This window comes from Strongyloides ratti (genome assembly GCF_001040885.1).
Source record: "Strongyloides ratti genome assembly S_ratti_ED321, chromosome : X".
Classification (NCBI taxonomy): Eukaryota; Metazoa; Nematoda; class Chromadorea; order Rhabditida; family Strongyloididae; genus Strongyloides; species Strongyloides ratti.
Genome location: NC_037309.1, coordinates 1 through 63,318, shown reverse-complemented (window position 1 = coordinate 63,318; position 63,318 = coordinate 1). Strand labels below are relative to the sequence as shown.

The 63,318-nt window shown below is 19.7% G+C and overlaps 13 protein-coding genes across 13 annotated transcripts in view; 5 read left to right on the top strand and 8 right to left on the bottom strand.

Annotated features, from left to right (window-relative positions):
- Window positions 1–1,422, bottom strand: part of SRAE_X000001300 (Hypothetical protein) — a gene marked incomplete at both ends in the record, with an annotated part of 11,379 nt that extends 9,957 nt beyond the window's left edge. Inside the window, one exon of the mRNA XM_024644305.1 lies at window positions 81–1,422. Within this exon, the coding sequence (XP_024509878.1) occupies window positions 81–1,422 (1,342 nt within the window). The remainder of the gene's footprint in view (window positions 1–80) is intronic.
- A 6,668-nt stretch (window positions 1,423–8,090) lies between these two features.
- On the top strand, window positions 8,091–8,887 carry SRAE_X000001200 (Hypothetical protein; the record flags this gene model as incomplete). Its single annotated transcript, XM_024644304.1, has 2 exons — window positions 8,091–8,229; window positions 8,271–8,887. The coding sequence occupies 2 exons, from the start codon at window positions 8,091–8,093 to the stop codon at window positions 8,885–8,887; spliced, it is 756 nt and encodes a 251-aa protein (XP_024509877.1).
- An 8,677-nt stretch (window positions 8,888–17,564) lies between these two features.
- SRAE_X000001100 (Hypothetical protein) lies at window positions 17,565–19,011 on the bottom strand (the record flags this gene model as incomplete). Its single annotated transcript, XM_024644303.1, has 2 exons — window positions 17,565–17,681; window positions 17,725–19,011. The coding sequence occupies 2 exons, from the start codon at window positions 19,009–19,011 to the stop codon at window positions 17,565–17,567; spliced, it is 1,404 nt and encodes a 467-aa protein (XP_024509876.1).
- A 2,886-nt stretch (window positions 19,012–21,897) lies between these two features.
- On the bottom strand, window positions 21,898–22,485 carry SRAE_X000001000 (Hypothetical protein; the record flags this gene model as incomplete). The annotated part of the gene is made up of 2 exons (XM_024644302.1): window positions 21,898–22,213; window positions 22,271–22,485. The coding sequence occupies 2 exons, from the start codon at window positions 22,483–22,485 to the stop codon at window positions 21,898–21,900; spliced, it is 531 nt and encodes a 176-aa protein (XP_024509875.1).
- Window positions 22,486–26,844: 4,359 nt separating this feature from the next.
- Window positions 26,845–31,030, top strand: SRAE_X000000900 (1-phosphatidylinositol 4,5-bisphosphate phosphodiesterase gamma-1; the record flags this gene model as incomplete). The annotated part of the gene is made up of 2 exons (XM_024644301.1): window positions 26,845–27,690; window positions 27,746–31,030. 2 exons carry the CDS (start codon window positions 26,845–26,847, stop codon window positions 31,028–31,030), a joined length of 4,131 nt encoding a protein of 1,376 aa, XP_024509874.1.
- Window positions 31,031–32,332: 1,302 nt separating this feature from the next.
- On the top strand, window positions 32,333–33,868 carry SRAE_X000000800 (G1/S-specific cyclin-E; the record flags this gene model as incomplete). Its single annotated transcript, XM_024644300.1, has 2 exons — window positions 32,333–32,452; window positions 32,501–33,868. The coding sequence occupies 2 exons, from the start codon at window positions 32,333–32,335 to the stop codon at window positions 33,866–33,868; spliced, it is 1,488 nt and encodes a 495-aa protein (XP_024509873.1).
- A 3,789-nt stretch (window positions 33,869–37,657) lies between these two features.
- On the top strand, window positions 37,658–38,686 carry SRAE_X000000700 (Immunoglobulin subtype 2 domain and Immunoglobulin subtype domain and Immunoglobulin-like domain and Immunoglobulin I-set domain and Immunoglobulin-like fold domain-containing protein; the record flags this gene model as incomplete). The annotated part of the gene is made up of 2 exons (XM_024644299.1): window positions 37,658–37,792; window positions 37,841–38,686. The coding sequence occupies 2 exons, from the start codon at window positions 37,658–37,660 to the stop codon at window positions 38,684–38,686; spliced, it is 981 nt and encodes a 326-aa protein (XP_024509872.1).
- A 347-nt stretch (window positions 38,687–39,033) lies between these two features.
- SRAE_X000000600 (Six-bladed beta-propeller, TolB-like domain and Strictosidine synthase, conserved region domain-containing protein) lies at window positions 39,034–40,375 on the bottom strand (the record flags this gene model as incomplete). The annotated part of the gene is made up of 5 exons (XM_024644298.1): window positions 39,034–39,884; window positions 39,930–39,944; window positions 39,999–40,141; window positions 40,181–40,301; window positions 40,354–40,375. The coding sequence occupies 5 exons, from the start codon at window positions 40,373–40,375 to the stop codon at window positions 39,034–39,036; spliced, it is 1,152 nt and encodes a 383-aa protein (XP_024509871.1).
- A 462-nt stretch (window positions 40,376–40,837) lies between these two features.
- SRAE_X000000500 (GDP dissociation inhibitor) lies at window positions 40,838–42,213 on the bottom strand (the record flags this gene model as incomplete). Its single annotated transcript, XM_024644297.1, has 2 exons — window positions 40,838–42,127; window positions 42,169–42,213. The coding sequence occupies 2 exons, from the start codon at window positions 42,211–42,213 to the stop codon at window positions 40,838–40,840; spliced, it is 1,335 nt and encodes a 444-aa protein (XP_024509870.1).
- A 2,173-nt stretch (window positions 42,214–44,386) lies between these two features.
- On the bottom strand, window positions 44,387–44,717 carry SRAE_X000000400 (Protein BRICK1; the record flags this gene model as incomplete). Its single annotated transcript, XM_024644295.1, has 3 exons — window positions 44,387–44,413; window positions 44,467–44,549; window positions 44,594–44,717. The coding sequence occupies 3 exons, from the start codon at window positions 44,715–44,717 to the stop codon at window positions 44,387–44,389; spliced, it is 234 nt and encodes a 77-aa protein (XP_024509869.1).
- Window positions 44,718–46,341: 1,624 nt separating this feature from the next.
- SRAE_X000000300 (Hypothetical protein) lies at window positions 46,342–49,129 on the top strand (the record flags this gene model as incomplete). Its single annotated transcript, XM_024644294.1, has 3 exons — window positions 46,342–47,073; window positions 47,120–48,892; window positions 48,941–49,129. 3 exons carry the CDS (start codon window positions 46,342–46,344, stop codon window positions 49,127–49,129), a joined length of 2,694 nt encoding a protein of 897 aa, XP_024509868.1.
- Window positions 49,130–50,093: 964 nt separating this feature from the next.
- SRAE_X000000200 (Atrial natriuretic peptide receptor 1) lies at window positions 50,094–53,316 on the bottom strand (the record flags this gene model as incomplete). Its single annotated transcript, XM_024644293.1, has 2 exons — window positions 50,094–51,395; window positions 51,436–53,316. 2 exons carry the CDS (start codon window positions 53,314–53,316, stop codon window positions 50,094–50,096), a joined length of 3,183 nt encoding a protein of 1,060 aa, XP_024509867.1.
- Window positions 53,317–56,858: 3,542 nt separating this feature from the next.
- On the bottom strand, window positions 56,859–57,613 carry SRAE_X000000100 (Hypothetical protein; the record flags this gene model as incomplete). The annotated part of the gene is made up of 2 exons (XM_024644292.1): window positions 56,859–57,433; window positions 57,475–57,613. 2 exons carry the CDS (start codon window positions 57,611–57,613, stop codon window positions 56,859–56,861), a joined length of 714 nt encoding a protein of 237 aa, XP_024509866.1.
- Window positions 57,614–63,318: the final 5,705 nt, after the last annotated feature.

The window sequence follows — 63,318 nt, the reverse complement described above, 5'->3', positions numbered from 1 at the left end:
GATAGGACGTGGTTTAATTGATTTGAAATAACATAATATAATAATAATTATTATAATAATAATAATAAATAGACATATACCACCAATAAGACCATATGTACCACCAATACCAATATAATCAATTAATTTATCAATAAAAGATTTTTTCATAGATTCCATTTCTTTTTTTTTATCAGCCATTTTTTTTTCATATTCTGATGCATCAGTTTGTGATAAAATTTTATATATATCTTCTCCTTTTTTATTTTTTCCCATAAATACTTTTTTTCCTTTAATAAATGTTTGAGTTAAAGTAACACTTCCAGTAAGAGTAATATAACGGCACATTAAAGATATCATGTTGGTTTTATTATTTTTTAAAATAATATAATCTCCAGAACGTTCAAAATTATCCTTTTTATTATTAATAAATTCATTTAATTTAATAGTTTCATTTTCATATATAATTGAATCAAAATATCCATATGTGATTCCATTAATGGTACAATTTGGTTTAATAGACGTTTCATTTGCCAGATATAATATGTCCTGATTTGGAAAGTTATAATCATCTTTCATTGGTCCAAAATAGTATATTTTTTCTACAACGTTATCATTTTCAAGTGCAGGATAATTGTAGGTGAACTTCAGTATTTTAAATTGATGTAGAGTAAAGCTGTCTATTATCGTTTCATCAGTATTTAGTATGTCTTCAATACCTGATTTTGTGTATCTCATTTCTTTCATTAAAATTTTTTCACCTTTATAGAAATCAGGAGTATCTGGAGACAGCAACTCAAGTTTTATATTGAAGACTTCTGTCATGGTTTTTCTTTTAATAACATGTATTTTGTTATTCGTTGAAGACACTGGATGTTCTTGGCCATTAATTTTTATTTCTGGTTTCTCATTAACTGCTCTAATAATTGCACAAGGAGGTACATGTTCCAGAATGGAATTTTCTTCTGGTACCAAAAAAAAATAATACAATTTATTGGGATGAGGTAATTCATCTGCTTCCTTCAATTCACCGTTATTTATATTAACACGTTTCATAATACCTTGTTTATCTCTGGTAAATTTAACAATTGTAGCTGGATTGCTGCCACAATTATCAGGTGTAGGAAGTGTTTTTGATATTTTTTCTTTCTTTGCCATTTCTAATTGTTTTGGTTTAGACAGCCAAATGAATTTAAAACTCCAATAATAAGGCAATAAATTGTTTTCAATAGTTAGTATAATTTTTCCACAAATGATTGAACTATGTCCTGATACATTATGTGCCAATGGTATCCATACGAAGATTTCTGTTTCACTGTTAATTCTTGATTTTGACGACGGTAATGAAGCATGTATTTTAAAGCTATCTTCAACATTTGAATGTGTGTAATTTGCGTATGGACATTTCACAAGAATTGTATCTGATATGGTTTTAATTTTCATAATAACTGGAAAGGTACTTACATTGATATTCTTATAAACTGAAGGAAACAAAGTCCAATAAGTAGTTCCTTCACAGTAAGTGATAATTTGAAGCAGCAACCATATAGATGTAAAACAATGTAAAACCAGCAACATTGCAGTATATTTTTTGATTAAAAATACCACATTTTAAATTATTATTTCAAAGATAAAAATTTGATTGTTATATTCAATAAATTTAAATTATTAAGAAAAAATAATCATAATATAATATTAATATTTAAATATTATCAAATTATATTAATAAAACGTTTTGGTGTAAAAATTTGAATATAACGTGTCTGATAATGAAATGAATTCATAACTAAGCTATGTAATATATAATAAGCTTAGAAGATGTGTTCAAATTGTAAAGAAAAATTGGAATGGTAATAATAAAAATATTATTAAAAACATTAATTAAAATTAGTTTTTTAATTGATCAAAAAATTGATGTTATTTAAAATGCTAAAAAAGTGATAATGTTTAGAATAAATTAAACTAGAAATTTATTCAAATAATAACGTTGTAAAAAATTTTTGTTAAAAATAAATTAATAAAATTTTAAAATTATGTTTTTATTGGTTCAGTTTAAAAAGTAATGTTTTTAAAAATGAATTTAATATGAATAAAATAAAACTATATTCTATTTAAACACAATTTTCCAACAATTTCTTCATATTCAAAGTTTGATTGGATAAAAATGTTTTTATATTTATTTTAAGAATTCAAAATATATATTGATATCTGTTATTATGATTCAAACTTTTTTAGTTAATGTTTTATATATAATTTAGTTTATGAATATCTTAACACAGATTGTTTACTAATTACCTTTTTTCAAAGACAATTTTTTTGATTTTGCATTCATAATGATAGTGTAAAAAATTGTTGATCATTGGCAACTTAGAAAACAACTATTGAACCATTACATAAAAAAAAAAACTCATTTTAAATTTTCTTTGAATATTTTGATACAACCAAAAAATTTCATTAATCTTCAGTTTTATAATTAATCATAATTTTAAAATCAAAAATGTTATTTTATAAAATATTGCTTTTGTATGACAATGGGCGATACTTTTATATATGTAGATATAAAAAAAAGGTTACTCAAAAAGTGTATTCTATATTTTTTTGATAATAAAAAAAGCAACTTTTTTTGATTAGATTGTAATATATTTTAAGCATTTTGTTAAATAGTAAAAATTTAGAATGCTTTTTTTTTGTCCACAATATAATATTTAAGAGAATAAACAATAAGCGTTTTATCTTTCTGTCTATAAAATTCTTCGTTCAAATTTGAAAATTCAACAAATATTTAAAGAATCATTTCATAAATTTATACTTTTTAGATTCAGAACATACAATTGATTCAAGAATTAATGTAATATCTGTCATATAAAAATCAAAATCTGCTGGATTTAGGCATTTTAATTTGAATTGTAAAAATGCTTCAATAAGATATAAAAGTTACCAAATTCATTTTTATTTAAACATCCATTGAATTTATCAACAGAAAGATAAACTCCAACTTGGACTTAATCGTAGAATGTTTTCCATGATCCAATGTACATATATTTACATTTTTTATAAAACATTGGATATTTAATAAAGAATTGTTAAATTTTGAAAAAAAAAATTCATTCTAGATCATTTTTTTTACGCCAAATTCATAGAAATCATTCACATTCTTATAATATTGCAAAGAACAAAGTTATGATAAGAAATATTTTAATGGAAAATTTTTTTTACTCAAATTATACTATATTAATAGCAAAACTTTTATTTTAAATTTATCATATAATTAAAAAATTTTTTTTGGAATTTTTAAATGATATGGTTGTCAATTGAAAGCTCTTGATCTGAACTACATTTTGGGTATAGAAAACAATATTTGAAAATCAAAGGTTCAGGAGTTATAAGGAGTTAAGGAATAAAGTTATGATAAGAAATATGTTAACAAAAAAGTTTTAAAGAATAAATCTTTAACTCAAGTAAATGAAGTTACAGAAGCATAAATCTTGATGTGCTGTGATTCTAACATTGTTTGAATTATACTTTACGTAGAAAACTTTTTTTATTTTTATTAACTATTTAATACTCCATTTATTATACATTTATTATACATTTAATTATTTTTTTTAAAACTTTTAAAATATCATATTTATTTATATTAATTAAGTACGTTAATGACTCTAAAAGAGATCAGTTCTATTTTTTAAATTAACGTTATTTAATGTTATTTTAAAAGTAGAATAAAATATAAATAGAAAAATTTTATTTTATTAGAATAAAAAAAATATAATTTTCATAAAATGATAATAATAAATGATATATGTTTTGTTTTTGTTGTATTATATTATAAAAAATTATATTTAAAATTATATTTAAAAAATTAAAATTTATGACTGTAATATAAATGGTCAGTAAAACTAAACCAAAAAATTATTTGTTTTGATTGGACGAAAGTCCACTTATTAAATTAATATTTTTAAAACTAAAAAAAGAATTAATAAAAGAATAAAATAAAGTTAACTTACTTTTTGAATTATTAATTTTTATTATTATAGGCTTATATTGTATACCTATTCTCATTAATAGTACATTTATTAATGACTTTGTGATGGAGTTAGGTAACTTCTAATACATTGAAATAACGTTATATAATTTTTTATTTTACTTAGTCTTTTTATACTACTAAAATATAAATATAATGTGTATCAAATTTATATTTTTCATGTATATTTTTAAAATTCTAATTACAATGTATACCTTGTTAAAAACAAATTTTTTAATATATGTAATTTTTCAAAATGAAACTAAGAATAAACTAAAAATTTAAAAAATAACACTTTTTAGAATGTAATAATTATTTAAATTAGTAAAAAACAGTATATTAATAAATTTTAAAATAATAATACAGTTTAAAAATTATTATTACAAACTTTTAGAAAATTAAATTATTGTTATAATATTAGAATTTTTTAAAATTAAACATGAAAAAAAAACTAATATTTAAAAAAAAATTAACATTAATCTTCAAATTTCTATTACAATATTATATTTATAAACAAAAATAACTTTTTATAACGTTTTATAATAATCACTTCAAAATAATGAATCTTTGAAAAATATTCTTTTTATGGTAATTTTCCGTATAAAGATATATATAAACAAAATTACAAATTTATTACTACTCATTTATATAATAAATTTAGTTTTTTATTTGTTACTGTTTATGTAACTATATTAAAAATTGTTGTAAAAAGTGTTATTAAAGAATATGGTGGTATTATTTTTTTTATATGATATTTATATTTTTATTAATAAAATGATATTTTAGATAATATGAAATGGTGTTATATATGTATTATTTTTTTTAATTAGATTTTTTTTTCAACATTAATATATCTTAAAGAAGATAAAGTATGATGAATTATGTATATTAGTATTTCAATTAAAATTCTTAAATATGTTATGTCAAATTATAGAAATGGATTTTAGTTTATTTTTTAATTATCAATAGTTATAAAAGTATCAGATGAAAATATTTATGCTACTTATCTTCAATCTGCATATGTTTTTAAGTTGCATAATTAAAATATTGTCAATATTCTAATTGCAAATTATTTATTTGGTAATAATATTTCTTTTAAGCACAAATTAAAAATTGACAAATTAAGTATACATATATTATTTGATACAGCAATAAAACTATATCCTAAAATAATGTGATTCAAACAGTTTTTAAGCAGACAATTATTTTCACAGTTTTAATCATTATCAATAGAATATAAAAAAATTTATTACAAAAAAAATATCAAACTTCAATTATTTATTAGATGATCCATTTAAAATTTTATTGATATAAAATAAAACTTTTATAAAGACAAAGAAAACATTATAACTAACGATTTTTTTATCAAAAAGATTAATTAATTCAAAAAAGGATGTGTAAAAAATTTCAATTCTATGATTATCTTTTTATATTTTGCTAGTTGAATATTTGAAATATTTTTTTTCTGTATTGTACTATTTAATGGTACAGACTAAATCAGTCATTAGGTGCTACAATTAATAAATAATCATTAGATATATAAATGAATACGTTGAATCAACTACAATAAAGCAATCTGATTAAAAATCCAGGATTAAAGATAAACTTTTTAATACATTACTAGATATAAACTTTAATTTATGAAAATAATATATATAAAAATAAAAAGTTTTTATTAACACTGATAATAAAAAGTTATTTTTTATCAAAGATAATAAAGAAATAAGAAAATTGTGAAACAATTACAAATCTTGAAAGTAAGATTTGATAAAAAAAAATCACAAAAATTATATAATATAAAAAAATATTTGAGTCAAAATGTATTACTCATAATCTTGTGGCCAACATCTTTTTTTTTGTAAATTTATTAAAAAATTTTATACCATTATATTATATGTTTTAAATAAAATTTATTAAATAAAATTTGAAGATTAATGGACATTAATAATAAAACATTTAAAATGATATCTTCATGGCAAAAAATTTTTTTATAGAATAAAAACATTTAATTTAACAAGGTTTTAAAAATACAAAAATTTTACCTAACAATTAACTAAGAACATAATTCATTAAAAGCTGGTAGAAGTATTCAAGTTGAAGTAAAAATCCTTTTTCAGCAAAAATATACTTATTGATGCAATTCATTACTTCATTTTCTTTATTAATTTTTCGATATTATATAACCAAAAAAAATTTATTTCCATGGAACACATATTTATTAAATATATAAATTAACCATTCCATCAAACATAGATATATTTTTAATTCTATACAAAAACATCTAGAAAAAAAAAAATTATTTTTTAAAGAAAGTTAATATTATTAAAATCTTTCCATGAAAAAAACTTTTATGATAAAATTTATAATATTAAAATTAAAGCAACCATTATAAATCATTTTTCTTTAAGAAATTGATTAATATTTGTCTTATCTTTATATCCATTTTTCTATAGAAGATATGATAAAAAATGTATCTTTAAAAGTTTCAAGTATAAAAATAATGCCTTAAGTAAATAATTACTTAGAATAAAAAAAAAATATTGTACTGTGCTTATAAAAACTTTTAAAATATAGTTTATATGAAAAATAGCATCCTTAACATTAACCTTTCTTGATATATCTTGTATAAGATTTTTGGCAATATACTCCTTAATTATCATTATATACATTTCAAAAAAATTTGAAGATATAAAACTACTTTAAACATAAACTTTATATGAAAGTTAATTTGTGGATCAATCTAATTAACATTTTATTGCTACTTTTAACCTGTAACAAGATATAAAAAAAGTAAAAATATTTTTTTATTTGTTCATTGTTTTTTGGTTGAAAATTATCATATTATTATAAATCTAGTTTCATTTGATTATCAATATATAATTTGACATAAAAAAAAAGTAGTAAAAAAGAAATATTTTTTTAATGTAGTTACACTTATATCAAAGTATTTTATAAATTATAAACTTTGATTTTACAAAGATTATATTGTTAAAAAAAACCTAATACCTTATGATAATCTATAGTTAGAAACAAATGTACATTCCATATAAAAATATCAACTACATTTAATATTATTAAAACTTTTTTAACATTGATAAAAATCAAATAAAACAAGCAAACATATAAAATATTTGTAAATGTTAGGTATTTTTCATGATAATTTTTTTGAATGTAAAAATATTATTATAATAACAACATTATTAGACATAAAATGTAAAAATAAACTTGTTTTTAATAACTGATAAAAAAAATTAATTATTTTTAAGAAAATACAAATTTTATATTTATTTGAATAATTTAAAATTATATTATTTTAGTTATTTGTCGTTACTTTTTACAAATCATTTATAATATATCTGATTGACAATTAAAAAATTGTACTTTTATACACTTGTGTTTTGAAATAAATTAAATCTGTATGTAATGTATTTCGTTAAAATTTGGCGTTCTTACACATCATTTTAACATACTAATTATTTTTTGTATCAAGAAAATGATTTTCTTCTAAGTTTCTTTTTTTTTTTATAATAACACAAAGATCATGTTTTTTAATTTCTAAAATAAAATAACTTTTAAAATTTATCACAGATGTTATTCAAAATTATCTTATATTGGTATAAGAAAATAAAAATATTTTTTTTATAGTTATGATATTTATTTTAATTATTTTAAAATTAATAGGTATTAAAGATTAGCAAATTAAAATAAAGTACATTAATTAAATTTTTTTGCTACATTTCAATTGTATATTATAAAATTTTTTAACAAAATTTAAAAAAAATACTCGTAATTTGATAATATAATAATAATAATAAATATTATAATTTTATTAAATGCAAAATTTTGTTAATATTGAAATTTTCCACACAATGACTATTAAAAAAGATTTATAAATATGAATTTTTTACAAAATATAAATATTATAAAGTTTATAAATAAGATAATAATTACGTTAATTATTTATAAAAATATAATAAAAGTCGTCGCTTCTTTTTTATTTATCAGTTGTTTAAAGATATCTTTAGAATTTTTTTCTTAGAATCCAATAACTAATATCTAAAATATATTGTTTCCATATAATATTTTCACAATGACAGGTAAAATTTTAAGAAAGAAGAATAAGCGAAAAAACAATGGATCAAAAAAAAATGGTGGAAAAAAAGGTGAGAAACAAACTGAGAAGAATCAAATTGTTTTTAGAAAAAAAATAAATAGCTTGTTAAATGAAAGTAAGTAAATTTGTTTTTTTTGTTATTATTTTTTTATGTAGCTACATATAAGAAAAAGGATATCGAAGAAGACAATACTAATTCTAATTTCTTATTAAATGAATCATACCAAACAACATATAGTGGACTAAGTGATAGTGATAGTGAAACATGCAATCAAGAACTTATTGATTTCTATCGAAGTTTAATACCAGTTGTACCCTATCCAAATCTTAGCTATAGCAGTAGCTGCAGTGAATTTGATTACTCCCCAAGAATACCTTTAACTTTATCTCAACTAGGTGTAACAAGACATCCTGATGATATAACAACTGATGATGATGTTTTAACTGATTGGGAAGATGAAACTGAAAGCAGAGAACCATCTTGGCCTTGTTTAATAAGATATCCTGATGAACTAACTACTGATGAGGCAGATAGAACTGATTATGAGGAAGAAAGTGAAAATGGAGAACAATCTTGGTCTCATTTAATAAGATATCCTGATGAATTAACTACTGACGAGGCAGATAGAACTGATTATGAAGAAGAAAGTGGAAAGGAAGATGGTACTCAAGAAGATGAAATAACTGAAGAAAAAGAAAACTCAACATATATTAATAAAAAAAGTCGTCTAACAACGTTGCTTCTACAATTAAATCTCCAAAAACAAATATAAATTTTTAAATAGTTTAATAAATTTATTGTACTATGTTCTACAAATCTTTTCTTTAATTGAATAAAAAATTCAGTTATTTATTTTTTGATATGTATAAGAATATGTTTCAAAAAAAAATGTAAAAGTTAAATGTTAAAAATTATTTTTATTATAATAAAAAAATTGATAGTTCAAACTATGATGTAAACAATTTTTCTTACATTTTTAACTATTTGTTATATACTTTTATTACTTAAATATATTCAATCTTATTAAATTATGATTATTATTAAATTAATAAACCTTTGAAGTTATAATAACAAATGATTTCCTGTTGATATAGACTAGTAAATATTATTGTAACACAATGATAAAAAAAAATAGTTTTCTAACTTAATAACTTATATAAAAGAAGAAAAAGTGTAGTAATTAAAGTAATTTAAAAAATAGTTATAAAATACTAACTATATATAATGTGGAATAAAAATTTTTAATATATACATAATCTATTTTTCTTAAACATTAAAAAAATTTATATAATATAAAAAAAAATAAACTAGTAAATATTAATGATGATTATGTTTAGTAGATGTAATTATAATTCAAATTTACCTAATATTTTATATTAAATAAACTTAAAAAGAATAAAATTAACTAGTGATTATTCTTTTAAAAAAAATAAAAATGAACATTAGATTATTAATATATATAAAAATTGGGATCATAATAAGATAAATTAAATCATGATATTAAACTATTAAATATATTAGTAAAAGTACACAAAGTCAATGTATTAAATTAATATTTAACTTCTAATCATTATCATAAATATTTCAATCTAAATTAAAAAATCTATACAAACAATTACTTATTATACATAAATGATATTTAAAAAAAAATAATACAAATTTATAAATGGGACATAATAATAACAAAATTTGAAATATATTATTATTATAAATATATTAAAAATTATAACTTTATAAATTATAAAACTTTTTTAAATTTCTATAAAAAAAAAGTACATGTATGTAAAATACCAAAAAATATTTTAATGACAATAATGTTTTAAAAATGTTTTATTTTTATTATATGTTACATTTTTAGTTTTAATGTTATTATAAACAATGAAATTAGATAAAACTATTTGAATATAGTTAAAATTGTATAACATATTGTTTAAAAATGAATGTATGATTTGTTAAACAATGTTTTTTTTTTTTAATATTAATATACTTTATACAAATAATAGATAAAATTATTGATGAATAGTTAGATTTAAATAAAAATTAATAGTATTTTTTAAAGAGAATAAATCAAGGTATATTTCTTAATACATCATATAGATAATGACATTATTATTAAAAATTTTTTTTAATCATACAATTATTTAATATATTTATATACTAGTAAAAATTTTGGAAAAATTATCTGTTGGCATCAAGAAATATTTAGATTAAACTATTTGTAATCTTGTTGTTATTGTAATAATTAAAATAAAAAAAAATATCAAAATAGAAATGATTAATAAATTAAATTTAACTAAGTTATCAATCAAAGTTAAACCAAAGAAAACAATTAATATACTACAATCTAATTGTTAATATAGTAATTTTTCTTTATAACTTAATTTAACAATAAAATTATTTTTATTTGATAACAATAAAATGCTTCATGTTTACTTACTTACAGAGCATTTTAGGTTATATATAAACCATTTAATTAAGTACAATTATCTGTATAATTACATAAAACTTAATACAAAAATATTTATGCTTTTTAAATTATATATAATTGAATAATTATTTAGTGATAACAAAATATATATGCTAAAATTAATTTTAAATAACATAATATTAAGTAGGTGACGTGGTTTGTATATAAATTAAAATTAGATTAATAATTTTTTAATATTTATGTTGATACAGTTTTTAAAAAATAATCACAAATTTTGCAAAAAATTTTAATATTTTGTTAATATTTTTGACCTTTTTATTTTTTTTTCCGTTTACTAGGTAGATTTCAAATAAGTTATTCAATTACACAATTTATAATTCTAACAGAACATAACATAATTACTAAATATAACTTCAAATTTTATATATATTTTTTTATATTTTGAGGATGAAGAACATCTTATATATATAATTAAAAAAATTAACTTTATTTATAAGAAAAATTTACTGAATTTTATTCATAATATTCAGTATCATTTATCAAAAGATAGAAGTAAAGTATTAACATACCAAACTCCAAGTGTTTGGCTTTTTGGTAAATTTTAAATATGTACCACAATAATTTCTAATTATGTTCTAATTATTAAAATCTATTAATTATGTTTGTTGATATTAAATTCCTTTCAAACCACATACATAAGTTTTGACGATTCCAAGGTAACAGCCGTATTTAAAAATTCATACTAAAGTAATCTTTTTTATCACTATTTCTTTTTTACACATTACTTTTTCCAAATAGTGATATATCATCATATAAAATTCTTGTCATCAATTTATAAAAAAATTATTTGCTTATTATTAATTGACAGGATGGAAACATTAACTGCATCACATAAAGATTTAAAATTTGATTATCTAATTTCATCAAGAAAATTGGTAAACACTATCCTTTCAAAATCAATTATTTTAAAGAGCCATATTTCACAATATTAATTTAAATTATTTTTGTTCATGAACATTTTTTGTAAAAAAAATCTTTAATATCTTTTAAGTCAACACAAAAGATCAACCAAACTTTTTTTTCATATACTATATCTTACATACTACTGATATAAGTAGCAAAACATGATGCCATTAAATCCTCTACAAAATTAATAAAACTTCTAAAATAACACTAATAATTATAACAATTATTATCAGAATCAAATCTTATGTCATAAAAAAACTTTTATTTCTAAATAACCTATATCTATAATTATTTATATTTCAAGTCGATCTTCTGCAAAAGTTGTACTATTCAATATTTACTTATTCTGTTACCATCAGATTAGGTTATTAACATTGACCAAAAAATGATTTGTTCAAGCCCCAACCAATAGAGTATTTTTTTTCTCAGTTAAATTCTTATCCTTCATGCTTGTTTGGTTTAATTTTGGTAAAATATACAGCAGCCTTAATACTCCTAATGTCACAGGCACTTGTCTTTTTAGACTTACTAATACTAAAACTCGAAATATGATTTTCTTTGTATTCACAAAATAATGGCCTTCCACAATATTAACCTGAAAATATTTTAAATTAATACAATAAAAAAATGTTACCTCTTTTTAATACTCTTTTCATTAGAAAACGATTAAATCTACTAAATAAAATAGATTCTAACATTTTAGTCTAATTGGTAGATTTTAAAAAACGAGAATAATTTCATTAAAAAATATTATACCATTTTAAAGTAAACATAATTCCACATGTTTACAATTATTCTTTGTGAAATAACAATACTGGAATCGTCACTTTGTTTTTATGATACAATCTTTTTCTTTTAAAATAACCATAAATATCAATCATAAATATATTTATTAAAAATGCCTTTTATTAAAGTATTATGGCACAAATTATTTCAAATTGTATCCAGTAGAAATAGATGTTGCCATTGAAATATTATTTTAAATTAGTAGAAACTTTACTAAAAAATGTGATATGAGAGTTAATGTATTGGTAATATGAAAGAAAAAAAAATTTAAATTTGTTATGTTTTAAATTTAAATTTAATTAAAACAAAAATGCATAAAAATGAAATGAAATTTATGAACAATGTTAATATTCCATAATATTCATCCATAATGTTGAATTAAATGATGACTAGCCACAATAGGTTATATTTAACAAATAAGTTAATTACTATCATGTAGGTGAATTTCATTTTATTTTAATATTTTTTTTTAGATTTTTTTTAAACATAATGTATACTATTCGTAGCATTCAATTTAGTAAAATTATGAATGTTAGGACTGGGAAATATCAAATGGCTATAAATTAAATGTTACTTATTTGGTAGAAATTTTTAAAATATATGATAGAAATTTTAATTAATATAATTTTTTTGATAACATAGTTATCTGTGTAACTTAATCTCAATGACTATAATATTTCTTTTTCATTTAAATCCATATTTATGTAATTATTCTAATGTTTGAGTTTTAAAGAATAAATTTTAAAGCTATATTTTTTTAATTTTTATGAAAATTATTTTTAAAAAATGTTGCATCAATGTTGAAAAAAAATTCTAGCAATTTTTTATTTAAATATCAATAATTATTTATCATTCTTTGTAATAAAATAAAAATTTGAAAAAATTAAATCCGATAAATTGTGCATGATTTTAAATGTACAATTGGAATTTATATATTCAAGTCTGCCTTTTTCTTAATATATTTTAATAATAGAATAAGTTTTTTATTCTTTAATTATGAATAGAATTGAAGCGATTGGGGCAAAGGCATGTTCATTTCTGACATCCTGCATTTATTAGATGAAATATTAGAAAATTATTAAAATTGTAGCATTTTAAAAATAATTGTTATTTCATATTTTTATAATATGTATGTCAAACTAAATAGAAAAAAATTATTCTTTTAAAATTTAAAAAAAAATTGTACAATTTTTTGAATTGATAAAATAAAAATAATAATAAATTATCTATGTTATTGTTGTGACAATCCTTTATATTATAAAAAATTATACTTTAAAACGTTTAATCTATGAGTGTAAAACAATTAATCTAAATAATATATTCTAATAATTACTTTTGTTGATTAGATCAATGTCTATTTATTAAATTAGCATTATTTTCTTTTTGATCAATCTAATTTTTATCGTATGCCTTCAAATTGTATATCTGTACATACTAATTACACATATCAGCTTTTTTTGAGAATGAGTTTAATATTTCTAACAAAACAAAAAGATTTTTTCCTTTTTTTTAAGGCTTTTTCTATTACATAAATAAAAATATGATGTGTAACAAACCAAAATATATTTTATGCTACCAAAATTTATAACTACTTTAAATGTTATATTAAATACAAATATATAATATATATTTTTTTTCAAAATGAAATTTTCAATTTAAAGAAACTAAAATAAAACTGTTAACTATTAAAAATAATAGAAGACAATATTTAAATTTGTTTAATTTTAACTTAAAAAAGTAATTGATATGTTGAAGAAAGAAATTAATAATTTTAAAATTTCCAATTTAAATTCGTGTGTATAAACAAATCTAAATTTTTAATTTTTTATTAAAATTTGTTTTAAAAGATATAGAGTATCTAAAAGGAGACTTTTTAGGTATTCAAATTTTTTGCCAAATTAAATTTTACAAACATTATATTTTTCTTCATCTTTCTAAGTTACATAACATTATGCTTATTTTTTTTAATTTTTATGTTTTGCAATAATTTTTTTAGAAAATATTAATTTATAAAAAATATCTCTAAAATGGTATATTTAATACGAAAAAGAATATAAAACAAAATAAGAATCATATTACTGTTCAAGCATGTATTGTATCTAAATTATTTATTTTTACACTTATACATTTTTAGAATAAAAAGTTGTAAAAAATGTTATCAAACAAGATGGAGCTAATTTTCTTTTCAGAGTATAATTATAATTTAAAGTAACAAATGATACTTCAGATAATATGCCAAGGTGTTAAATGCGTAATTTACTTTAATGATAAATTTTTTTCAACAACAAAAAATCTTAAAAAGTAATCTCTTCATAATTAATTAAAAAATTAAATTTCCTACTTATGAATAATTTGAATTGTTTTATTCTACTCAAATTCAAAAAAAAAGTGTCAACTGTACCTAACATTATCAAAATTTTTTTTCTTTGATGAGAATCGGCTGCAAATGACAAGCTTGAGTAATTTTTGTAAATTTCAGGTACTTTTTTTATGAATTTCTTTTCAAAAATTAACTTTTATGATAAAATTTAAAATATTAAAGTTTAAACAACAATCTTAAACCATTTTTCTTTAAGAAATTAATTAAATTTTGTCTAATCTTTATATCTCTTTTGAAACAGAAAATATAATAGAAAAAGTATCTTGAAAAGTTCCAAGTACAAAAATGAGTACTCGAGTTAAAAAACATTTTAAACAAAAAAAAATAATGAACCGTGTTTGTTTTAACTTTTAAAATATAATTCACGTTGAAAATATTTTTTCAAATTTTAATTGTTCTTGAAATGCAATGTTTAGTTCTTTTGTTCGTTTTATTAATTGTTCTAACTTTTTACATTTTAAAGTCAATTGAAAATTTGAAACTTTTTTAGACGCGGGCTGACATACAATCTAATTATAAGCCGAATCAAAAATATAGTCTGTATTTATTCATATTTTGTGACAAGATACACTACAAGATAAAAATGATTTCTAGATATTTTTTGTTACCAGCTTTCCATTTATCAATTAAATCGTATCATATTATTGTAAGATTAAATTCATTAGATTTATTTTAATGTTGGTCTGGAATAATTCATTTTAGTAATAATAACTTCAATTTTTTTCAATGTTTGTAATTACATCAAATTCTTCCAATTTAAAATATCCCAATATTATTGAAAAAAGAAGACTTTTTCAGGAATTTAAAGATACAATTACACTTTACTGAAACCTCTTGAATAATACAAATTTTTAATACAACCATAACTATAATATAAACAAAACTTTGCAAGTTGTGATAAGCCAAAGTAAAAAAGAAAATGAAAAATATTTTTTGCAATAAGTTTAGCAAACTTTGTGTCATCTTTTTATAACTTATTGAACAAAAAATATGATGGAAAATGTGTCTTTAAAAGTTTCAAGTAAAAAAATTACAACTAAAGTAAATAAACTTCTAGAATCATAAAAAAAATATTTGCTGTAGATATTAAAACTTTAAATATATAGTTAAAATTAAAAATAATTTTTTAGTTTCAATTGTTCATGAGACACATTGTCTGATGTTTTTGCGCGCTTTTTGCATTGTCATAATTTTTTATATCTTACTAGTAATTAAGGATAAAAAAAACTTTTGAATGCAGGCTTCCATGTGAAACTAATTAACAGTCGAATTTTCAAAGTAGTTTGTTTTCATCTCCATTTGAAGCAAAATACAACATTAGGTGGGTATTTTTTTTAAAGATCCATTATTACAGTCTTTTCATATCTTTGTTGAGAAAGATTACATTACCACAAAACTAATTTCACTTAATTTTTTCTTAAAAATTTAAATTGAAAAAAAATTGTATTTGTAAAAATAACTTACTTTAATATTTTTAAAGATTTACAATATGACCAGTTGTTTCCAATTCGACCTCTCGTATTAGTGTTAAAAAATATTTACCCAAAATATTAAAAATAAAATTACACTTCACTAATAGCTCCTAAAAAAAATATAAATTTTAAATATAACCATAACTTTATCATAAGTAAAACTTGAAGAGTTGTAACGAGTAACAGTTAAAAACAAAAGTCCATACAAAAAATAAATTTTAGCTGTATCTGACGTTAAATAAAACTCTTTTACTATGATGCAAATCAGTTATAGATGACAATCTCATGAGAGTTTTTAAATGTCATGTACACCTGATGATTATTTTTTGAATGTTGTTTATACCAAATTATCATGCATATATCTTTTGAAAATTTATTATGATATATTTTTATACACTTAACATTATTTCAGTAAAAAATATAAATAATGTCTTAATTATTTTGATTTCTTTAATAAAGTACATTGCAAACTGACTGAATAAAATTTTGTCTGTTATTAAAAAAAATTTTATACACATATACTTTTTTTACATTTCAACATATTCTAACAAAAAAATTATATTTAAAACAAGGTAACACTTTTCAACAATGTTACATAAAACTTTTTTTAAACAGTATAAAAAGCAAAGTATGTTTTACATGTTCATTTAAAATTTCATCATAGTTTTTGATAAGTTAATGTCATATTATTTATTGACATTTTTAATTCTAATAACATTGTGGTAATAGTCAATTTACTTCATTATGTATAATTAAATTAATGATAAGTGACTTAGTCTTTTAAACGTTCTTTAGATTCATAATAGAAAGTAGAATATATTATAACTATGCTTTGAAGGATTTTTTCAATAGAAATGTATATAACTTTTATGTAAGTTTATTAATATGATTAAATATATTTGTAATATCATTTTTTAATTTATAGAGAAGATTTGATAGACAATTAGCTTAACCGAATGATTATAAAAAAAGTACTTAAAGTTAATAAAGAAACATGATTTGTAAAGAATATTCATACATTTTTATTGGAATTTGTAGAACGTAGAAAAAGTTGTGTAAGTTTATTAATTTTAATGTTATTTTATAATAAAATGTTTTTTATTGTTTAACATCTTTAATGATTAACATAATGTAAAATAATTATTAATATACTTATATGAGAGAAAAATATTTTAATAAGATAACAGAGATAAATAATATCTTATGCTAATTTTTAAAATATTAGTGGAGAAATATATAAAAATTTAAATGAATATTTGTATAGAAGATATCATAGAAAGTCATATTACATTTATTTTTTTTAAAATTGTATAAATATAATAAGAATTGTAGTAGAAATTTATGTCAATTTGTTAATACTATTTCATGTAGAATTATTTCATTTGCGGTACAGTTATACATAAAAATTTAAGAAACATTAGTTAATCATATCCATGTATTTAGATCTTTGAGTAAACATAATTTTATCACGTGAATATGTTTCATTTAAAGTTAATGAACGTGGAAAGGTAATTTGATATTCAATATCATCGTTCTAAAAATATGACAAATTTATGTTAAATGTCATTTAAACTTACCATATAAGGTAGCTTAATTGTTCCTCTTTTTTTATTAAATATATCAATAAATTTATATAAGTCACTAGCATAATGTGTTCTAAATGAATATGCATTATCAAAACGTGTTAATTTAAAATTAGTTATTTTGTGTTTTTCTAAAAATAAGCCAAATTGCCATTCAGAAATAGACATCTTTGATAGAAAAAATATCTTAATTTCATGTTCTTCATTAAAAGTTTCATTACATAATTTAGATATTCTTTTATTACCATAATATGAATTAATAATACCATTGAGTAAACTATTTGAATATACAACTCTTTCTTTAAAGCTAATAATCATTTCAATGATTCTTTCATCTCTTCTTTCAAAATATTCATTTTGTATTTCATGAAAAAAATTACTAAATATTCTTTCAGTTTTTATATTAATAACATCTTCTAAATATTGTTCATTTTCTTGAATACTCTCATACATAAAGTTATCAATATAACCCATACTTTTACATATTGGATGTACATATTTTAAACTTTTATTTTTAGTGAATTTATAATCTAAATCACTGTAATGTTCCTCATAATTATTGGTTTTTTTAATAATAAAACATGAAGACTTTTTTGATAATTTGTCTCTAAAATTATTTAAAACAGTTGTCCAAGTAAGTTCTTCAGTAAACTCAGGTTTAAAGAATAATAATGTTTCAGGTTCAATTGCAATATCACTATAATAGGAGTCATCAAATATTGGTCCAAAAATTGAATCAACATTAAAAATAGCATGAAGTATTTCATCTACTAATATTCCAGAAACAATATTTTCCAATCTAATGACTTCTCTTGCTAATCTAATTTTTCTACTATCATTATTACTAGAATCAACAGAATATGTAGTTATGTTAATTATATTATTTAATCGCTTGATTTCATTCACAAATTGTACTGGATTGTATTGTAATAAATTTTGTAGCCCTGAAGATATATAATTAACAGGTAAAAAATTTGTTTCAGAACAGTTAATTGATGAATTTGTAGCATTTGAAATCTTTCTAATTATTGATTTACAATCTTTATCTATGATATTTCTTATAATTTTTTTAAAAAATTTTTTTTTGATAAAATAATAAAGTGGATTACTTAAAATATCTGTATCACTAAGACGTGCCACTTTTATATGCATACAACATATTTGACGAATGATCCTTTTACGTCGTAAAATTTTCTTTATTTTTTGTCTAAAATGAGCACATTTTGTAAGTTTATTTGAAGTTGTACAAAGATAGTTAATCAAATGATTATCTTTTTTCATTATATTATTTTTTGATTGTCAAATTTGATATTAGTTAAAATAGTTAGTTAATTAATTAAGAAAAACTAAAAAAATAATAATAAATATTTAAAGTTAAAATTAAATATGAATATATATAATAATTAGATGATTTTAATAAATGATCTTTAGAATAATTTACCTATTATTAAATAGTAAAATTTACCAATATGTTTATAGTAAAAGTAATAATATAATAGTTTTACGCATTAGAGTAATCTTTAAAAACAATATATATTATTACGTTTATTAAAATAATGATATAAAAGCAATGATAATTAAAAACATTCTATTAAGTTAAATAGTTTTTTTTTAAATTTATTTTGCCTATAATAATAATTTTAAATATTATAAAATATTTGATTTGGAAGAATATTAATAAGTATTTAAATTAACAAAATCTAGGAAAATTTGTTTTTTTTTTTTATAAAAATTCAAATTATTTCTTAACCATAATGTTAATTTTTTAGCATTTTTGTCTCTAAAGGAGATAATTAATTTAAAATTATATATTTTTGCTTTTATAATTAGGAAAAAAAATTTTTAGATAAATAAAATGTTTAAAATTATAAGTTGAGAAATTTTTTTGTTCATAACTTTATTAATTCATAACTAACAATTGTTAACTGTTTAAAAATATCAACTGATTAATTAGATTTATTTGAATATGGATTAAAGTTATTTGAAATATTACTTCCAAATGAAACACTATGATTTTATTTTTTGATTGACTTCATATTCATAGTTTTGTATATATATTTTATTTGAAATAATTATTTTATAATTTTTAAAAGATATTTTCATTTAAATTTCTGATATTATTAATGTTTCATAAACATTTATTTTATCAAGTTTTAAAAGATAAATGTAATTTTCTATATTTTAAAAATGCTTTTTAATTTTACAAACATTTTAAATTTTAGTTATGTTTAAAAAGTTATTAAAAATATATCTAAAATCTTTAATAAAATAAAAGATTATGTATTTTATTAAATATGGTACATTAAATGGCATATTATTTTTGATTTACTTTAATGAACATTAATAATACTAAATATGGTATAATTTCTTTTAAGTACTTTAATGTATCTTTTAAGTTAGTTACAAACTTAGAAAATAATTTTTAGGTATATATTAAATACTCTTTTAAACATTCTTGAAAATTATAGATTATCTTGTAATTTTGTCTAATAATATAAATTTTATAAAATGATTAAACCAAATATTTGATAATTTAATGTTTGTTATTAATAAAATTATCTTATTTGTATTTTAAATTGACAACTAAAAATTTCAAGATGTTATAATTCTGTTCATTTTTAATATACATTTTAAATTTTATTTAATTAAAAAATAATAATAGTATTTCAAGTACTTCCTTTACATTTATTGTTAGAATAATTTTTGAAAGGATAAATTTTAGCATAAGCTATAAAAATAACAATAGTTAAATAATTATTATAACTAATTAGCTAATTACAAATAAACTGTTTTTATTTATATTATTTCTTGAATGTTTTTAATTCAATAATAATTGATAATTGTTATTAAATACATTTTACGTACATTCTTTGTAACAATTTTGTCAATTATTTATTATAGATATTTTCAATATATTATAAGATTGATCTGAAGTGTTTAAAACCTTGTTAAACATACTTAATTAAACAATGGCATGTATTTTATTTAAAATAAATATAATAATTATTTAAAAATATGTTGCATATTTTTAAAGAATAATAGTGTATTAAATTTAATATTCATTTTAAAAGTTATAGATAAAAATTGTTAGTTTAGAATAATAGTATAATTTTACTTTTTTATTAGTTATTATTAGATAAATTTATATTAAAAGTTTAACAGAAATAAATTTTATTTGAAAAAAAAAATATAAAATTATATAATTATAAATATAAGTATATTTTCATATGAATAATCATTTCATAGATATGTATTCAAGAAATAAATTTATAAAAATGTTAACCTGTCTGTTATATGTATAAGAATGACAAAATAACAATAATAATTATGGAATATTTTTTCAATTCATGTTGATAAGGTATACTTTTGACACATTTTTTTTTGTCCCATAAATGTTAGTCATTTGTTATAATATTTATCATTGTTTCTGAGTTAAAATATTAATCATACAATTAGAGTATTATTATCTTAATAATAGAATAATTTAAAATTCATTATGCATATCACCTGATTTATTAAAAAAATTTAACACCAATAAAACATCTTGTTAATAAATTTTGTTGTTAATGTTAATAAGATTAATTTTCTTATCTATTTTATTTATTCAATCATAATGATGACATAAAAGATGTGTTTTTTGTTAAATATTCACTGAATTAATAGTGTTAAATATCAATAAATATATGGTATTTATTTTTTTTTAAACACTACTATTAATATATAAGTATAAGTTATGTTGAATATTGCTGATACTAAAATACAACAAACAACAATTAAATCTTTTTAAAAATAAATATTACATTTTATAGTTTAAAAATAATTACATCAATTATTATTTAAAAATATTATTCTTTATTATAGATTTATAAATAAACATAATCAAATAAAAAAAATTGTCTTTATTTTGGGTAATTTAATTATATATAAAAGAACAATTATTAATATATTTTTGGCAATGGTATATACTATCAATATTTTTGGAATTTCTTGAGACACTCATAAAATCTTCTTAAATAATAAAGAATAGTTATAGTTAATTTGTATAAAAAAAATTTTTTTTTTAATAAAAGATTAACTAGCATTTGGTATAAAAAAAAATGATTCATTCATTACAAAAGCTAAAATTTGCATTTACTAAAAAAATTTTCTTTTTTAATATTTTTTGTACTAATCTATTTTATCTATTGATGGTGGAGTATTTGTACAATTTTCAGAACATCTTTGATAACCAAATAGTTGAACTTTTCCAACAGGTTTTGCCAATAAAGATGGATTACGTTTTATTCTTTTTAAATATCTTTTCATTTTAAATTCATTTCTAAAAACACGTGGTCTTCTTTCAAAATGAAAATGAACAGTAAAGGGAATCTTTTTATGGTACCATGGACGTAATTGTTCACACATAGTTGTACCATTAGTATTTTTATGTAATTTCATAATACACATTCCTCCTTCTGATCGATCACAAAAATAAACTCCAAGTCTAAAAATTATATTGTTAAAAAAAAATATTTTATATAATTAGATATTTTTTAAATACCTTGATCTTAAACCAATTAAACTGTATCTATATTCAATACAACTTGTATAATCAATTGTTTGATGTGGTGTAACAAAAAAAAGATAAGTATCATTATTTCTAAATATTTTTTCATCAATTAAATTAATATTATTTTCTTTAATTTGACTTCTAATTAAAGCACGAGGATCAGTATATCTTTTTAATTTTGCAAAAGTAGGATTCTTTTCAGGCATAGCAGAAAAAAAATAAGGATTACCACGAGAGGATATACCTTCTTTTGTAAAAAATATTGTTTTTTTAATAAATAATAATATAAAAAGGCAAGCTATGGAGAATTGTTTCATGACTTTAGAATTTTATAAATATAATTAATTTTTATAATATATTAAAAATATAATATATTAAAATTGAAAGACAAAAATTTGATAATATTTGTTTATATATCTAAATAAAAATGTAATTAATATAAATTTTATATATATTAGATTGTTAAACAAATGAATATATAACCCTAAGATTTATTGAAATAAAAATTTTTAAATAAATATGAAAATTTTTAAATATTTTAGAAAAATTTATGGGAAAATATCAAAAGATATTTTGTTAAAAAAAAAAGTAAATTATTATTATTTAAAATAAAAAACATAAGTATAAAATATATACATAATATATTATTTAAAAAAAAAAGAAAATTAAGTTACATTTAATGTTATTAATATAAATAATAACTAAAAATTACACAACAATTATTTACTAAACTATTACAATTATTTTTTTTATAAAATTTTTATTTATTTTAACAAAGAAAAATAATAGAAATATTTTATTTTTAAAGTTAAAGAAAGTTTAAAAATAACTTACATCAAAAAATAAAAAAAAAATATATATATATATATATAAAATATGTAAGAAAAAGATATTTTGATAATCATTTTTCAAGAAACTGATTCATTTATTTTAACAAAAAAATAAAAATTTCAAAATATTATTTTTAAATTTTTGTTTATTGTTACAGATAACAATGAATAAGTGCCAAATGATGTGGTATTTAGTTTTTATACAAAACAATGTATAAATTGATAAGAAAATATTATGTGATGTTAATAGTTTATCTTAAGAATAGAATTAAAAAATATGCTTATTTTAAAATTATAAATTTAGACTATTGTTTACGGTTCAAATAATGTTTATTAATCATGTAATATATATAATACTTTTTACCTGTATCATGTTAGTTAAATATTCATTTTTGTTGATAACAATTAACTTTATTTGTTTAGGCAATTAAAATATAAATATGTAAAAATATTTGGATTATGAAATGTAACAAATGATTTAAGTATTGTTTAAAAGATAAGAATATTATGAGAAAAAGTTTATTTAAAAAAGTATCAAAAATATACATATATATAGATATATGTGTTAAGGAAATAAGATATATTGCATAATATTATTAAAATTTTAAAAAAAAAAATAAATATATAATGATGAAAAATTTATATTTAAAATATAATAAATTCATGAAATATTATTATAATCGAAAATTATAAAAATAATATTACTCATTACAAAACTTTGTCTTATAAACAGTCATCTCATTTTTCAACTTGTCTATTCTCGCGTGAGAATTTTTCTAAGTAAAAGACAAATAGCAAATTAAAAGTAGTTCAAAGAAATTAAAGAGTTTAAATATAAACTAAGTGGAAATCATAAATGAGATAATAAAGACAATGTTTCAATTTCAAAGAACACAAAACAGTGTTAATATATAATATTTGACGTAACGTTAACTTTTACTCAAGTAGCTGTTCGTTAATACTAATAAAATGATTCACAGAAGAATGTGGTTTACAAAATAATACTAAAAGTTTTTCATTAACATTCTTATAAACTTTAATATTTTATAATAAGTAATAAAATATATATAGATATACTTGAGACTGGAATGTGATATAAGCATAGAAAGCCAACATTTTTGTTTGATATTAATTAAATATCAATTTTTCTTTTATATTTAAAACTTGGACACGGCTATTATAAACTTGTTCCTTTTTATATAAGTAAAGATTTTTAAAATAGCAAATAGTAATTGCAATTTCCACATAAATGACTATCTAAGTATTGTGATCTGATACCTTAATAATATACTCATACAAGTGTACCATGCTTAAGGATATTTAAGTGGCCGTTCAAAATTTCATTAAATAATGATAATTAAATTTTCTATTCAAAAATTAACTTTATTAATTAGGATATTATCCTTCTTATTATATTTATTTTTAAACATAATATAATATTAAATGGCAATTTGAAGTGTTTTGTAGTAATTTACCTTATAATTAAATAAATGATTATTTAATTATTTATTATTAATCTTAACAATACAATATTGATATATATTTTTGTTATTTTTTAAAAGTTAATATTTATTTACTTTTTTTTTAATATTTTAATTTACATTTAAGATTTTTAAAATACATTATAAAAAAAAATATTTTCAATAAATTTAAATTTAACATTGTAGCAAGTAAACATTTTTTAATATCATATTGATAAAAAGGTATTTAAATTTAAATGATATAAAATAATTTAAAATTTTATTTTTTAACATTGTTTTTATCAGTAATCACAAAAGTATAAAATAAAAATTTATTATTTATTTTTAAAGAAACATATTAATAATATTTATGAAATAATTTGATAATTTATATTCATTACAAAACAATTTTTGATTTTATAATATTTTTATAAACGTTTTCATCATTTTCAAGTGGATAATTTTATGTTAATATTTTATTATTATAAGTATTTATATTAAAGGAAAATAGGAAAAATTGATAAAATAATTATAGAGACATAATTTTATTGTTGTAATGTAAAAAGATAAGAATATAAGATAAAAACATCTTTAAATTAATGGTGAATTTTGTCAAGGTTATATATTAATCCACTTCCCTGTATTTATATATTTTACATTTCTTTTACTTTTACTATTAAACAAGTATTATTATCAAGCATACAAACTCTATTTTATGCCATATGATTTTATGATCAATCATTCAAATTATGTTGTCGATTATCTATTCCTAACAAATTTTTCTAAATCCTTATTAAAACCTGTATATAATTTTTTTTTTTTTTATATCATACAACAACATATTTATGATACACAAAATACTATTTTATATTTCTCTTTTTTTTCTAGCATTTATCAAGCATAAAATAAAACTTTTTACATAGCATCCATTTACTCTTTATGTTTTATCTATTCACTGTACATTTATATTTTTAGTGGTTCATTCAAAATTTTATAAATATTTTTAGTATTAGTAAAAAAATTAATATTATATAATATATATCTTTTTTTTATAATATATATTTTTTAATAGAATAACTACTATTATTATTTATTGTAAAATTAAGTCAAATCAATTTGTATTTGGATTGAAAATTCAAAGGGTATATTTGCTTTTATGTTTAAGTAATCTTAAGAATACACGGTAAAACTTATCACATTTTTATTCATACCACATTACATAGATAGTAAATAATTTTTCTAACGTTTTAAAATTTAAATTGTATAAAAAAGAAAATTTTAAGTATTTTTTTTTCTATAAAAATTTTAACATTATTTTATATATAAAAATTATTACAATTTAATTATTAATTAAAATGTTAAAATATTAAGTATCTTTATTATATTGTTTACTAAATATTTATATTTATATTTATATATTAATTACAAAATGAGGTTGTTGATAGTAAATATTAATATTTTAAGTGGAAAAACTTATCAGCTAATATGACTGTTTCAATTTGATGAATAGAAATATTTACACATTTATATTTTTAATGTATCAAGATTGAATTATATATTTTATAATATTTAGTTTCATTTTACTTAAACATAATTGTAGACAATAATATTACATATAATCAACATATTGTAAAAATATAACAAAACAATATCAAATTATTTGAAATGTTTGATAATATTATGCAATCATGTTAAATATAATTTTATCATATAAAATTTTTAATATTAACTTTATATTAAAAATTAATACAAAAAATTAAATTTTTTTTAAAAAAAAAAATGATAATATATTTGTGTGTTTGTTTTTTCATACCAATTAATTGGTAATTTAATTTGATTTTAATATACAAAAATTATTTTTTCATCAATAATATAATTTTTAATTTAAAATTTATATATACTTCTCATTTTCTAGTTTATTAATACCATTTGCAGTCAATCAACATTCTAAACTAATGAAGAAAAGAAAACGTAGTTAAATATATGTATTGTTTAATTCTTATGTTAATTAACTAATACTGAATCGGATGATAAAAGATAATGCATTAGCTTTAATGTATATTTTATTGTCATTTTTAAATGTAGTTCTTTTTTTTTTTAAATATAACATTATAAAAGAAGAGAGAAGAAATAAAACTTAAATCAGTTTTAATCTTTTAAATATTTATTTCCATTATTGATCATTCTACCTTTTTTTTATTAAAATTATATATATATAACTTTTATTAATATGATATTTATTTTTTTATTTATTTTTAGATGATTAAAATTAAAAATGGCAACACGACAAAACTCTAATCATTCTACACCTGGGTCATTGTCTTCAGAAAAAAAAGGAGTAACATCACAAAGTTCAATTGGATCTACATATTCAAGATTTAATAGGCAACCAGATTTAGATGTTGATAAAATTTTTAAGACAATGGAAAATGGTCATAAAGTATGTAGATTATCATTATTAAAAAAATGGGAACCAGCATATAAAAAATTACATCTTTGTACAGCATCAAGACAAATATTTTTAACTAAAATTGATGACAGTTTTAATAATCGTGGTACAAAACCTCGAGTTTTTGATTTAAGACATGTTAAAGAAGTTCATTCATTACATTATAAATTAAATGTTGTTAAAATTAATGATAAATGGGCAAAAGATAAAGATATTAAACCATTTGGACCGCAAAAAATATTAATAATATCAATGGCACAAACATTTAATATGAGTCATCTAATATTTTTATTTGAAACAGTTGAAGCATGTACTTTGTGGAGTCAAGGTATACAATATATAATGTCAGAATATTCATCAATAAGTCATGCAATGTCAATTCATAGATATTTAAAAAAACAATTTTTAGGATTAATGAATCCAACAACAGAATGTGTAACATTAAAAAATATGAAACCATTTGTTCAATCAACATTACAACTTAAAATTCAATCTAAAGAATTAATTGAATACGTTGAACAAAAGATGGATTTTTATTCATTTTCGCAAGTATATAAAAAATTAATTCATATTCAAGAATTATTTTCTGATCGTTTCTCTCATTTAAGTGATGATGGTGGAATGACAGTAACATTTAATAATATTCTTCGTTTTTTAAAAGATACACAAAAAGTAATGTTTACTACTATTTTTTTTTTATCTTATTAATTTTTATTTTTTTTTTAAGGATTCAATGGGACATGATCGTGAAAAAACATCACAATATTTTACTAGATATTGGAGAGATTTAAATAGTCGTCAAAATTGTTCAGATCCATCATTTACAGTACCAGAATTTATAGATTATCTTTTTTCACCAGAAAATTCTATATTTGATCCATCAAATGAACAAGTTGTTCATGATATGTCGCGACCATTATCTCATTATTGGATAGCATCATCGCATAATACATATTTAACAGGTGACCAATTAAAAAGTGAATCATCACTTGATGCCTATGCAATGGCATTATTAATGGGATGCCGATGTGTTGAGTTAGATTGTTGGGATGGTCAAAAAAAACCAAATGGTGAATTTATAGAAATAGTAATTTATCATGGATATACAATGACATCTAAATTAAATTTAAGAGATGTATTATTTACAATAAAACATTATGCATTTGTTGCTAGTGACTATCCTGTAATATTATCTATTGAAGACAATTGTTCTGTCCCAGCACAAAGATTATTAGCGCAAGAAATAAAAGAAATATTAGGTGATATGTTACTTACACAACCAGTTAATAAAGATGAAATACAATTACCAAGTCCAGATAGTATGAAAAAAAAAATTATTTTAAAACATAAAAAATTACCAAAAGATTCAGATAGTTTTGATTTACAACAAAGTGAAGACGATACTGATCATGATATATTATCACGTGAATGTGTTAGAAAAGGTGAATTATTACTTAAAGATAATAATTCAAATACATGGAATAGACATGTTTTTGTTTTATTTAGCGATAAATTATGTTATATGCTTAGTCCAAATAATAAGAATGATGATTTAATTAGTTTAAATAGTATATCTGGTGATGATGATATTTCTGATGACAATAACACATCATTAGATGTTAGATTAGATGAGATGCATGTTACTGAAGAATGGTTTCATGGTAAAATTGATAAAGACGAGGCTGCTAGTAGATTAATGGAACATGCTGATAAAGGTAATGGTGTTTTTCTTGTTCGTGATTCTTTTTTATTAATTGGTGAATATTCATTGTCATTTTTATATAATGGTATTGTAAGACATTGTCGTATACGATCAAAACTTGTTGATGGTGAGAAAAAATATTTTTTTGTTGAAGATAGAATTGTTGATACATTATATGAACTTATATCTATTTATACAACTGAAAAATTATATACACCAACATTTAAAGTTAACCTAGTTACACCATGTCCGCAACCTCAACCACATTTAAACCAATATTGGTTTTCTGAAACTGTTGATAAATTAAGAGCTGAAGAATTACTTGGCACTATAAAAAGTGATGGCGCCTTTTTAATAAGATATAGTGGAACTGATCGTAATGTCTTTGTTTTAAGTTTACGTGTTGATGGACAATTTTGGCATTATAGATTAAAAAGAGATGGTAGAATATTTGTTGTTAATCAAATGATATTTGAAAATTTAAATCAATTAGTAGAATTTTATTCAACAAGAGATTTTGTAAGAGGTGTTTCATTAAAATTTCCTGTTAATGAAAAAAATATTGGTGCATATGTTAATAAAACAAATAATAATACACCTGGATGTTATATGGAACTAAAAGATTTAGAAAGAGAAATTGAGGTTATTTCAATAAAAGGATATATGGGTATTCATCAAGATGAATTAACATTTCCAGCAGGTGCAATAATAAAAGTTGTTAGAAAAGAAAATAATTTATGGAGAGGAAAATATAATAATAATATTGGATGGTTTCCCTCAGATTGTGTTCAAGAAGTAGAAAATAATGAGAATGTTGAAAAACTTAACTATGGTATAATTGAATTAGCAGGTTGTGAAATAGAAGAGATTGATAGTACAGACAAAGAATTTACATTCAAGGTCACCCAGGGAGACAATCATTTATCAATGGATTCTTTTATTATAGCAGCTGAGACAAAGGAAGAATTAAAAGAATGGTTATATGACATTGAAAATGTTGCTAAATCTGCTAGAACAAGAATTCAAACAATAAGATCAAAAGAGAAACATTTAAGAATTGCAGCTGAGTTGTCTGATTTAGTTGTATATTGTCAAGCTGTACCATTTAATATTAATTTTCAAACAAAAATAAATTTTTATGAAATGTGTTCATTTTCTGAAGCTAAACATGAAAAATTAATTGATAAAGGTTTAATACAATTTAATGGTAAACAATTATCACGTGTTTATCCACAAGCAAGTAGATTAACTTCAACAAATCTTAATCCAATACCAATGTGGAATACAGCATGTCATATGGTTGCATTAAATTATCAAACTGGTGATAAAAGTATGATGCTTAATCAAGGAAAATTTTTAGCTAATGGTAAATGTGGTTATGTATTAAAACCAAGTTATTTATTAGATGAATCATTTCGTCCAGATCAAGCAGATGCTGTTTCAACTAGTTGTCCAATTATATTATCTATAACAATTATAGGTGGAAGACATTTAACAAGAAAAGATAAAAGTAAAGGTATATGTTCACCATTTGTTGATATTGAAATAATAGGTGTACCATGTGATGGAGCGCAATATTCAACAAGAACAATAACATCAAATGGTTTAAATCCAATATGGAATGAAACATTTGAATTTAAAATATATTGTCCTGAATTAGCATTATTAAGATTTCTTGTTGAAGATGGTGATTTTGTGGGCCCAAAAGCAGATCCATTTATTGGTCAAGCAGTTTTTCCAGTTGATTGTTTACGTGTTGGATATCGTTCAATACCACTTCTTAATAATTATAGTGAAAAATTAGAATTATCATCATTACTTGTATATGTTGAAATTCGTCATTTAGGAAGTAATATAGAAATATCAAATACATTTGCAACATTACAAGGTAATAGATTACAAAAACCATCACGTAATTTACATAATGATAATCAAATATTTTCAACACAATCAGAATTAGGAGTTAGAACAAATTTTAATCGTAGTCGAAAAGTTAGTACATCATCAGTTAATTTTCAACAACCATCATATCAACAACAAATTTTATCAACTTCAAGACAGTTATCACAATTATTTTCATCAAATAATTGTCAAAACAGTATTACTTCAACAACATCTTCATCTGATAATTATCCATATCAAAGTACTTCACCACATACCAGATTATTATCAGAAAGTTATCGGTCAGATAGTTTGGTTTCAACTGACACAATATCATCATTAAGTACTAATACATCATCTAATTCTTTTATGCCAAGAAAAATATCATCATCAACAATAAAGAAATTATTTAAATTTGGAAAACAATAATATTAATTATTTTGTTTATAATTAATTTTTATTGTAATTATATTATAATATAAAAAATTATAGTTTTTATAAAATAATAACATTTTATTGTATATTTTTCTATACTTAAATTAAGTATTATATAAACATTTAAACAAAGGCATATGATTGAATATACCTATTATCTCCTTTTTCTAAATTTTGACAATTATATATTTTATATATAAAGGAGGAAATAAAATGAAAAATTATATAAAAGAAAAGAAATAAGAGAAAAAAAGAAATATATAGAATATTAGTATATATATTATATTGTATCCTCCTACTACTAAAAATTTTTGCTTGCCATAGACTTTTTTGAATATATTTATACTATATTGTAATGTTGCCACATTTATATAACTATATGTGGATCAACAATTAATAGACTATATAAATATATGTTACTTTATAGATTTTTAAGCATCTTTTTAAGATAAATATAATAACTTATATATTTGCATCATTCATATCCAGCTGCTTTAAGATTTCAAGTTTTTAACTTAAAATAATAGACATGTTTTAATGACCTTACAAAGTTTTATGGCGCTTTATATATATGCCTGTTTTGTTAGTTTTAACAATTAAATAATAAACATTATCTACCTTAATGGCACATTTTTATTATTGATAAAAATTTTTTTTTTTTTATTTTTAAAAATTCAATGTATACATTTATATATATATATATGTGAATCTTTTTCCACTTAAAATCATTTTTTTTTTGTTTCTCATTCTAAAATAAAAGAATACTTTTATTACAATCTATTTCTCTCAATAAAAGTAAGGATCGAATTTGCAATATAACTTGTACTTTCTTTATTAAGTAAAATCTAAAATATGTTGATGTTGTCGGCATATGGTCAGAGAATACTATTTACTTTGTGTTATAAAACAAAATTTATCTGTACAATCATTTTTTTTATATATTATAGTCTATACATTTTATTTATTCTTTGTACATTTATACATTAAAACATTTTTTTTTTCTTTAAATAAATTAAAAATATTTTATTTTTTTTTTTATTTCTTATGAATGAAATATTTATAAAATATAATATTATAATAATTTGTTAATTTATATCTTACAAATATATCTTAAAAATGTTATTTTTAAATAAAGTTTATAACATTATACGTTTTTAAACATAATGTTTTTTTTTTCTAACAAAAAAGCTATTATTAGTTTGATTAATAATTTTAGGATACTTATTATTTTAAGTTATTATATATAAAATAATTAATGTTGTACTTTTACTACATATTTGTAGGTTCTACATAATAATGAATCATTTACAAGAGGATGATGGAACTTCCGAATATAATAGTAATAAATCTAGAAAACGTGCTTTTGAAGAAGTTAATCACGATAAATATAATACTGAAGATAATAAACAATATTATGTAAGTTATATTATTTATAAATAATAATAATTTTAATAATATATTTAGAATGATTTACCAGAAAATGATTCTTCAGATGATGTAGATACTCACTATTCATCATCACTTACATCATCACCTACATTTGGTTCTCTTATATGTAATGAAGAAATAGAACTTGAAACATATAATGATATAAGATCAAATAATTCATTAATTCAACCAACGCAATCAACTGATAGAAATAATATATTTCATAATTTATATAAAAATTTTCATAATCAAAAAAAAGAATTACCATTTGAAAGTGTCATGTTACGTCAAACAAATACAGTTTTTGGAAATTTTGAATATATATTAAATTATGATAAGAAAAGTAAAGATTATCAAAAAAAACTTAGAGAAAAATATCCTCATGAACTTTATAGATATGGTCAAGCACATGAAGTTGTTGATTTATTATATCTTAAAAGTCGTATATATCCAAGTATTGAAGCACAATTATTACCAGATGACAAAAAATTATATGGTAAATATCGTTTAGCAATATTAGAATGGTTACAAGAAATATGTTATGAAGAACAGATATCAAGAGTTACTTATAATTCAGCTATTAATATTATGGATAGATTTATGGCAGAGAATATTGTTAATCCACGATACTATCAATTAATAAGTGCTGCAGCTTTAGGAATATCAGCAAAAATGGAAGAAATTTATCCAATATCATTTACAAAAATTATTGAATATACTAATGGTGCATATTGTTTAGGACAATTAAAAAAAGCAGAAATTGCTATTGTAAATGATTTAGAATTTGCTATAAATCCCGTAACATGTTATACATTTTTAAGATATTTTCACTTAAAACTTCAAGATGAGTATGATGAACCATTTGATAATGAAGATTTAACTTCATCATCTATCAAATTTGATAATAATTCAACACAAAATGTTGTGAAAGATTTAGCTATAAAAGAAACTAATGTTACTTCTTATGAATATTTTTATAGTGAAAAACCAAGACAATTTTCAGCGGAGATTGGAGAATTTTATATTCGCACAATGGCTATACATGATTTTATTTTTATAACAGATAACTCTTCTTTTTTTAGTCCATCTAAACTTGCAGCAGCTATTGTTTATTCACAAATTCCTAATAATGATGTTAATTTATCTAATTTAGTTGGTTATAAAAGAGATGAAATTTTAGAAGAATTAAATTATGTTATACCATTTGAAAATAATTCAAATGAAATTGAATTAGATTATAAAGAACAAATATCATTATTATCAGAAACAAAAAATGGATTTAAAAAATATGACATTCAAACAGCATCTCCATCATTTAGGACAATTTTGGATGAAAATGAAAAGTTAAGGGAACATATCATTAGATATAATCAAAAGATAAAATCTTTACCATTGAAAATATAATTTTCATAACTTTAAAATATGGAGTATATTTATGTTATACATAAAATTTAAAAATTAGCCATCATTTCTAAACTTTCAACATTGCCATAAAACCATACTTTATTATTAATTATTTTTATTTTTGGGTTCTGGCGTTTCACAAATATAATCAACATTTCAATTATGAATTGACTGAAGTGCTTTAATTAAAAAAAATTTTTATTATTTCCATTTTTTCATTAAATAAATATTTTTTTTTGTCATAATTTAATTGAGAAATAATTTTAAAAATAATGCATTTTTTTATTGGTAAAATGTTTAATATTAATGATATAGTTCACACACATACGTTGATATTTCTAATATTTAAGTCAAATTAGAAAAAAAAAAAAAGTTCTCAATAATAAATATAAGTTGTGAAAGATGTGATTTTTGTTAGTAGAAACATTCTTTTTGAACATATATTAGTAAATGAAAAGAAGTAATTATTTAACTAATAAAGTAAATATAATTGTATTTTAAATATATTCTATATTTTAAGAAAATATTTTACATTCGTGGGTTAAAAATTTTGTATATTTATTTAACATAAAATTTTTGAAGTAAAAAAAAAATGACACAATAATTAAAATATAATAATATTTTGTATTACTTTCTTAAAGTAATATTACATTATAATTATGCAATTATTTTTAATGAACTAATAATTTTAACATATAATTTTTTATATCATAAAATAAAATATATTGTAATAAAAAATTTATTTGAAAAATTATACATGTATAAAATGTTTAATATAACTATACATATACAAATATTATTTATAATACATTATGTTAATTGTGTAAAATTTAAACTTCTTTTATCCTATAATGTAATATAATGAATATATTATTATAAAAACAACCTCAATAATTTAAATATATTATATTTATATTAATATGTATACATTTTTTTGTCCAGAAATATTTTATTATTTGTACTATACTTTTGTATAAAAAGTTAACTTATTTTTTTTTTAAATTATTAATTTTAAGAAACATATGATTGTTGAAATACTTTTTGTCATAAAAAAATGTCAATAATTTAGAATAGTAAAGTTATTATTTACAAAATGTGTGTATATATATATAAAATGAGTATATTTATCACTGGTTAATTTAAGTGTACTATTATATATCTACTTGGCAACAATTAAGGCCAAAACTTATATATTGCATTTATATTTCAATACTTAATATGTCTCATTGATTCTGTCATGTACAAAATTTCTACTTCCAATGTCATATAGCTATTTTAAAGTATATATTAACTAACATACTTTAGTTTTATAATGTTTATTATTTTTTTTTTATATATAGGTATAATACTTTATATATTTTTATAATACATTCATAAGATTTTTTTTTTATAATTTTAATTTTATTACTATTAATTAATTTTACTTTTTATAATATATAAATTTGTTACAAATTAACTTCATATAAATTTCAATCAATTTCTTTCTATAATTAAGCTACAGCAAACATTTTAATTATAGTTTCCGTGGTAATATCGATTATATTTGTCCTCTAAATATTTATGTTTCTATGTATATTTGTATATATATTAGACAAATATTTTTAAAATATATTTTTGTAACATTAAAATTAATATTTGATCTGATAAAGATATTTCTATTAATATATCAAATATTTTAAAATTCCATTATATATATATTTTTTTTTTGTCAACAATAATAATTTTTTTTTTTAAAACTATACTTTAAAAATTTTATATAATATATAAAAATTTTATTAGAAATAAAAATAAGTATTCTATCATAAAAAAAAAATTAATTTACTAACATCTCAATTTTAACATTGAATTGATGAATAAATAATTTTCACATTCACATACATCTTTTATCTTTCTAATGAAATTTATACTTTTTTAAAAGTTTATATTGTGTATTTTAGTAAAATTAACCTCTTATCTTATACCAAAGACTCCTTTAGTCACGTAAAATGTTTCAAGTTTAATGTTTGCATACTGAGAAATTTTAATGTATATTATAAAATAGTTGAAGTATAAAGTGTAATGTTCACATTTAAAATTCATATCTTCTTTTTAATTTATAGTTAAAGCATTAATAGTAACAGATGTCATATATAATATAACATTTTCTTAATTTTAACTAAATTAAAAATTAAAAAAAAAAACGTATTTATTATTATTATTAATATTACATTTTATACATAAATATAGTTTTTATTTTTATAATATAATTTATTTTAAACATATATTTGTAGATTAATTATTTTTTAAACTTGCACTTTTAATTTAATTTGATAAAACATTTGATTTATCCCTAGATAAAATAGATATAAAAATTTTATTATCTAATAATAGTATTTTTTTTTATATAATATATTATTTTAATCTTTTTTAAAAGAAATACATAAACAATCTTTTATTGTACCCTTTTTATTTATTTGATTTTTTTTGATCTACATAAATTTAATATTTTTTAAAATTATAATGTAAACATTTTTTTGTTATCAAAAATGTAACCTTTTTTTGTTGTTAACATTGTTTTTATCAGTCTACTTTAAACTATTAGAATAACATTAACATAATAAAATTTTTTTTTTTTGTTCATTTTTTTTTAAGTTAGATGTTTAAAATAATATAATAAAATATAAGTTTTTTTTTTTATTAACTTTATCATATCTATCTTAGATATCATTCAGTAAATTGTATTTAATTTTATATGTATATAATATTAGCCACCCTCTTTATACCTGAAGGATAATTGTCACATTAATATTCATCTTTTATTAAAAATAAAATTATTGTTGATGTAAACATGTCTCATTAAATTTTCGTTATTAATTTTTATCTTTTACACAAGTTAATTTTCTTATAAATTTATATTCTATCATTTAAAATAGAAAAGACTTTCTTGCCAATATTAATAAATATATATAATATAATATAAACTTGCGACTGATCTAGAAAGGCGTATGTAATATATAACAAAAATAAATTATATTCAATGTAAATGATAATATTTTATTCATCTTATTGTTATTACTTTTGTTAAATATTTTTAACATAATGTTAGCCATTCTTAATATATCTGTGGGTGTATATTTTGCCGACAATCAAGTTTACCTCAACCAGAAGCAATTTTAAATTAAAAATCATTTTACAAGTAACGTTTAGAATATTACTATGACGATTAGATTGTTTCTGAGTAGGCGTATATATTACTTTTTATTCTAATCAACAACTAACAGATTCAAATTAAATATTAGAAATCTTTTAATTCTATGTGCTGAACGTTTATTCTATTATTCATTATCATTGGCAAATAGTTTAAAATCTAATATATATGAAGTTTAAAAAATTTATATTAATAGTATATTAAATATATATATTGAGTAATAAGATGCTAATTTATATATATTATTGAAACGAATCATTCAAACATTTTTAGATGTATTTTTATCAATAGTAAATAAAGTATATTTATATTATTTTTAATCTTCATTTTAATTTATATAAATTATTTAACATTACTTATTCTACCTTATAATATATATTTGAATATATATTAACATTTTATTTCTTTATTTTTAAAATACATTCTAATTAATAACTTATAATATTATCATTATATTCTTTTTAATATTATTAGAATTAATGATGTTTTACCAAAATGGATACATTTTTTAATACTCGATATTTTATTTGGAATATGCTATATTATTTTTTAGTAATTTTTAATAGTTAATATATCTTTAGTTTTAGTTTAACAAAAAAAAAATGACGCAAGTTGAAAGTAAGGCTCCACATTTTCCACAACAACCTCTTGCAAAACAAAATGAAGATGGTTCACTTGAATTAGAATGTTATGTTGAAGCTTATCCAGAACCAAATTTAAAATGGACTTACAACAACGTATGTTATTTTTTAATATAATATTATTTTTAATATTTTGTTTTGTAGACTGAAATTAAAGATGATCAAAGATACCAAACATGTATTGATAGAGAATCAAGTAATAAATTTATTGCACGCCTTAAAATTAAGGAATTGAATGATGACGATGCTGGTGCATATCGTTGTTGTCTTACTAATGGACTTGGAAAAGGTAATGCTAATTTCAATCTTAAGTTAACAGGATTTTCCTCACCAACATTTGTCTCCAAACCAGCAATTAACTCTCGTGATAATGGTAGAGTAATGGTCATGGAATTTGTTTGCAAATCCGTCTTAAAACCAACATTTACTTGGTTTAAAGGAGAAACAAAAATTTTTGAAGATAAGGAACAACATTATAAATTTGTTGAAGAACCACTCTCTGGAAATCAATATCGTATTGCTTTAGAAATCACTGATCCTAAAAAAGAAAAAGATGCCGGAAATTTTGTTTGCATTGCTGATAATAATTCTGGTAAACTTACCGCTACATTTAGCGTCAAATTTGAAGTACCAGCTGGTGCTCCAACATTTACTAGAAAACCACAAATTAGTCAAAAGACCTCCGAAACAAATGGTGAACCAGCCATTGTCTTTGATATTGGATATTGCGCAGATGGTGAATCTGAAGTTAGCTGGATTAATCCAAATGGAAGAAAAATTAAGGAAGGTAATAGAATTGGTATTCAAAATATTAAGGATAGTGGAAATGGAAACTATACTGCTTTACTTGAACTTAGAAATTACAAAGCCAAAGATAGTGGTACATACATATGTAACATTAAGAATGATTGTGGTGAAGCTAATGTTGAGTTAACGCTTAATATCGAAGGTCCATCAGATGATGGTGCTGATGATGGCGCTGATGATTAAACAAACATTTTATTGTGAGAATTTACCTGTCGTAACATCTCCATCTTTTTTTGACTTTAATGTCTTTTTAAGTTGATTTATTAATTTTATCAAGAAAAAAAACTGTTGAAAAGTATGATTGGCTAAGAAATAAAAACAAAAAAAAACAAAAAATATTATCATCAGTGAATCTTCAGCAAAACGAAATATTTTAATATTAATTTGATATATTTTACAAAAATATTTTTTTATGATGCTTCAAATATTTTAAGTTAAAGCATTGTTTAATGTTTTATTAAGACCATAAATTTTCAACATAAATGTTTCTTTTTTTTAAACTATTTTACGAAAAAAAAAAAAGTAATTAATTAGACAATAATTTTAGGAACTTTAACAATAAATTTACTATGATAACTTCCCAAGTATAAATACTTTTCATCATCAGCAACATGAGATACATCCTCAACAACTGTTGATTGTGGGTCTTGATACGACGAAATAATTTCTCCCTTTGAGTTAATCTCAATTAAAATAGAATGTTTGTCTACAAAAAGTGAAGGAATTTTTGAGAAAAATTTTTCTGGTAAAATTTTTGCTAGAATATTTCTAAATGTTTTATGTTTACCCATCTCATCATACATATTAAATTTATTTGAGTGTCTTATACCAGTTAACCCAACATAAAATGTTTTACTATACTTAGATAATCTAATATTATCTGGAAGCCCCGGTAAATTTTCAATAAATATTTCACGATGCCCTTTTTTATCACCTGATATATACATTTTCCATATTCTTGCCATTCCACATTCTGCAACAATTATACTATCTTCAGAAATTTGTTGAACACCATTTGGTAAGAATAAATTTTCTTGAAAAACTGAAACATTTTTTGTTTTTAAATTTACTTTTAATATACGTCCATTACTTTCTGCCTCACTTAAAATATGAAAAAAACGTCTACGGTCCCATTTAGAAGATGAATCTGAGATATATAAATCTTCATTATTTATAATATCAAAATCATTTAACATCATTGCTGGTTTTTCTTTTGTTAATTCATCAGAAGATAAAAATAATTCAAAACCTTTCTTATAAATATTTCTTGAAAAATCAACAAAATATATCCCATAATATGAATCTATAACAATAAGAATATCTTTATTATATCTTCTTATACCAAGTGGCCTTCCACATTTTGTTTCAGTTTCATATGTACCTTAAAAAAATGTAATTCATCTTTTTATTATTTTAAATATCTTACCACATTCTTGTTTATCTTTAAATGATATAAAGTCAACAATTTTTTCATTAACAATTTTAACAACTTTACCATCAAATGTGGTTGCATAAATTGTATTACCCTCAACAACTAAAGCTTCCGGCCCTATAATTTCATTTTCTAAAATTCTTTTTCCTACCGTCAAAAAATTATTTATAGATAATGTTCCAATTAATGGTTTCGGTGATGGAAGTCTTTTAATTAAAAAACTTAATGATAAATAGATAACTTACATATACTCTTGAGCATTAAAAGGCTTTGAAGTGAATGGAAATAATATTGAAATAAAAATGGCAGCAAAAACTACTATTAATGTAGAAATAATAGATAATTTTATTAAACAACACATTTTATCTTAAAAAAAAGGTAATAAAAACATTTGTATGACAATAATGAATCAATATACCACTACTTAAACAGCATTTCATTTTATTTTTTCTAACAATGATTAAAATTTAATTTACTTGTCATGAATTATAGAGATTAAATTGTTCTTTAAAATAATGATGTTTATTTCGTATTATGTTTTTGAAAAAAAAGCTTTAAACACAATTAAGATTTGTTTAAATAAATATAAAAAAATATAAATCATAATAAAATATTAAAATAAAAGCATATTTATGAAAACATCCTTAAAATTAAAGAATTGGTGGATGTTATATATTAAAAAATTAGATATAAGCAAGCAAACATATGTTTCATAGTTTGATTATATATATAAATATTAATTTAAAAAAAAAACAATTCTTTGGTTTTTTTCTTTGAATATAATCAATTCAATACACCATGAAAACTCTCTGTTAAGCGTTACATAAATATGATAAATTACTCTTTTGAGACAAAAACGAAGAGATATTAAATGGATCATTGACACATTTTTATCTCTTCATTTAATCTTGTTCCTCCATGTTAAGGTGGGTTATTTTAGAAAAGTCAAATTGTTCACCAGTCCCACGAGCAAAGATGTCAAGGACATCATTACATACTGTTTCAAAGTGTGTAGTAGCATCATATCCACGTGAAATAAAAATTTGTGATTCATGTCCCAAATCAATTGGTTCATAAATGTCATAAACTCTAATAAATTTTTCTTTAATTTGTCCAAGAAGTTGAAGTCCTGGTTGAATTTCTAATTCAGGATTACCAGTTTCTACAGTGGTAGAAACCATAGCAATATACCAACCTTTTGGTGCTGTTTGATTGGCATTTGATACACATGAAATGTAAATATCTGATCCTCTATTAACTTGTTTTTGAGGAATGATAATTTGACAACTAGCAGCATCATTTGTATCAGGAATTGGATGATCAATAATACAAATACCTCTTACAACTTGGCTATTTTTTTTACAACGATCCAATACATATGATGGATCACAATAAAGTTGTTTACATTTAGCAATTTCATTTCCACTTCTTACACCAACAACTTTTCCATTTTCCATAACGACTTCATCAACTTGTTTATCCAACATATATGTACCACCATAAATAGCAGAAAGGCGAGCAAATCCTTGTGGAAGTTCACCAAGACCATAAAGTGGATATAAATATGGAGATTTTCCATAACGAGCTAGAGAATCAGAGTATAAACGAATTTTTTGAACAGTTTTTACAAAAAGCTCATCCTTATAAGCATCATCACGATACAAAGCTAAAGCATGTCCTGTAAAATCAGCAGTATTCTCATCTAATCCAAATTTGTCATAAACTTGTTGCATTGTATCTTTTGTTGGATCCATTCCCTCAAAAGTATTTGGATCATTAATATCAAATCCTTGAACCCAAACTAAAAATTTTTTGAAACGACGTTTTTCAAACATTCCCATTAAACTAGTAGATAAAGCTTCAACTTCATCAGCAGGAACTTTATAAACACTTCCACCTTTATAAACGTACGATCCTTCAATGGATTTAAATTCAAGGTAACGAGTGACTCCAGTATGAATTAAAAGTTTTACTAATTGTCCATTAGCCATTAAAAATTTTGGAATCAAATCGACATTCCAGTCACGTCCACGACCCATATATTCAGGTGTTTGAGCATCTTTTCCATGAAACATTTCATAAAGTTGATTTAATGGTGATAAAGAAGCTGATTCTCCTCCATAATAATTATTGCGATCAATGTGAAGAACCTTCTTTCCAGAAACAGAAAGCATACCAGAAAGAATACATTCCTTAATAATAATTATATAATAATTTTATCATACTATCTTACCTTCAAGCCAGTTCCAAGAACAATAGCATCATATTCATCATTCATTTTGAAAAAAAAAAAAAACTGTTAACTAAATATATTAATAATTAATTATTGATTTCAAAATATTTTTTTTTATTATAATAACTTAAACTGTTAAAAAAAGTTTTGATAATAAAAAGAAATAACAATTTAAAATACATATAAATTTTAATTTCTCAAATAATATTTCAAAGACAAATAAAAAGAATTAAAAAAGTAAACATGAATAAAATTTAATAATATTCCTTTTCTCTATATTAAAGTATTTAATTATTTTAAAAAAAAATCTTACATCAAAAGTAAATTGTATGCCACGTCATATATGAAAACTACTACTGGACATATATAATAACTAAATTATTTACATTTGAATATTATCTTTTCATAACTAGAATATAATAGTTTTTAAAAATAAACCATAATTCTAATTACCTAGATAAACAATTATATTACTAAAAAATGTTTATCAAAAAAATGATAACAATAAAAAATAAATTTCATAAAAATTATAATACTTTTATATAAATTTTTTTTAATTTATATTTATTGATAGTTATTAAAATTAACTTTCAAAATGTCACAAGAGAATTATTTTATCTAATATTCTAAATAATATTTATTTCAATTTAAAATATTTTACTTTAAATTTAATAATTTCTTTGATATTTACATTTTCATAAAAAACAATAAGATATAAAGGAATAATTTTTCAATTATTAGTATAAGTTAAATATTTAACAAATATTATCTACTGTAATTTTAATTTTAAAAAAAAGGAAATTTTTATTATATAAAAACTTTTTATTAATATAATAAAAATTATAATAATTAACTTTTAATTAATATATATAATACATGTATTATATATTTTTATTATAAATTATACAATTATCTATCTATATTAAATGATATTGCTTAATAGTAATAAAACATAAAAATAATAAAAAAAATATAGGCTCCTAAATAACATATATACGAAATTTCTAATTATAGTATAATAGAGAAATAATAGATATTATTGCACTTAAAATAAAAATGTAAACAAAATTTTTTTTTTATAAAGTTTGCTCATTCCTCTTATATCTTTATCCAATTTTATGAAGAAATATAAATTTTATACAAGAATGTTTAATAAAAAGTAGGCATTTAAAATAAATACTTGTTGAATATATTTATAGTATTTGAGTATTAACTAAAATCATATATATGATTGTTAAATAATTTTTAATAATCTAATATTTTTATATATTTAAGTAAATTTGTAATATATATATATATATATATATATTAACTTATGGTATAATTAAAAAGAAAAAAAATTTTTTTCAATAACAATAAAACATTTAATTGACACGTCAATAATGGTATATAAAAAGATGTTTTATGTAAAAATAAAATTTTTTTATTAAAAGAAATAAAATTACGAATGCTTATTTTATATTAAGTTTTAAGATATTGATTATGAAAAGAATAAAAAATTGGTTTTTAAAAACAGTAAAGTTGACTTATTTATATATTATTCAATTTCATTTTCTTAAAAGACTGTATTAAAAATAAAAAAAAAAGAAATGAAAAAATATATTTATTACCTTAAATATATAAATAATGTGGCATAAAAAGTAATGAATTGAAAATATGTTAATAAATATATAAATGAGGACAACATAGTTACATTTAATCAATTATTAAATATAATTATTAGTAATATTTATAAATCATGGTTTATTACATTAATGCTAAAATAATTCTTCTTTTAAAACAGTCTATTTACAATATTTTGAATAAACTAAATATAATAGAAAAATTGTGTATATATTTTTAAAACTACATTTTTATCCCTATATATAGTGAAATTTTAATATACTTTATATTATAACTGTTATGTAAAAAGAAAAAAAGACAGTAATAGAATATGAAGAAATAACTAGTAACAACACATCTTTATGTATAGTTAAATATTACATAGGATTTTACATTGGATAAAAATATTTAAAATGGTAAAGTATACGTAGTAGTATATTTGAGTTACAACAAAATAGAAAAAGAAAATAACAATTATATTTCTTGTAATTGAAAAATTTATAATTTTTCTCCAATTTATTTCTTCTTTTTTGCCATTATTTTTAGTATGAACTTTTTCTTATTAGATATATATTATTGTTATGACAAATAAAATATTATTATTATGTGTAATTTTTTAATTTAATGTTTCCCTTTTTGATACCTAAAAAAAAATAATTGGTGGTAATATATAAAATTTTACATTAAATAACATACAGATGCTTCTAGAAATTCTACTTTTTTTTCAATAATACAAATTTTGTCATTTAGATCAGCTAACTTTGAACGACAAGAAAGTTCTAGAAAAAAGAAATATTATAATTAGGATGATTAAAATTCTTACCAAATTTTGCTAGAAATGATGATATACTTTTAATATTATCTGAAACAACTTGGATAAATAATCTATTATCCCAATCTTCTTTTAATTGCTTTTGTACAGATGTTGGTTGAAGTGATGGGTTCATTTTTGACAAAATTCTTTGTACTCTTATTATTTAAGTTAATTTAATAAAAATAAAAGTATAAAATGTAATTTTTATATGAACAAAATACTTAAAAAGCAAATTATTTTTGTTTAAAGTGACAGTTTTCCAATGTATTGTTACACATACAGCTTTTTTACTTAAAAGATGTAATAGATGATCAAAAAAAAAAAAAAGACTATGCAATTGATAATAATAACTAGATATCCTTGAACTTATATAACAAAAAATAATAAATTTTCATTACATTAAAGTATATTAAATAAAAAAATTTTTTATCTAAATCATAATACACTTTAATTTATTTTTAAAAGTAAAAACAATGTTTATCAAATAAAACAAAAAAAAATATTTTGTATTAATCATTTTTAAAATATCTATATTTATGTTACTGTTAAAATTTTACAAAAATATTTGGTTGGTGATTAAAAGAATGTCAATAATTACAAACTACATACATTAATTATTAATTTTAATTCTAATCATGGTTATTTTTAATGATATTACATTTAAAATTAAATTGAATGCCGATATTTTATCATAAATGATAAAATATTAAATTTTAAATAATGATAAGAACTACCTAACTATATTTTACCTTTTTATCTTAGTAACATGTTAAATGTCAAAAAAAACTCCCTTATAAAATATTTAACTTTAAAGTTAATTTTATGAATCTGTTGTAAAAAATTTTTTAAACCATAAATGTTTACAAAAAAAATTTTTTTTATTACCTTTCTACTAATACATTTAAACCCTTACCAATTATGTATTATCATAAATATTATGTTTTATTATTAGATAGTTATCTACTTTTAATAAATTGTTTCAAATTATTTTATTTTAAAATACCCGTCTGATACCTTGACATTCGTATCAAAAATTTTATTCATTTTGATAAAATTTTTTACTTTTAAGATATTGATAACATTAAATTAGTATTATAACTTCTTGTTAATGTCTATGTAGTTATGATTAGATACAAACTAATCTATATTTACTCTATCTTTTCTTTGATTGTAATAGATATAAAACATTATAATTTATTATGATAAACTTACAAATGTGTCATTATCTAGACATTTAAGAATATTTTTAGTTTGAAAATATGTTTATTTTAATTTATTTAAAAAATGTATATATATACATATTTTTTTACATTTACATTTATTGATACTTTTATTTTCGTTCTAATAATTATTCATAATATTAATTTTATAGGCTTTTTGAAAAAAAAAATAAAAAAGAATTTTAATAAATTTTATATAAATTATTGTTACTCTTGGTAAGGTTATTTATTTTTTTTTAACAATTTTTATATAGTTTCTAGTATTTCTTTCAATAACGAGTTAGTATACTACGATTTCCTTAAGGGCTATATTACTTTTAATTGTATCATCATGGCTTACTTTCTTTAGTTTAGAGAGATATTCCTCTATTCTATTTTGTATGTTAATCAATTAAATTTTGCAACAGCAAAAAAAAAAAGTAAGAAAAAATATATAATATATATATATATATATATAGAAAAGAAAAAACATTTTATTTATCAAATTATAAATTAGTATAATATATATTATAAAACAAAAAAAAAACTGGTATGAAAATGATGAATGACGAAACTTTTCAAAAACATTTGTCTGATTTATTCTGTTTATGGCATGGTGTACGAAGGCATAATGATCCACCATTAATTGAAGATGAAGATGAAAAAAATAAAATAATAATGTCAATGCTTTGCCGTTTATTAACTGAAATAGAAATAAGAAAAGAACACTTAAGTCAATATTTTAATGTTTCTAATACTCAAGATTTAATGGAAGAATGGACAATGTTAACATGGAATGTATTGTGTATTAATTCACGTCTTCAAAATATTGCAGGTCGTAATAGAAAGACTCCTGAAACAGTAGTTTATTCAAATCGTTTAAATCAAGTGTTAGTTGATCTTGTAAATATGACAAATAAAACAAACATTCCTGGTGATTATACATTAATGTATCCCAATTTTCTTGTTGTTGGAAGTAATTTTGAAAAGATTATATATGATTTACATCAATTATATCAACATTTATTATGCTTACAAAATCCTTCACAACCAGAGTTAACTTCATTTTATCAACAAATGGAAAAATATGCTGAAGATATGTATACAGTTATTAATATGTTTAAACATTTTTGTAATGATATATCAAAAGAATTATGGTATGATGTTAGACAAGCCCAAATACATAAAATGATAACATTTGAAGAAATACCTGAAGAAGTTGTTCATAAATTGGTTTTTTTTTATAGTCAAATGATGTATAGATTAGCTGTATTGAGTGCTCGTTTACAGGTAAAAATTTTATTTTTTTTAATACTTATCATAGTAAAAAATATAGGGTTTTAAATATGAAATGACAATAAATAAGAAACTAATAGAAAAACAAGATCTTGTACTTGCTATGTGTAATTATGTATTTTTTGCCTTAGAATTATTAATGTCAGATTGTATATTAGCTACAGAACCAGCAAAAAATGGAATATTTGTTACAAATAATTTATTTCCATTAAATTGTGGTGCATTAGCTAGAGGTGTTGTATTTAAACAATTTGATATACAAGTTGTAACAGAAGAAGCAGCAGAAACTATTCAAAATGATATACGTAAACAAAAAATGTTACAACATCCTCATCCTATATCAGATGTACCATCAGCAGCTTTATTAGCAATGAAACCAACAAATGGTATTAAAAGAAGTAATAATAGTAATGAAAGTACAAATAATACAGCACATAAAAAAAGTGATGTTAATTCTAAAGAATTTGTTACTATTTATCCAATATATAATAATAAATTTAGATATTGGTCAGGAACATATCCATATATATTATGTACAACTAGACAAAAAGGAAGACAATCTACAAATAATTCTATACAGGATTTATCATCAACTATTTTAGATATTAAAAGTCATGGAAAAAGACCAATTTTTTATTTTCACATAAAAGCAACAATGTTTTCACCAAGTGGTACATTTGCTGATGCTCATACACTTTCATTACCATTTACAATTGCAACTAGAAGAAATCAAGATTGTCAGGTACAACGAATGATGAGTTCATATACAGCAACATGTTTTTGGTTATATGGATCAAATGTTCAAGATGGTCTTTTATTAAATTGGAGTGAAAAAGGAATGACATGGATAAATTTTAAAAATTTATTAATGTTACATTTTAAGGTTAATGCAGAAGTTAAAAGAGGATTAAATGAAAAAGATTTAGATTTATTTCAATATAAATTATTATGTAATGATTGTATATCACATTCTCAAAAACAAAATATATTTGGACCAGCACAAGTTGTTACATTTAAAAATTTACTATGTCCACATTTACGTTATGAATGTGGTAGTACAAATGTTCGTTTTAGTGTTTGGAGAGGAATGTTAGAAGTTTTACAAATTTTTCAAGATACTAAAAATAATGTTAAAAAATTATGGGAACAATATTTGATATGGGGATTTCTTGAATTTGATCAAATTGCCAATGTATTAGAAAATTTTGAATCAGCTTTGTTTATGCGTTTATCATTTGTTACTGGTGGAACTATTTGTTTTACTGTTAAATCAAATACACCATCAAGACAATATGCTAATAATGTGATACATTTAGAACCATTAGATTTAAAAAAATTAAATGCTAAATGTTTAAAAGACTATATAAATGATATAGCTGTTTCAGAGAATATTAAATATATTGTGGATTCAAATTTAAAATTAATTGAAATTTCATCAGTCTTAAAAAATCTTAGTGATGGAAGAGATATGTATAATGAAATTAAAGCAAATAAGGATGTTTCGTCAAATGTTACTCATAGTGGAAATATTAATGAAATGCAACATATTCGTTTTACAGCAATGAGAATTGCTGTAGTAACGTGTAAAATTAAACCACCATCTGATGATTACAAAATTGAGGAAGGAACTATTAATTCAAATATTTATAATAATTATGAATATTCTAACAATTATAATTCAACATCAAATGGAATTTTAAATAACTATAATAAAAATGATAGAACATATTCTTCACAGTATAAAAATAAAGGAAATGATAATTTTAAAACAGAACTACTACAACTATGCAATTTATATGGAAAATCTAAAAATGTAAATTTTTAATAGTATAATAATTAGTTTTTTTTTTTTTAATTATAGGAAGTAATGGAAATAATATCTGAAATCAATGAAAGTAATTTTGTAGGAAAAACATCTTCTCCAACATTGTTACATGCACCAGCGTCAAATTTTTACTCCAATGAACCTGTTCATGCGTCTAAACAATTTTTTAATAATAATTTTTTACCAACTGTTGGTAATATTGATATTCCATCATCACATCATTAGTGTTTCTAATCATTTATTCCTACAAAAAAAAAGTTTCATTTTATATGCATTTAAATATATCATCTAATTCTTATAAATAATAAGTTGGAAAAATTTTTATTTGTCAATAGATTTATCTAAATATTAATTAAATTATTACAAATTAGCGCTTATTTTTTAAAAATATAAAAAAAAAAACTTCAATATTTAAATAAATATAAATATTGGATTTAATAATAATTATTATGAATAAAAATAAAATGCTAATAAATGTAACATTAGGAATTTAATAATTATAATAATAAAGTATTTATTAATTACTTTATTTTTATAAAATGCTATTTTCACTTTTTTGAAAAGTCATAATTATTTTATTTATCAAATATTCCCATGATGTACAGAATTCCTTTTTAGATATTTTTTAATCTTTTTGATTTGAATATTTTTTTGTATCGCAACAAGTTTTATATTAAATATTTGGTTTACTTTTATATAGATGATACTTTGTTATTTAAACATATTTCTGTTATTTTAATAAATGTTTTAAAAGTATTGTACATATTTTTTCTTATTTATATTATTAATTGTAAATAAAAAAAAAAATTTTTTATATTATAACATATTAATAAATATATATTAATGCAAAAATATTCATATACGGTACTTATAGTTTGTTAAAAAAATTAATTATCAGTAACTGCTTGTCATTAAGTACAATTATTGCTATAAAGAAAATTACGTTATCATTGTATAAGTAGCCTTTTTAGTATTGTGACTAGACAAATTTTTATATTATCTTATTTTTTTAAAAAACATTCTTATATTATTTTAATAGAATTACATAACTTGGTAGATAGTTTAATCTAATACTGTTGAAAAATTAAAAATAATCTATTAAAAACCTTAAATATCTAGTATAAAATGTTATTTTAATAATGCCTTGATATTATTCTTAACAATTAGTTGCATATTATAAATTAGGTAATTAAGTTTTACCAATCAACCAATAAGTATTCATAATACCTTTTCCTTTTATTATAACTTCGCCTCTTGATTCTATTATATAACAACCAAAAGATTTTAAAAGACTAGAACAACTCTCTGTTATATGTATCTTCCCTGATTTACTATTACTTTCCATTCTTGATGCTGTGTTTACTGTATCCCCAAATAAACAATATCTTGGCATTGATAATCCTACGACACCAGCAACACAAGGACCAGAATTACAACCTATTCTTAAATTTATTTTTTCGTTATTTAAATGTTGTATTGTGAATCTATTAGATATATCTAAAAGACCTAAAGCTAAATCAGCTATTTCTTTACTGTGCATATCACCATTTCTTGTTGGCAGTCCAGAAACACATAAATATCCATCACCTATTGTTTCAACTTTATATACATCTTTTGATTCTATTAAATTATCAAATAATGAAAATAATTCATTTACAAGCGTTACAATTTCAAATGGTGAACATTTTAATTGTATATTAGTAAATTTAACGATGTCAGCAAATAAAATTGTAACATTTTCAAAAGTTTCTGGCTCAATAATTTTACCAAATTTAAGTTTATTTGCAACCTCAGAAGGAAGCATCTTTTGAAGGAGGATATCACACTTTTTTTTTTCTTGAACAATTTCTTCTGTTCTTTTATCAATTTCATCATTAAGTCTTTTTGCATGTTCCTCAAGAATTAAAAAAATATGATCCATTAAATTTTTTGTATCACCATCATTTAAATTTCTTAGTACTTTTTCAATTTCTTTTGTAGTAGGCCTACGACTTGGATCTTCATCCCAACAACTTTCTACTAAATTTATAAAATTTGTATCTATTTCTGTTTCTAATTCTAATGGTATTACTATATCAGGTCTTATTTTGTTAAAAGTTTGTTTTTTTATTAAGTAAATTAATTCTTCAATACTTTCTTTTCTTGTTTTAAGATTCCAAAAATTTCCTTTTGATATAATTTCAGATAATATTATACCATAACTATATATATCACTTTCTTTACTTCCAATAAAATTATCATTTCTTAAACATTCTGGTGATCTCCATAATAATTCTTTTTTACTTATTTCATCATTTTTAAATAATCGCTTTAAATCAAAGTTACTTATTTTTATTTGCCATCTGTCATTGACAAAACAAACCTTTGATGTTAATGTTCCATGAAATTGAATGTAACTTGAATGAAGGTAATTTAAACCATTACAAATATCTTTTGCAAATGATATCATAAAAAATGTATCAAAATATGGAATATCATTTTGAAGAAAATCCTTAAAAAATATATTAAAATTTGTATGTTATAAAACTTACATGTAATGAACCTTTTTTACAAAACCTCCAAAATGATACAGATAGATTTTCGTTATAAGACATACCAATAAATTTATTTATATTCTCATGATCCATATGATAAATTTTAAGTAATTCAATACTATCTTCATCAGATAAAATAACTTTAAACTTATGTTTTTTTCCAACAACAATTTCATTATTAAAAAACAAAAAAATATATTTATTTTTTTTATTTATTTGATCTAATTTTTTTAAACATACATTTGATGCAGTTTTTGTATCTATATAACTATTATTCGTATTTCTATTAATATTTTTTGAAAGTTCTTTTAAACTAATTGGATCAATTTTCCACTTTTTATTTTCTTCTTCACGTTTTATTTTTAATTTATGAATATATCTTATAATTATGATGATAATTATTATACCGATCAAAAATATAGTAGAAAAAGTAGCAATTAATTTTGTAAAATGTGCTTTAAAAAATTGTTTTGGACATTTATTATTTAAATAACCACATATTGGTTCATTTAAAGGAATATTATTATCCCAATTTTCAAATATAGTTGATTTAAATAAATTTGATGGTACATTTTCTATTCTATTATAATGAGATCTATTTATAAATGTGTAATTAAGCCATATACGTTGTTTACCATTTTTATCTAATCCATTTAAAAAAATATATGGTAAGCGTATACAATCATTATTAAAAGACATATGTCCTGTATATCCATATTTAATTTGTTTACATTGATTTCTATATTCACTTGGATTATTAAAAATATCATTTCCATAAATTTTTAATGATTTATTTAACATAACAGCCCAACTATAAACTGAATCACCTAAATACCCAGCATATCTATTAAGAGATTGTTTTCTAGTAATATTACAAGTTTTACAAAAAAATGGCCATTCTTTAATTCGTTGTATTGCTTCATTTATAATTTCTTTAGTTAAAGCATACTCCTTTTCTCTATCTAATATTAACATTTTTTTAGCCATTTCAAAAGCATCTCCATCTCTACCATCATTTTTTTCTTTACTATCAACATAAAGTGGTTTTGGTTCATTATTAATATCATAACTATATGAATAAAAACCTTTACCTTCATATTCTAAATTTAAATGAACATACTCAAAATTATTTAATCCACGATCATACATTTTTAATAAAAAATCTCTTTTCCATCTAATACGATCAAAACATGAAATAATTATTCTTGATCTTATTTTTGTCTCATCAATAAATCTATCATATTCACTACCAAGAGGTGGAGTACTAGTTTGTAAAGAATAAATTTCTACATTTTGAAGATTAATAACATTGATAGCTTCTGTAAATTCTTCATATAATTTACTACACTTTTTATGAGATCGTGGAGCATATAAAAATGATAAAGAAGACCAATTGAATAATTGTATTACATCAATAGCTGTCATAGCAAGTGAAAGAATTCGAGGTTGAGGAGTATAAAGATTATTAAGTTGATCAAAGTCAACAATACTATCTGAATATGTTAAACCCCAAACAAAAATAGGCTTATTATAATAATTAGCTAAAAATGCTGCTTTTAATGCTCCTTCATTACATGTAGGTCCAAATATAACATCTGCTTTTTTTTTTGCAATCATTTCATATGTTTTTCCTATAGATTTAGATGACGTACAATTATCAAAATCATAAAAAACAGTAAAATTATAGTTAATTAATAATTCTTCTTTTTTTATACGATCCAGTACAACAGGAACAATTCCACCAGACATATCAAAACCAATAAGATCTCCATTTTCAGTATCTGAATGAACAAAAATAAAACCAAGTCTTAAATTTTTAATTGATGTAATTGTTAAAATCAGACATAATATAATAAATAACTGTAAAGTATTTTTCATTATAAAAATAATTATTTCTTATCATTATCATCAATAAATATACATAAGATTATAAATTATGTAGTTTCATTATAAATTTTAATTGGCTTCAAAAAAATTTTTTTTTCTATAAGTTTAAATATTTTTGGGATTCATTATTTTCATGTGTACTTTAATTAATGATTATATTATAATTTAATGTAAGAAAGAATTAAATTAGAAATATATAGAAACCATATATAAGTAATAATTTGAAATAAAAAAGACGACTGCTTTGATATAAAAGCATAATTTTTATTTTAATTTTTCTTTGTTTCATTTGTTGGTAATATAGATAGATAAACACCGAAATAAACTAATGAAGATATACTTTTAAAAAAGGAGTATGTTAAATATAATTAATTTATTCATATATATAAAATTCTTCCACAATGATCATAAATTGTTATTGATAGTTTACTTCAAATATAAGTATAATATTTTAGCCATATATATATATTCAAAAAGGAACAAAGTTGTAAAAATTATTTCTGATATTTTAATATTTAATAAATTTTTTACACAAAAAAAAGGCTGAAAACAGAAAATTTTATCATTTTTCTAAAAAAGAATTTTTTTTATATAGATATTTCAGTATAATGTACAGAAAAAAGCAACATTAGAATCTGCTACAAAACAGTTGTTTCAACTAATTTTAAAATGAGATATATTTTAAGAGTAAAAAAATTAAAAAAAAACCATTTTTAATGTTATCGTAGTTTAAATAATAATCTTTTTACAAGAAATAATTTTTTGAAGTTAAGCTAATAATTTTTAAAATAGTCATAACGTTTTATAAAGTTTTTTTTTTAGTGTGATGATGAAGTGATAAATTAAATAGTTTTTGATGATCTTTCAAACGAGTTAGATATAACTAAAAATAAATGTACCGTTCTTAAGATATAAGCCAGAAATAATAAATATATTTTTACTAAGTTGAATAAAAACATTCCTAGGAATTTTTATTAACTAAATTATTAAAATAATTTCCATAAAAAAATATTAAAATATAATATATAAAACATTGAAAAAAAGAAATCTATTTAAAAAAATGTATATTTTTTATAATTTCATTTATTTGTACTATATTAAAAATTAATTTTTTTCTTTATGAAAACACAAAATTCTGGAAAAAATACTAAAGGTAAATTTGTAAATTATTATTATTGTAATGAATATTTTATAAACAATAATTTAAAAGGAAATTTACGTTGTTAAAGCTAACTTATTACTATACAACATTATAACATATAAATTTATATAATATTTTACATAATTTTTATTATTGTATAAATATCTTAACGTTAAAATTAGATAACATTATCAAAATTTTAACAAATAATTTATTAAAAATATTAATTATTAAAAGAATAATTTCTTGACAATGTATTTTTAATATTTTTTAAATTTATAAAAACTTATTAAATAACATTGATATATTTTATTAGAATTATACATTGTGTAATTGAATAACTTTTTTGATATTTACATAGGAAACAAAAAAAAAATAATAAAAAGGACAAAAATAAATATTAACAAAATATTAAAATTTTTTGCAAAATTTGTGATTATTTTTTAAAAACTGTATCAACATAAATATTAAAAAATTATTAATCTAATTTTAATTTATATACAAACCACGTCATCTACTTAATATTATGTTATTAAAAATTAATTTTAGCATATATATTTTGTTATCACTAAATAATTAGTCAATTATATATAATTTAAAAAGTATAAATATTTTGATACTAAATTCTATGTAATTATACAGATAATTGTACTTAATTAAATGGTTTATATATAACCTAAAATGCTCTGTGAGTAAGTAAACATGAAGCATTTTATTGTTATCAAATAAAAATAATTTTATTGTTAAATTAAGTTATAAAGAAAAATTATTATATTAACAATTAGATTGTAGTATATTAATTGTTTTCTTTGGTTTAACTTTGATTGATAACTTAGTTAAATTTAATTTATTAATCATTTCTATTTTGATATTTTTTTTTATTTTAATTATTACAATAACAACAAGATTACAAATAGTTTAAGCTAAATATTTCTTGATGTTAACAGATAATTTTTCCAAAATTTTTACTAGTATATAAATATATTAAATAATTGTATGATTAAAAAAAATTTTTAATAATAATGTCATTATCTATATGATGTATTAAGAAATATACCTTGATTTATTCTCTTTAAAAAATACTATTAATTTTTATTTAAATCTAACTATTCATCAATAATTTTATCTATTATTTGTATAAAGTATATTAATATTAAAAAAAAAAACATTGTTTAACAAATCATACATTCATTTTTAAACAATATGTTATACAATTTTAACTATATTCAAATAGTTTTGTCTAATTTCATTGTTTATAATAACATTAAAACTAAAAATATAACATATAATAAAAATAAAACATTTTTTAAACATTATTGTCATTAAAATATTTTTTGGTATTTTACATACATGTACTTTTTTTTTATAGAAATTTAAAAAAGTTTTATAATTTATAAAGTTATAATTTTTAATATATTTATAATAATAATATATCTAAAATTTTGTTATTATTATGTCCCATTTATAAATTTGTATTATTTTTTTTTTAAATATCATTTATGTATAATAAGTAATTGTTTGTATAGATTTTTTAATTTAGATTGAAATATTTATGATAATGATTAAAAGTTAAATATTAATTTAATACATTGACTTTGTGTACTTTTACTAATATATTTAATAGTTTAATATCATGATTTAATTTATCTTATTATGATCCCAATTTTTATATATATTAATAATCTAATGTTCATTTTTATTTTTTAAAAAGAATAATCACTAGTTAATTTTATTCTTTTTAAGTTTATTTAATATAAAATATTAGGTAGATTTGAATTATAGTTACATCTACTAAACATAATCATCATTAATATTTACTAGTTTTTTTTTATATTATATAACTTTTTTTAATGTTTAAGAAAAATAGATTATATATATATTAAAAATTTTTATTCCACATTATATATAGTTAGTATTTTATAACTATTTTTTAAATTACTTTAATTACTACACTTTTTCTTCTTTTATATAAGTTATTAAGTTAGAAAACTATTTTTTTTTATCATTGTGTTACAATAATATTTACTAGTCTATATCAACAGGAAATCATTTGTTATTATAACTTCAAAGGTTTATTAATTTAATAATAATCATAATTTAATAAGATTGAATATATTTAAGTAATAAAAGTATATAACAAATAGTTAAAAGTGTAAGAAAAATTGTTTACAAGATAGTTTGAACTATCAATTGTTTTATTATAATAAAAATAATTTTTAACATTTAACTTTTACATTTTTTTAAATCATATTCTTATACATATCAAAAAAATAAATAACTGAATTTTTTATTCAATTAAAGAAAAGATTTGTAGAACATAGTGCAATCAATTTATTAAACTATTTAAAAATTTATATTTGTTTTTGGAGATTTAATTGTAGAAGCAACGTTGTTAGACGACTTTTTTATTAATATATGTTGAGTTTTCTTTTTCTTCAGTTATTTCATCTTCTTGAGTACCATCTTCCTTTCCACTTTCTTCTTCATAATCAGTTCTATCTGCCTCGTCAGTAGTTAATTCATCAGGATATCTTATTAAATGAGACCAAGATTGTTCTCCATTTTCACTTTCTTCCTCATAATCAGTTCTATCTGCCTCATCAGTAGTTAGTTCATCAGGATATCTTATTAAACAAGGCCAAGATGGTTCTCTGCTTTCAGTTTCATCTTCCCAATCAGTTAAAACATCATCATCAGTTGTTATATCATCAGGATGTCTTGTTACACCTAGTTGAGATAAAGTTAAAGGTATTCTTGGGGAGTAATCAAATTCACTGCAGCTACTGCTATAGCTAAGATTTGGATAGGATACAACTGGTATTAAACTTCGATAGAAATCAATAAGTTCTTGATTGCATGTTTCACTATCACTATCACTTAGTCCACTATATGTTGTTTGGTATGATTCATTTAATAAGAAATTAGAATTAGTATTGTCTTCTTCGATATCCTGTTTCTTATATGTAGCTACATAAAAAAATAATAACAAAAAAAACAAATTTACTTACTTTCATTTAACAAGCTATTTATTTTTTTTCTAAAAACAATTTGATTCTTCTCAGTTTGTTTCTCACCTTTTTTTCCACCATTTTTTTTTGATCCATTGTTTTTTCGCTTATTCTTCTTTCTTAAAATTTTACCTGTCATTGTGAAAATATTATATGGAAACAATATATTTTAGATATTAGTTATTGGATTCTAAGAAAAAAATTCTAAAGATATCTTTAAACAACTGATAAATAAAAAAGAAGCGACGACTTTTATTATATTTTTATAAATAATTAACGTAATTATTATCTTATTTATAAACTTTATAATATTTATATTTTGTAAAAAATTCATATTTATAGATCTTTTTTAATTAGTCATTGTGTGGAAAATTTCAATATTAACAAAAATTTGCATTTAATAAAATTATAATATTTATTATTATTATTATATTATCAAATTACGAGTATTTTTTTTAAATTTTGTTAAAAAATTTTATAATATACAATTGAAATGTAGCAAAAAAATTTAATTAATGTACTTTATTTTAATTTGCTAATCTTTAATACCTATTAATTTTAAAATAATTAAAATAAATATCATAACTATAAAAAAAATATTTTTATTTTCTTATACCAATATAAGATAATTTTGAATAACATCTGTGATAAATTTTAAAAGTTATTTTATTTTAGAAATTAAAAAACATGATCTTTGTGTTATTATAAAAAAAAAAAGAAACTTAGAAGAAAATCATTTTCTTGATACAAAAAATAATTAGTATGTTAAAATGATGTGTAAGAACGCCAAATTTTAACGAAATACATTACATACAGATTTAATTTATTTCAAAACACAAGTGTATAAAAGTACAATTTTTTAATTGTCAATCAGATATATTATAAATGATTTGTAAAAAGTAACGACAAATAACTAAAATAATATAATTTTAAATTATTCAAATAAATATAAAATTTGTATTTTCTTAAAAATAATTAATTTTTTTTATCAGTTATTAAAAACAAGTTTATTTTTACATTTTATGTCTAATAATTTTGTTATTATAATAATATTTTTACATTCAAAAAAATTATCATGAAAAATACCTAACATTTACAAATATTTTATATGTTTGCTTGTTTTATTTGATTTTTATCAATGTTAAATAAGTTTTAATAATATTAAATGTAGTTGATATTTTTATATGGAATGTACATTTGTTTCTAACTATAGATTATCATAAGGTATTAGGTTTTTTTTAACAATATAATCTTTGTAAAATCAAAGTTTATAATTTATAAAATACTTTGATATAAGTGTAACTACATTAAAAAAATATTTCTTTTTTACTACTTTTTTTTTATGTCAAATTATATATTGATAATCAAATGAAACTAGATTTATAATAATATGATAATTTTCAACCAAAAAACAATGAACAAATTAAAAAATATTTTTACTTTTTTTATATCTTGTTACAGGTTAAAAGTAGCAATAAAATGTTAATTAGATTGATCCACAAATTAACTTTCATATAAAGTTTATGTTTAAAGTAGTTTTATATCTTCAAATTTTTTTGAAATGTATATAATGACAATTAAGGAGTATATTTCCAAAAATCTTATACAAGATATATCAAGAAAGGTTAATGTTAAGGATGCTATTTTTCATATAAACTATATTTTAAAAGTTTTAATAAGCACAGTACAATATTTTTTTTTATTCTAAGTAGTTATTTACTTAAGGCATTATTTTTATACTTGAAACTTTTAAAGATACATTTTTTATCATATCTTCTATAGAAAAATGGATATAAAGATAAGACAAATATTAATCAATTTCTTAAAGAAAAATGATTTATAATGGTTGCTTTAATTTTAATATTATAAATTTTATCATAAAAGTTTATTTCATGGAAAGATTTTAATAATATTATCTTTCTTTTAAAAAATAATTTTTTTTTTCTAGATGTTTTTGTATAGAATTAAAAATATATCTATGTTTGATGGAATGGTTAATTTATATATTTAATAAATATGTGTTCCATGGAAATAAATTTTTTTTGGTTATATAATATCGAAAAGTTAATAAAGAAAATGAAGTAATGAATTGCATCAATAAGTATATTTTTGCTGAAAAAGGATTTTCACTTCAACTTGAATACTTCTACCAGCTTTTAATGAATTATGTTCTTAGTTAATTGTTAGGTAAAATTTTTGTATTTTTAAAGACTTGTTAAATTAAATGTTTTTATTCTATAAAAAAATTTTTTGCCATGAAGATATCATTTTAAATGTTTTATTATTAATGTCCTTTAATCTTCAAATTTTATTTAATAAATTTTATTTAAAACATATAATATAATGGTATAAAATTTTTTAATAAATTTACAAAAAAAAAGATGTTGGCCACAAGATTATGAGTAATACATTTTGACTCAAATATTTTTTTATATTATATAATTTTTGTGATTTTTTTTTATCAAATCTTACTTTCAAGATTTGTAATTGTTTCACCTTTTTCTTACTTCTTCACCGTCTTTAATAGAAAATAACTTTTTATTATCAGTGTTAATAAAAACTTTTTATTTTTATATAAATTATTTTCATAAAATTAAAGTTTTATCTCTAGTAATGTATTAAAAAGTTTATCTTTAATCCTGGATTTTTAATCAGATTGCTTTATTGTAGTTGATTCAACGTATTCATTTATATATCTAATGATTATTTATTAATTGTAGCACCTAATGACTGATTTAGTCTGTACCATTAAATAGTACAATACAGAAAAAAAATATTTCAAATATTCAACTAGCAAAATATAAAAAGATAATCATAGAATTGAAATTTTTTACACATCCTTTTTTGAATTAATTAATCTTTTTGATAAAAAAATCGTTAATTATAATGTTTTCTTTGTCTTTATAAAAGTTTTATTTTATATCAATAAAATTTTAAATGGATCATCTAAAAAATAATTGAAGTTTGATATTTTTTTTGTAATAAATTTTTTTATATTCTATTGATAATGATTAAAACTGTGAAAATAATTGTCTGCTTAAAAACTGTTTGAATCACATTATTTTAGGATATAGTTTTATTGCTGTATCAAATAATATATGTATACTTAATTTGTCAATTTTTAATTTGTGCTTAAAAGAAATATTATTACCAAATAAATAATTTGCAATTAGAATATTGACAATATTTTAATTATGCAACTTAAAAACATATGCAGATTGAAGATAAGTAGCATAAATATTTTCATCTGATACTTTTATAACTATTGATAATTAAAAAATAAACTAAAATCCATTTCTATAATTTGACATAACATATTTAAGAATTTTAATTGAAATACTAATATACATAATTGATCATACTTTATCTTCTTTAAGATATATTAATGTTGAAAAAAAAATCTAATTAAAAAAAATAATACATATATAACACCATTTCATATTATCTAAAATATCATTTTATTAATAAAAATATAAATATCATATAAAAAAAATAATACCACCATATTCTTTAATAACACTTTTTACAACAATTTTTAATATAGTTACATAAACAGTAACAAATAAAAAACTAAATTTATTATATAAATGAGTAGTAATAAATTTGTAATTTTGTTTATATATATCTTTATACGGAAAATTATCATAAAAAGAATATTTTTCAAAGATTCATTATTTTGAAGTGATTATTATAAAACGTTATAAAAAGTTATTTTTGTTTATAAATATAATATTGTAATAGAAATTTGAAGATTAATGTTAATTTTTTTTTAAATATTAGTTTTTTTTTCATGTTTAATTTTAAAAAATTCTAATATTATAACAATAATTTAATTTTCTAAAAGTTTGTAATAATAATTTTTAAACTGTATTATTATTTTAAAATTTATTAATATACTGTTTTTTACTAATTTAAATAATTATTACATTCTAAATAAAGTTATTTTTTAAATTTTTAGTTTATTCCTAGTTTCATTTTGAAAAATTACATATATTAAAAAAATTGTTTTTAACAAGGTATACATTGTAATTAGAATTATAAAAATATACATGAAAAATATAAATTTGATACACATTATATTTATATTTTAGTAGTATAAAAAGACTGAGTAAAATAAAAAATTATATAACGTTATTTCAATGTATTAGGAGTTACCTAACTCCATCACAAAGTCATTAATAAATGTACTATTAATGAGAATAGGTATACAATATAAGCCTATAATAATAAAAATTAATAATTCAAAAAGTAAGTTAACTTTATTTTATTCTTTTATTAATTCTTTTTTTAGTTTTAAAAATATTTATTTAATAAGTGGACTTTCGTCCAATCAAAACAAATAATTTTTTGGTTTTGTTTTATTGACCATTTATATTACGGTCATAAATTTTAATTTTTTAAATATAATTTTAAATATAATTTTTTATAAAATAATACAACAAAAACAAAACATATATCATTTATTATTATCATTTTATAAAAATTGTATTTTTTATATTCTAATAAAATAAAATTTTTCTATTTATATTTTATTCTACTTTTAAAATAACATTAAATAACATTAATTTAAAAAATAGTACTGATCTCTTTTAGAGTCATTAACGTACTTAATTAATATAAATAAATATGATATTTTAAAAGTTTTAATAAAAATAATTAAATGTATAATAAATGGAGTATTTAATAGTTAATAAAAATAAAAAAAGTTTTCTACGTAAGGTATAATTCAAATAATGTTAGAATCACAGCACATCAAGATTTATGCTTCTGTAACTTCATTTACTTGAGTTAAAGATTTATTCATAAAAACTTTTTTATTAACATATTTCTTATCATAACTTTATTCCTTAAATCCTTATAACTCCTGAACCTTTGATTTTCAAATATTGTTTTTTATACCCAAAATGCATTTCGAATCATGAGCTTTCGAATAACTATAAGTTTTATGTAAAAATTTTTTAAAAAAAATTTCAATTATATGATAATTTTTAAATTAAAGTTTTGCTATTAATATAGTATGATTTCTACTATAATACTTTTCTTTAACAATATTTCTTAATATAACTTTGTTTGTGGCAATCCTATAAGAATGAGAATGTTCTCATTTAATTTGGCGTCAAAAAATGATCTAGAATCATATTTTTACTCTTCATGATTTACAATACTAACATAGTTATTATGTATTATAATTATAAAATGTTTCAAGAATCTTCTTCAACTTTGACTCCTTATAACTCCTAAACTTTTGATTGTCCAATATTGTTTTCTCTACAAAAAATGTAGCCCAGATCATTAGCTTTCGAATCCTTAACGATTTCTTATCTTAGTTGTATGAGAACTTTATTAAAATGACTTTTCCTTCCATCCAATACTATAATTGTAAATATAAATTAGTATTAGCTTTTATTGAAAAAATAGTATTTAGTAGAAATAATTAAAACAATAATAAATAATAAGAAAATTTATATAATCTTGCAGTTGTTTTTTTACATTTTGTAATTCTTAAAAATAATCAGTTTGTTCTTCCTTTTATATTCTGCTTTTCTACTCCATCTTAATGCCAAGGCATTACGTATCCCTCTCCAACATGAAACTTTTCAATTTTCACAAATTTATAAAATTCTAATTCAATACAACATTTTGACTTATTTTTCATTAATTTTAATAATAATAAATTTTTTTTTGTTCACAGAAGTCATTTTGAAGTATTTATGATACTTAATTGTAAAGTGCTTTAATTAATCAGATGAACCTACCCCTCCACATGAAACTTTTTTAACTTTCACAAATTTTTAAAATTTCAATTTAATACATGATTTTGAGTTATTTATCAGTAATTTTAAT